At 45.2% G+C, this 72,089-nt stretch overlaps 2 protein-coding genes across 7 annotated transcripts; one reads left to right on the top strand and one right to left on the bottom strand.

The window, feature by feature from the left end:
- Nucleotides 1–14,943: 14,943 nt before the first annotated feature.
- LOC109768957 (uncharacterized) lies at nucleotides 14,944–17,863 on the top strand. 6 transcript variants are annotated; one of them, XM_073505208.1, is made up of 7 exons: nucleotides 14,944–15,704; nucleotides 16,339–16,432; nucleotides 16,627–16,733; nucleotides 16,813–16,917; nucleotides 17,123–17,199; nucleotides 17,285–17,429; nucleotides 17,570–17,863. In XM_073505208.1, the coding sequence occupies exons 2-5, from the start codon at nucleotides 16,420–16,422 to the stop codon at nucleotides 17,141–17,143; spliced, it is 246 nt and encodes an 81-aa protein (XP_073361309.1). In that variant the 5' UTR covers nucleotides 14,944–15,704; nucleotides 16,339–16,419; the 3' UTR covers nucleotides 17,144–17,199; nucleotides 17,285–17,429; nucleotides 17,570–17,863. The 6 variants fall into 6 exon arrangements, 1 of the variants encoding a protein (XP_073361309.1); XR_012189707.1 differs by lacking the exon at nucleotides 16,627–16,733 and having other exon boundaries at nucleotides 14,983–15,704; XR_006666406.2 differs by lacking the exon at nucleotides 16,627–16,733 and having other exon boundaries at nucleotides 14,983–15,704; nucleotides 16,777–16,917.
- A 17,874-nt stretch (nucleotides 17,864–35,737) lies between these two features.
- On the bottom strand, nucleotides 35,738–36,276 carry LOC109768959 (monothiol glutaredoxin-S9-like). The gene has a single exon (XM_020327696.3). It carries the CDS (start codon nucleotides 36,274–36,276, stop codon nucleotides 35,941–35,943), a length of 336 nt encoding a protein of 111 aa, XP_020183285.1. The 3' UTR covers nucleotides 35,738–35,940.
- Nucleotides 36,277–72,089: the final 35,813 nt, after the last annotated feature.

Raw genomic sequence — 72,089 nt, 5'->3', positions numbered from 1 at the left:
CGCCCGCGCCCGTCGTCGCGCCGCCCCTTCCCCAGAGCACGCCGTCGCCACGCCTGCCCCTGGCCCGCGCCCGAGCCCCATCGCCGTCGCAGTCGCCGTCGCCGCCGCCGTCGCCAGCCGCCCTCGCTGTGAGCCGTCGCGCCGCCCCGGCTCTGTTTTTTTATTTTTTTATTAGATTAATTTTTTGTTAGATTAATGTATATATATATATGTATGTATGTATAGAGCATGTTTTTGTTAGATTAATTTTTTAGATTTATATGTACGTGGCTATATATGCATGATGAGGGGGTGGGGGTCGATATACCCCCCCCCCCCCCCGATAACTTCGACATGAGGAGTTGATACGTCTCCAACGTATCTATAATTTTTATTGTTCCATGCTATTATAATATCTGTTTTGGATGTTTATGGGCTTTATTAAACACTTTTATATTATTTTTGGGACTAACCTATTAATCGGAGGCCCAGCCCAAATTGTTGTTTCCTTGCCTATTTCATTGTTTCGAAGAAAAGGAATATCAAACGGAGTCCAAACGGAATGAAACCTTTGGGAGAGTTATTTTTGGAACGGAAGCAATCCAGGAGACTTGGAGTGTACGTCAGGGAAGCAACAAGGTGGCCACGAGGCAGGGAGGCGCGCATGCCCCCCTGGGCGCGCCCCCCACCCTCGTGGGCCCCTCGTGGCTCCCCTGACCGACTTCTTTCGCCTATATATATCCGTATACCCTAAAAACATCGGGGAACAAAATAGATCGGGAGTTCCGCCGCCGCAAGCCTCTGTAGCCAGCAAAAACCAATCGGGACCCTGTTCCGGCACCCTGCTGGAGGGGGGATCCATCACCGGTGGCCATCTTCATCATCCCGGCGCTCTCCATGACGAGGAGGGAGTAGTTCACCCTCAAGGCTGAGGGTATGTACCAGTAGCTATGTGTTTGATCTCTCTCTCTCTCTCTCTCTCTCTCGTGTTCTTGAGGTGATACGATCCTGATGTATCGCGAGCTTTGCTATTATAGTTGGATCTTATGATGTTTCTCCCCCTCTACTCTCTTGTAATGGATTGATTTTTCCCTTTGAAGTTATCTTATCGGATTGAGTCTTTAAGGATTTGAGAACACTTGATGTATGTCTTGCATGTGCGTATCTGTGGTGCTAATGGGATATCATGTGATTCACTTGATGTATGTTTTGGTGATCAACTTGCGGGTTCCGTGACCTCGTGAACTTATACATAGGGGTTGGCACACGTTTTCGTCTTGACTCTCCGGTAGAAACTTTGGGGCACTCTTTGAAGTACTTTGTGTTGGTTTGAATAGATGAATCTGAGATTGTGTGATGCATATGATATAATCATACCCGCGGATACTTGAGGTGACATTGGAGTATCTAGGTGACATTAGGGTTTTGGTTGATTTGTGTCTTAAGGTGTTATTCTAGTATGAACTCTATGATAGATCGAACGGAAAGAATAGCTTCGTGTTATTTTACTACGGACTCTTGAATAGATCGATCAGAAAGGATAACTTTGAGGTGGTTTCGTACCCTACTATAATCTCTTCGTTTGTTCTCCGCTATTAGTGACTTGGGAGTGACTCTTTGTTGCATGTTGAGGGATAGTTATATGATCCAATTATGTTATTATTGTTGAGAAGACTTGCACTAGTGAAAGTATGAACCCTAGGCCTTGTTCCCTAGCATTGCAATACCGTTTACGCTCACTTTTATCATCAGTTACCTTGCTGTTTTTATATTTTCAGATTACAAATACCCATATCTACCATCCATATTGCACTTGTATCACCATCTCTTCGCCGAACTAGTGCACCTATACAATTTACCATTGTATTGGGTGTGTTGGGGACACAAGAGACTGTTTGTTATTTGGTTGCAGGGTTGCTTGAGAGAGACCATCTTCATCCTACGCCTCCCACGGATTGATAAACCTTAGGTCATCCACTTGAGGGAAATTTGCTACTGTCCTACAAACCTCTGCACTTGGAGGCCCAACAACGTCTACAAGAAGAAGGTTGTGTAGTAGACATCAAGCTCTTTTCTGGCGCCGTTGCCGGGGAGGTGAGTGCTGGAAGGTATATCTTTTAGATCTTGCAATCGAGTCTTTTAGTTTCTTGTTTTATCACTAATTTAGTTTATAAAAGAAAACTACAAAAAAATGGAATTGAGTTTGCCTCATACGCTTCATATTTTTAATATCTTCCGTGAGTATGATGGAAAGGAAAATTGTGCCAGAGTGTTAGAAGAAGAATGCATTAAAATGTTTGGCACTAAAACTTTGAATGATGAGCATGATTGCAATGTTGTTAGTATGAACTCTTTGAATATCCATAGTACTAATGATGATTGCACTAGTCATGATGAAACTATCTCTTATAAGAATGTCAATTTCTGTGGAGTGCATAGAGCTTGCAAGTACACACCAATTAGGGAAAATAGATTTTGCAAGAGGCATAAGTATTTGGAAACTAAATGGTTGCAAGAAAGGCTAGATGTTTGTGCTGAAAATTTAAACATTCTTAGCCCTACTTGTGAACTTTGCAATGAAAGTGATCATTTCAATAACCAATGCAAATTGTTTCATGATCGTATCGTGTCCAAAAATTGTGATGACTTGATTTCCCTTGCACATCATAATGAACTTAGTTTGCTTTTGGGTTATGAAGAAATGAAACGTATAACTAAGGATCTTCCAGAAATTGTCCTTAATAAAGTTCTTGATTTTGATCTAGAAGAAATTTATATGTATTGTGCGGTGAATTGCATTGAAAATCCTTATATTGCTAATTACATAAAGAAAAGAAAACAAATAGAGGATGAAGAGAATACTAATGAAAGGGAAGAGGCTTCCCAATATCCTCCTATTATTTCTTATGATGAATCAGGTAACGTGGAGGAGCCTTCTATCCAACCAATCTCATCAATAAGGAGCTCAAAAAAGAGGGTTAAACCCACAAATGACATGAAGAAGAAAAATAAAAGACGGAGAAACAAAGGTAAAAAGGTATCCCTCCCAAATGATGTTGCTCCTATTACTCATTGTTATGATGATAATTGCTATACTATTGGTGCTATCCATACTATTAATGATGAGAGTGATTATGCTTATGATATGAAAAGGCCCAAGCTTGGGGATGCTATGTTTCAAGAAGATGATGTTTTTGAGAATATATTTGCTGAAATTAATGTTTGTCCCAAGCTTGGGGATGCTATGTTTAATGAAGATGATATTTTTAGCCTCCCAAGTTTTGATATGCAAATCTATAATGATGATAGCATGCCTCCTACTTATGATGATTATATTGATGAAAATTGGATTTGGAAGAGTGTCAACTTTAGGAAGTAATGATCCCACTATTTTGGAGGATGTTGAATCTTATTATGATAATTATGAAAGTGGATTTGGAGAGGTCATGACTTTATTTAGTAATGATTCCACTATCTTGGAAGAGGTTTCAATTGATTATGATGAGAACAAAGTTGCCACTTATGATGATTATTGTGATGAAACTTATGCTATAAAAAGTAGTGATGATTATATTTACAAAACTTTTCATGATTATGAGTACCCTTTTTCTGAATATTACTCTTTTAATGTGGAAACACTTTATAGTATTCGAGTCTCTTATGATACTCCCACTATTCTGAAAGAGAAGAATTTTGCTTATGCGGAGAGTACTAAAATTTCTATGCAAGTAGATCATGAAAAGAATGCTTTAGGTGCTGGTTATATTGTTGAATTCATTCATGATGCTACTGAAAACTATTATGAGGGAGGAATATATGCTTGTAGGAATTGCAATAATATCAAGTTTCCTCTCTATGTGCTTAAGTTTTGAAGTTATGCTTGTTTTGCCTTCCTATGCTAGTTGATTATTGTTCCCATAAGTTGTTTGCTCACAAAGTTCCTATGCACAGGAAGTGGGTTAGACTTAAATGTGCTAGTCATATTCTTCATTATGCTCTCTTTATCTTTCAATTCTTATGTTTTATGTGAGCATCATTGAAATCATCATGCCTAACTAGGGGCGTTAAACGATAACGCTTGTTGGGAGGAAAGCCAATTTTATTTTAGTTCTTTGCCTTTTGATCCTGCTTAGTAATAAATAAATCATCTAGCCTCTTGTTAGATGTGGTTTTATGTTTTAATTAGTGTTTGTGCCAAGTTAAACCTATAGGATCTTCTTGGATGATAGTTATTTGATCTTGCTGATAATTCAGAAACTTTCTGTTCACGAAAGCAATTGTTAACAATTACCAGAACGTGATATGATACTGATTCCAACTGCAGCAGATCAATAAACAAATTATTTAGGTCTTCCTATTGTGGCAGAATTTTTATAGTTCCAGAAGTTTGCGTTAGTTACAGATTACTACAGACTGTTCTGTTTTTGACAGATTCTGTTTTTAGTGTGTTGTTTGCTTATTTTGATGAGTCTATGGCTAGTAAAAGAGTTTATAAACCATAGAGAAGTTGGAATACAGTAAGTTTAACACCAATATAAATAAAGAATGAGTTCAATACAGTACCTTGAAGTGGTGTTTTGTTTTCTTTCGCTAACGGAGCTTACGAGTTTTTTGTTAAGTTTTGTGTTGTGAAGTTTTCAAGTTTTGGGTAAAGATTCGATGGACTATGGAATAAGGAGTGGCAAGAGCCTAATATTGGGGATGCCCAAGTCACCCCAAGGTAATATTCAAGGATAACCAAGCGTCTAAGCTTGGGGATGCCCCGGAAGGCATCCCCTCTTTCGTCTTCGTTCATCGGTAACTTTACTTGGAGCTATATTTTTATTCACCACATGATATGTGTTTTGCTTGGAGCGTCATTTTATTTTCTTTTGTTTTGCTTGCTGTTTGAATAAAATACCAAGATCTGAAATTCTTAAATGTTAGAGAGTCTTCACATAGCTACATAATTATTTAACTACTCATTAATCTTCACTTATATATTTTTGAAGTAGTTTGTCATTTGCTCTAGTGCTGCAGAGCACGGTGGTGGTTGTATTTTATAGAAATTATTGATCTCTCATGCTTCACTTATATTATTTTGAGAGTCTTAAACAGCATGGTAATTTGCTTTATTTGTGAAATTAATCTTCCATATTAGGTTCATTGAATATCATGAGAAGTTAGATACTTGATAAGTGTTTTGAGATATAAAGGTGGTAATATTAGAGTGTGCTAGTTGAGTAATTGTGAAATTGAGAAATACTTGTGTTAAAGTTGGCAAGTCCCGTAGCATGCACGTATGGTAAAAGTTGTGTAACAATTTTGACACATAGGTGTTCTTTTATTGCTTTCCTTATGAGTGGCAGTCGGGGACGAGCGATGGTCTTTTCCTACCAATCTATCCCTCTAGGGGCATGCGTAGTAGTACTTTGCTTCGAGGGCTAATAAACTTTTGCAATAAGTATATGAGTTCTTTATGACTAATGTGAGTCCATGGATTATACGCACTCTCAAACTTCCACAATTTTCTAGCCTCTACGGTACCGTGCATTACCCTTTCTTACCTTGAGAGTTGGTGCAAATTTCGCTGGTGCATCCAAACCCCGTGATATGATACGCTCTATCACATATAAGCCTCCTTATATCTTCCTCAAAGCAGCCGCCATACCTACCTATCATGTCATTTTCATAGCCATTCCGAGATATATTGCCATGCAACTTTCCACCGTTACGTTTATTATGACACGCTTCATCATTGTCATATTGCTTTGCATGATCATGTAGTTGACATCGTATTTGTGGCAAAGCCACCATTAATAATTTTTCATACATGTCACTCTTGATTCATCGCATATCCCGGTACACCGCCGGAGGCATTCACATGGAGTCATATTTTGTTCTAAGCATTGAGTTGTAATTGTTGAGTTGTAAGTAATAAAAGTGTGATGATCATCATTATTAGAGCATTGTCCCATGTGAGGAAAGGATGATGGAGATTATGATTCCCCCACAAGTCGGGATGAGACTCCGGACGAAAAAATAAATAAAAGAGGCCAAAGAAGCCCAAATAAAAAAAAGAGAAAAAAAAGGAGGCCATAAAAAAAGAGAAAGGCCCAAAAAATGAGAGAAAAAGAGAGAAGGGACAATGTTACTATCCTTTTACCACACTTGTGCTTTAAAAGTAGCTCCATGATCTTCATGATAGAGAGTCTCCTATGTTGTCATTTTCATATACTAGTGGGAATTTTACATTATAGAACTTGGCTTGTATATTCCAATGATGGGCTTCCTCAAAATGCCCTAGGTCTTCGTGAGCAAGCAAGTTGGATGCACACCCACTTAGTTTCCTTCGTTGAGCTTTCATACATTTATAGCTCTAGTGCATCCGTTGCATGGCAATCCCTAATCCTCTCATTGACATCAATTGATGGGCACCTCCATAACCTATTGATTAGCCGCGTCAATGTGAGACTTTCTACCTTTTTGTCTTCTCTCATAACCCCCATCATTATACTTTACTCCACCCATAGTGCTATATCCATGGCTTGCGCTCATGTATTGCATAAGAGTTGAAAAGGCTGAAGCGCGTTAAAAGTATGAACCAATTGCTCGGCTTGTCATCGGGGTTATGCAAGATGAGAACGTTTGTGTGACAATATTGAAACATGGCCTAACTATATGATTTTGTAGGGATAAGCTTTCTTTGGCTATGTTATTTTGATAAGACATAATTGCTTGGTTAGCATGTTTGAAGTATTATTGTTTTTATGTCAACATTAAACTTTTATCTTGAATCTTTCGGATCTAAATATTCATGCCACAATAAAAATATTTACATTGAGAACTATGCTAAGAAGCATTCCACATCAAAAATTCTGTTTTTATCATTCACCTACTCGAGGACGAGCAGGAATTAAGCTTGGGATGCTGATACGTCTCCAACGTATCTATAATTTTTTATTGTTCCATGCTATTATATTATCTGTTTTGGATGTTTCTGGATTTTATTAAACACTTTTATATTATTTTTGGGACTAACCTATTAACCGGAGGCCCAGCCCAAATTGTTGTTTTCTTGCCTATTTCAGTGTTTCGAAGAAAAGGAATATCAAACGGAGTCCAAACAGAATGAAACCTTCGGGAGAGTTATTTTTGGAACGGAAGCAATCCAGGAGACTTGGAGTGTACACCAGGGAAGCAACAAGGTGGCCACGAGGCAGGGAGGCACGCCTGCCCCCCTGGGCGCGCTCCCCACCCTCGTGGGCCCCTCGTGGCTCCCCAGGCCGACTTCTTTCGCCTATATATATCCATATACCCTAAAAACATCGGGGAACAAAATAGATCGGGAGTTCCGCCGCCGCAAGCCTCTGTAGCCACCAAAAACCAATCGGGACCCTGTTCCGGCACCCTGCCGGAGGGGGGATCCATCTGAAGGAAATATGCCCTAGAGGCAATAATAAAGTTATTATTTATTTCCTTATATCATGATAAATGTTTATTATTCATGCTAGAATTGTATTAACCGAAAACATAATACATGTGTGAATACATAGACAAACAGAGTGTCACTAGTATGCCTCTACTTGACTAGCTCGTTAATCAAAGATGGTTATGTTTCCTAGCCATAGACATGAGTTGTCATTTGATTAACGGGATCACCTCATTAGGAGAATGACGTGATTGACTTGACCCATTCCGTTAGCTTAGCACCCGATCGTTTAGTATGTTGCTATTGCTTTCTTCATGACTTATACATGTTCCTATGACTATGAGATTATGCAAGTCCCGTTTACCGGAGGAACACTTTGTGTGCTACCAAACGTCACAACGTAAATGGGTGATTATAAAGGTGCTCTACAGGTGTCTCCAAAGGTACTTGTTGGGTTGGCGTATTTCGAGATTAGGATTTGTCACTCCGATTGTCGGAGAGGTATCTCTGGGCCCACTCGGTAATGCACATCACTATAAGCCTTGCAAGCATTGTGACTAATGAGTTAGTTGCGGGATGATGTATTACGGAACGAGTAAAGAGACTTGCCAACTAATGAGTTAGTTGCGGGAATTCGTATTGGGCCTTAATGGGCCATATGGGAAAGGAGAGAAAGGCCTCAAAAGGTGGCCGCACCCCTCCCCATGGTCTGGTCCGAATTGGACTAGGGAAGGGGGGCGCACCCTTCCTTCTTTCTCCTTCCCCCTTCCCTTCTCCTACTCCCACAAGGAAAGGAGGAGTCCTACTCCCGGTGGGAGTAGGACTCCCCCCTATGGCGCGCCTCACCCCTTGGCCGGCTGCCTCCCCCTTGATCCTTTATATACGGGGGCAAGGGGGCACCCCATAGACACAACAATTGATCCTTGAGATCTCTTAGCCGTGTGCGGTGCCCCCCTCCACCATATTACACCTCTATAATACCGTTGCGGAGCTTAGGCGAAGCCCTGCGTCGGTGGAACATCATCATCGTCACCATGCCGTCGTGCTGACGAAACTCTCCCTCAACACTCGGCTGGATCGGAGTTCGAGGGACGTCATCGAGCTGAACGTGTGTAGAACTCGGAGGTGCCGTGCGTTCGGTACTTGATCGGTCGGATCGTGAAGACGTACGACTACATCAACCGCGTTGTGATAACGCTTCCGCTGTCGGTCTACGAGGGTACGTGGACAACACTCTCCCCTCTCGTTGCTATGCATCACCATGATCTTGCGTGTGCGTAGGAATTTTTTTGAAATTACTACATTCCCCAACACCATCACCGGTGGCCATCTTCATCATCCCGGCGCTCTCCATGACGAGGAGGGAGTAGTTCACCCTCAGGGCTGAGGGTATGTACCAGTAGCTATGTGTTTGATCTGTCTCTCGTGTTCTTGAGGTGATACGATCCTGATGTATCGCGAGCTTTGCTATTATAGTTGGATCTTATGATGTTTCTCTCTCTCTACTCTCTTGTAATGGATTGAGTTTTCCCTTTGAAGTTATCTTATCAGATTGAGTCTTTAAGGATTTGAGAACACTTGATGTATGTCCTGCATGTGCGTATCTGTGGTGACAATGGGATATCACGTGATTCACTTGATGTATATTTTGGTGATCAACTTGCGGGTTCCGTGACCTCGTGAACTTATGCATAGGGGTTGGCACACGTTTTCGTCTTGACTCTCCGGTAGAAACTTTGGGGCACTCTTTGAAGTACTTTGTGTTTGTTTGAATAAATGAATCTGAGATTGTGTGATGCATATCGTATAATCATACCCGCGGATACTTGAGGTGACATTGGATTATCTAGGTGACATTAGGGTTTTGGTTGATTTGTGTCTTAAAGTGTTATTCTAGTACGAACTCTATGATAGATCGAACGGAAAGAATAGCTTCATGTTATTTTACTACGTACTCTTGAATAGATCGATCAGAAAGGATAACTTTGAGGTGGTTTCGTACCCTACCATAATCTCTTCGTTTGTTCTCCGCTATTAGTGACTTTGGAGTGACTCTTTGTTGCATGTTGAGGGATAGTTATATGATCCAATTATGTTATTATTGTTGAGAGAACTTGCACTAGTGAAAGTATGAACCCTAGGCCTTGTTTCCTAGCATTGCAATACCGTTTACGCTCACTTTTATCATCAGTTACCTTGCTGTTTTTATATTTTCAGATTACAAATACCCATATCTACCATCCATATTGCACTTGTATCACCATCTCTTCGCCGAACTAGTGCACCTATACAATTTACCATTGTATTGGGTGTGTTGGGGACACAAGAGACTGTTTGTTATTTGGTTGCAGGGTTGCTTGAGAGAGACCATCTTCATCCTACGCCTCCCACGGATTGATAAACCTTAGGTCATCCACTTGAGGTAAATTTGCTACTGTCCTACAAACCTCTGCACTTGGAGGCCCAAGAAGGTTGTGTTGTAGACATCGGGGGCGAGGAGGGGGGGGAGTCGATATACCCCCTCCCCGATAACTTCAACATGAGGGTGGGGGGTCGATATACCCCCTCCCCGATAACTTCAACATGAGGGGGGGTCGATATAACCCCTCCCCGATAACTCTACGTGAGCGGCAAAAGTTACATTTTTAGAAAAGTTTTATCTAGGAAAAAGGAAGAAAAAGAAGGAGAGTAAAAAGGGGAGAAAAAAGAGAAGAAGAGGAGAAAAAATAAGAAGAGAAAGAAGAAGAAAAAAAAGAGGAGAAAAAGAAGGAAAAGAGGAGAAGAAGAAGAAATAGATTTTTTCTTCTTCTCCTCTATTCCTTCTTATTCTCCTTTTTTTTCTTCTTCTCTTTTTTTTTCTCCTTCCTCTTCTTAATTATTATCGGGAAGGAGGGTGTCGAGGATCGCCGAGGGGTCGAGGGTCGAGAACTAGGGTAGAGGGTCGAGGGTCACCGAGGGGTCGAGGGTTCAAGGGTCGAGGTTGTCAAGGGGTTGAGGGTCGAGGAATGCCGAGGCGTCAAGAGGTTGCCTTGTGTCAAACTATTGAAGAAATCCATGGCTTCATCATTAGCCGGAAGTAACCGGTGCATGATGGTACGAATTCCTCCAAAGTTATTCTGGAACGGAGTCCCGGATAGGATAATCTGCCTTTTGGTATGAATTTCAGCAAAGGCCTTCCAAATAGCGATATTCGGAAGGCTCTCGCTGAACCTTGTACCAAAAAGCGAATTATCCTATCTGTGACTCCGTTCCAAAATAAATTTGGAGAGCTTCGTACCATCATGCGCCTGTTACTTTCGCCTAATGATGAAGACATGGTTTTGTTGAATCCTTTGACACTAGACAAACGTGACATGAGGGGGTCGAGGGTCGGGAACTAGGGTAGAGGGTCGTGGATCACCGAGCGGTTGAGGGTCGTGAACTAGGGTAGAGGGTCGAGGGTCGCCGAGGGGTCGATGGTCAAGGGTCGTCGAGGGGTCGAGGGTCGTCCAGGGGTCGAGGGTCCAGATTTATCAAGAATGCCCCCATTATGGATGTGCATAATTAAGTTGATCCATATTTTTCCTGATCTCATCTACCATTATATATGTGCATGTTCTCTTGTGTCAAAGTATTGAAGAAATCCATGGTTTCATAATTCGCCGGAAGTAACAGGCGCATGATGGTATGAAGCTCTCCAAAATTGTTTTGGAACGGAGTCCTGATAGGATAATTCGCCTTTTGGTACGAACTTCAGCAAAGTCCATCCAAATAGCGATATTCGAAAGGCTCTTGCTGAACTTCGTATCAAAAAGCGAATTATCCTCTCAAGACTCCGTTCCAAAATAATTTCGGAGAGCTTCATACCATCATGCGCCTGTTACTTCCGGCTAATGATGAAAACATGGTTTTCTTGAATCCTTTGACACTAGACAACGTGACATATAGAAGGGTAGATGAGATCAGGAAAAATAGGGACCATTTTCTGCACATCCAGAATGGCGTCCTTTTGTTAAATCCTTGTCGGTCCGGACGTCGGACATTCATGAGAGAGGCGGTCCGACCCAAACCCTAGAAGCGTTGTCGAGGCCACTAATATGATTCCTTGTTGTGATTAGCTAGCTAGGTCTATGTTTGCCACTAATATATCCATCTGTCATGTTTGTATATTAATTGCCATGTTGTAATATTTGCAGAAACTATGGAGCACCGAGACTTGGAAGCAGAACAGGTGTTGGGGGACATAATCCTCGGCGGAGGTGATGTCATGTCGTATCCCAACGACACTGATGGTCTGGAAGGAGAGGGTGAAGCAGGCTACGGTCATCGAACAATGGAGGTGGAAGGACATGATTATGATGGCTCCGGTGACCGAATGCCGGTGGAAGAAGGACACCGTGATGACGGCTCCGGTGACCGAACGGAGTCCGGCCAGATATATATATTAATTAAGCCTGTGCTGACTAGCTAATTGATGGCCAACCGATTGAACCCATCCGGACCAAGGAAGCATTATCTGCTCAGTGCGGGGTTCTTGTTAGGGACATGATCCCGATCAGCATCCACCAATGGTATAAGCCTAAGTAAGAAGACCCTCAGGTGTCTTATGTCAACGATAGGCAGAAAGGTGATCTTTGGACCAAGATGAAGGCAAATTTCACCCTACCGCCAGAGGAGGATCCGGAGAAGCCAGTTATGGAGCCTTTGGTCAAGGCTCATGCTCTTAAGAAGATGGCAGATCTATTCAGGAGGTGGAAGAATGAGTTGAAAACAATGTTTGTCGACAAAGAGAAGACTCTAGAATTCACCGGCCGATTTGAGAAGATAAGAGATCACTGGGACGCATTTGTGGCCCACAAGACATCGAAGAAGAGTAAGAAGATGTCAGTGGCAAGCAAGAAAAATGCTGCAAAGAAGGAGCTTCACCATCGCATGGGTTCAGGTGGCTACCTCAAAGCCCGACCGTTGTGGGACAAGGCTGAGAATGACCTGCTTGATAAAGGGGTCGAACCAGAGACATTGCACTGGCCAGACCGTTTTAAGGACTTGGTTCTTCGGGGTTGGGGGAACCTAGGACCCTGAAACAGGGAAGTGCGTTTGGACGAACGACCAACTTGACATACCCGTCAAGAAGCTTCAGCAGTATATCGACGCAGCGCAGCAAGGGAAGTTCATTCCCGACAGAGAGAACGACGAGCTCACACAGGCCCTCGGCAATCCTGAGCACCCAGGAAGAACACGAGGCACGGCAGGCTCCGTTGCGTGGAAGGTTGGGTTTCCCAGCGCAGATGGTTACAAAACCCGGGAGAGGAAGAGGAAAGTGGAGCTGACCGAACTACAAAACCCGAATGCAAGGGTACGGGCGCTAGAGGAACAACAAGCAGTAGTTCAGAGCCAGCGACCTGCCGGAGCTATCCCAGAAGCTACCCTGCCATCTCAGTGGAGAAGCGGCGTGGCTTCCACCGAGCTCCTTCAGCAGCCTGACTTCACAGCTCCCAGCTACCCCGTGGATGCTATCACGGAGGCTCAAGATTGCCACCTTATGGCGCAATGGGGGCACCTCAAAGTCAAGGCGGCTGTCGGCTCTGTTGCACCTCCTCAACCCGGCGCAACTTTTCACTGCCTTCCGATTCCACAAGGCTATATGTTGTTGTGATGGTCGATGAAATAACAGAGGGATTTGAGGAGCTCGAGCTTGACCACCCTACCGGTGAAGGGGAGACTCAGCTGGGTCTTGCTCTGAAGACTCCATGTCTATGGCGGAAGGAGCTCATCAAGCTTCCGAACTGGATGCCTCCGCCTCCTTGTCCTCCTCCTCTAGCGAGTCAGGGCACTCCACCTCCTCCTCCGGCGAGTGATCAGGGCACTCCGCCTCCTTCTCCGGCTGCTCAGGCACGTGGCGGCACTCCGCCTCCTTCTCCGCCTGCGCCGGCGCGTCCGAGCAGGCCACCTCCTCCTCCGCCTCGTCAACAAGGGCGGAAGAGAGCCGCCACCGCTTTGGCTGCTCCGGCGTGTCGTAGCACTCCGCCTCCTTCTTCTCCGCCTCGTAAGCAATGAAAGAAGACAGTCGCAGCTGCTCCGGCATCTAGCAGTACAGCCAGAGGCAGGAGGCAATACAGATTCGGTCCATCTCTCAAGCCTCTAGAGAAGTTACCATACGAGATGACCGAACAGGAAAATGCGGAGATCTGTCAAGCCGAAGTGAAGGATTTTTTGCAAAGAAACCTCCACCTCCGGAGGAGAAGATAGATAAGGTGAAAGTTCAGCGCACTTTGGATGCCCTGAAGCGACCACCACCGCCTCCGCCGATGACAACCATGTCCGCGCTCTTAAAAAGGTAGTGCAAGAAGCGCGCCGGTTGAGAACTACTTCAAGTGAAAAAAGGTTACAAGAACGAAGAAGTGGGAAAAAATTCCCCAGCTCGGCGAACGGGCGAACCAATCGTGCCCCCCGCTAAAGGTGTCTAGCGATATTGTCGTAAATCTGCCGGGGATGCTGCCCGGTACCAATCTTGGTGATTACCTGCCCGACGATGCACATTTTGAAACAATGGAGGTGGATGAACACAAATACCGGTACGGGAAGCCTCTCGTCAAACCTGGTTATCCTCCTCTAACAACCATGATGCGAAGATTCCATAAGTCGTACATGGACACCTGCAAATCTGGGAAGGATATTTTGACGCTGAGAGTTAAAGAGGAGCATGACCTCGTTGCAATTGATCTGTAGTCGGTTCCATTTGAGGAGTTCTTCCAGTTTTTCAATCAAAAGGCCCTCGATAAAATAATCGTCACTTGCTACTGTCTGTAAGTACTACTTATGTAATTAAGTCTCTATATATAGCTCAGCTTTTTCATTGCATGTATATATAATTATCCTCACTATATTATGCATATTGAAGATCGTCGAATGCAGTAAAGCACAAATCTTGGACATTGGGTTCATTAACACAAATCTCATAGATGAATGGACGGTTAAATTTGATGCCAAAGAAGCCGAGGGCAACTTGCCAAAATCGTTGCTTCAAAATCAAAACAAAGATAAAATACTCTTTCCTTAAAACTTCGAGCGAGTGTTACTCTCTTGTGCATACTCTCTTGTTACTCTCTTGTGATGAAGCTGCTAGAATTGCTAGACCCGATACTAAAAATAAACATAGACCTGTTGTTGGCATGCATATTGTTTCTGTTAAAATAGAAGATCACTGTTATCATGGTTTATGTAATATGGGTGCTAGTGTCAATGCAATAACTTATACTTTATATAAAGAAATTATGCATGATATTGCACCTGCTGAGATAGAAGATCACTACACCACGACAAAACTTTAAGGGCAATCAATTGCCGGGAAAGATTGAGAATCCAGGGCACATAACTGCCGGGCAAAATTTTATAGGGCATGCTATTTACAGGGAATGTTAAGCCAAGAAGGGCACTTCATCTGCCGGAAATTTTAGGGTCACCACGTCTGCCCTGAAAAGTAAACAAGGGCGTATTCACCGCCGGTAAGCACGTTGGCAGGGATGTAAAATTTCGAGCCTAAAATTAAAGCACGCGAGGCAGGCAGGGGAAGTGAAACACGATAGAAGTCTCTAGAAGCGGTTCCGTTCCATGTGGCCTAATTATTTTTCCCGTTCACTGCATCCAGTCCCCGCAGCTTCTTCCTTCCCTGAGCCGCCGCACTCACCATCGATCCCCATCGCCACACACCAACTCCGCCCAGTGCCGGCTCCATGGACCCCCACCCACACCGCACCTAGTGCTGCCGCCCCCTCCCCATCATCCAGTACTGCCTCGCCAAGCATCCGCCCCCCCTCTCTTGTCGCTCCTCCTCTCCCCCGATCTGGATCTGGAGGGAGAGAGCCTCGTCGCCGCCCCGCCTTCCCTCTCCTCTACCCGCCGCTCGCCACCTCTCCTCCCTTCCAGCTGTGTGGTTGTGCCTGCCTCTTTGAGCTTCGGCCTCTCCCCAGCTGGCGATGAGCACTCATCTCCGATGAGCCGCCGTGGCGTGCCATCCTCCCCCTGCTTGAGTCAGATCCGGCCACCCCATCCTCGGATCCGGCCACCCCGGCCTCGCATCCGGCCACCACCACCCACCTGGATCCCTCCTCGTCATAGGACACCATCAGCAGGTGGTGGTCGAAAACATGCCGAGACCGCCGTCTCTGCATCCACGTGTGGAGGTCGCCGTCGCTAGGACACCACCAACCCGAGGAGGAAGAGGTGCAGCACCCAAGCTCCGACCAGTGCTTCGTCCTCTGTCTCGTGGCTTCGACGAGTTGCCTCCCCCAGTGATTTGCCTGCTCTGCATGCGACTTGCCTCTTCTCCGATCCGGTGAGGCTGTGCTGCTCCCCATCCCCTGTTTCCATCTCTCCCTTCCTCACTTGTGTATGTAGTGGTGGCCATTGTGTTAAATAAATTGTAGCAGGGGTAGTCTAGTAGAAATTTTGATCAAATTGGAACTTTCATATTCTTATAGAACTTTCCTATGAACATTCAAATGGATTTCTAGCACTTAATGTGAGAAAGAGCACTTTCCTGAATGGTGGGAATTTTGGCACCTTGTTAGCTAATACTAGCAGTTAGTCGTCTGGCACTTTCATGTATGATCTGGAGCTTTGTTAGTTGTTAATGAAACTTGCACTTTTACTCGATATTAGCTGAACCCCCTAACCATCTCCTGTCTCTCCTTGTGCCTTCTGATCTGGTGAAGGATACACCATCGCCAGCCATGTAACTGTCATAGTTAGATGGTTAGTGCCCATGCTCTGCCCGCATATAGCCTCAATAAATTGATGTGTATTACAGTATTGCCGTTAATGGGTTGCTGATGTGTTTGGTTTGTTGGGGATCCTGTCTATGTTAGCTTGGTGCGGAATTAAATGCTTCACATATAAAGATTCTGGATATATCTTCATTTATGTTCTTTGCCGTTTTACTGAAATATTTGCCGATATGGAAATTGCAGGAACCTTGTGCAACTAATATACTTGCCCGCCATGAAAAATCCTTCTCTCGGTTCGTGCAGTGTCAACTATGTAGAACATATATGGATGTTGCAGGTAAGAACCTTGATGTAAATAATCATCAATGCTAATTTATTCTTCAAGTTTTATGATGAGCAAACATGTATTTGTTAATCACCGACAAACATTTGTTCTCATATAGAATAGCCTTTTTTGTAACATGTACTTGTTTGATTTGCAATTTGTAGTGTCTGCTAGGTGATATATTAAAATGACCTTTTTTATTGTAGTTTCATGCGAGCTTTGTAAAGTTCACTGCATATACGGATTTACAGCTCCTGAATCCAAGGGATCCACTCTAGTGTATAAAGCATCAGATACTGAATTGATATGTCAAGTAACTTCCACACGGTTTAATTCCTTCCGTATCATTTGTACAGCTGAGTAAACATCATTGCATCTACGGATTTTTACAGTTATCCAAGTGCTGGATCTTTCTTGAGAGATATCACTATAAAAACCAACTACTCATTGATTATTTTGGATCTCTTTCTGCCTTTTCAAGGCATAAAAAAGAAAAGGTAATGGTCATGCAACTGTGGTGGTATGGACAATATTTAATTTATATACGTGGGAAAAACATTATGTGAACCTCTTTTTTTCTAGACCAGATTTATTTTCCTACAGTTTTCAGTCAACTTTGGGACTTATCTCAACCCTAGTAATCTGAAGATATGTATATGTCTTTTCACTGATATCTTTTTCCTCATCGTAATTGATCAACAGGTAGATGCCCATGTCTGGTAACAACTTCTGAGAAGGGGACTATGATTAGAGTATATACCGTGGCACAAGCAACTAAGGTGAACATTATTGATCTTTGTTCTACAACCATGATAACTACTTTGCCATTTTGACTAATCTCGTTTTACATTGTTACATCAACAGTTACATAGGTTTCAGTGGGAGCATATCCATCAACAATTTACTCGCTCGCATTTCGGCCGTGCATCGCCCAGCCTGATGTTTTTGCTGCCAGAAGTTCATCAGGCTCTTTGCACATGTTTTTCCTTGACACAACCAGAAACGGAGGGTTGCATTTCCTTCACAGTTGTTCTAATTCGTGAACCACTTATGTGGACATATTTTTTATGTGCTTCACTTTTCAGAAGCCAAACGAATAAATTACTCGGTTCAGTAATGTACATGCCAATTGACTTAATTTTTTTTCAGGTTGGCAACGCGTGCTTCAAGGCTAGTGATCTACTCACCTTGTGCAACCATTTTCTTCACTCGGCTTGAAGACCATATAAGTTCAGTTTTGAAATTATATTGTATTGACCTAGAAAGGCTACAAAGTAAAGATGCTAACTTAGAATGATCTTTTCATGTGTACCCAGTGTGTTGCACATATCTGATTTGTGGAAATGATCTGTTATTAGGTTTGTAATATACAAATGTGAAGCATATATGTTGGATGTTTTATTGTTGGGCATGAATGGATTTCAATGCTAAGTTGAGATATCAGCTCATGTTTGTTGTAATGTAAAAGAAATAAATAGTATCCCACTGTACTTTTTTTTGGAATACGTACATTTATGGGCAGATGGGCTGCGAGGAGCTCTAAGAATCACTGACAAAATAACTGCGAGGAATACTCAAATCTGCCGGGAAAGATAGCCTGCTGGAGAAGCAACATCTGCCGGGAAAAGAACTATATGCCGGGAATAAAACGTAGATAGAGGGCACATTAACTGCTGGAAATTCAAGTATCTGCCGAGAAAGACATTTCCCGACAGGACTTTTCAGGGCGGTTTGCATCTGCCGGGGAAAGTCTTTCATGGCAAATCACATGCCGCATAAAGCGACTTTTACCGGCAGTTTTTCTGCCCTTAACTAAGATGTCATGGTGTAGTCGATATTGATGTTACTATTAAGCTTGCCAATAGAGATACTATTTCACCAGTTGGGATTGTTAGAGACGTTGAAGTCTTGTGTGGGAAAATTAAATATCCTACTGATTTTCTTATTCTTGCTTCCCCACAAGATGACTTTCGTCTCATTATATTTGGTAGACCCTTCTTGAATACTGTTAATGCTAAGATAGACTGCGAAAAGGATATTGTTACTGTTGGTCTAGGGGATATGTCTCATGATTTTAATTTTGCTAAATTTCGTAGACAACCCCATGATAAAGAATTGCCTAGTAAAGATGAAATTATTGGTCTTGCTTCTATTGTCGTGCCTCCTAATGATCCTTTAGAACAATATTTGCTATACCATGAAAATGATATGTTTATGAATGAAAGAAGGGAAATAGATGATGTATTCTTTAAAAAGGGACCTATTTTGAAACACAACTTGCCTGCTGCAATTCTAGGGGATCCTCATCCACCCAAGGGTGATCCCGTGTTTGAGCTTAAACCATTACTTGATACTCTTAAATATGCTTATCTTGATGAAAAGAAGATATATCCTGTTATTATTAGTGCTAACCTTTCAGAGCAGGAAGAAGAAAAATTATTGAAAACTCTGAAGAAGCACCGTGCTGCTATTGGATATACTCTTGATGATCTTAAGGGCATTAGTCCCACTCTATGCCAACACAAAATAAGATTGGAGAAAGACGCTAAACCGGTTGTTGATCACCAACGACGGTTAAATCCTAAGATGAAAGAAGTGGTAAGAAATGAAATACTAAAGCTTCTGGAGGCAGGTATAATTTATCATGTTGCTGATAGTCAGTGGGTAAGTCCTGTCCATTATGTCCCTAAGAAGGGAGGTATTACTATTGTTCCTAATGATAAAGACGAATTGACCCCACAAAGAATTGTTACATGTTATAGAATGGTAATTGATTTCCGCAAATTAAATAAAGCTACTAGAAAGGATCATTACCTTTACCTTTTATTGATCAAATGCTAAAAAGATTATCCAAACATACACATTTTTGTTTTCTAGACGGTTATTCTGGTTTCTGTCAAATACCTGTGTCAAAAGAGGATCAGGAAAAGACCACTTTTACTTGCCCTTTTGGTACCTTTGCTTATAGAAGTATGCCTTTTGGTTTATGTAATGCACCTGCTACGTTTCAAAGATGTATGACTGCTATATTCTCTGACTTTTGTGAAAAGATTGTTGAGGTTTTCATGGATGATTTCTCCGTGTATGGAACTTCTTTTGATGATTGCTTAAGCAACCTTGATCGAGTTTTGCAGAGATGTGAAGAAACTAATCTTGTCTTGAATTGGGAGAAGTGCCATTTTATGGTTAATGAAGGTATTGTCTTGGGCATAAAATTTCTGAAAGAGGTATTGAAGTTGATAAAGCTAAAGCTGATGGTATTGAAAAGATGTTGTGTCCTAAGGACATTAAAGGTATAGGAAGTTTTCTTGGTCATGCCGGTTTTTATAGGAGGTTCATTAAAGACTTCTCAAAAATTTCTAGGCCTCTGACTAATCTCTTACAAAAAGATGTTCCTTTTGTCTTTGATGATGATTGTGTAGAAGCATTTGAATACTTAAGAAAGCCTTGATTTCTGCACCTATTGTTCAGTCACCTGATTGGAATTTACCCTTTGAAATTATGTGTGATGCTAGTGATTATGCTGTAGGTGCTGTTCTAGGACAAAGAGTTGATAAGAAATTAAATGTTATCCAATATGCTAGTAAAACTCTAGACAGTGCCAAGAGAAATTATGCTACTACTGAAAAAGAATTTTTAGCAGTTGTATTTGCTTGTGATAAGTTCAGACCTTATTGTTGATTCTAAAGTAACTGTTCACACTGATCATGCTGCTATTAAATACCTTATGGAAAAGAAAGATGCTAAACCTACACTTATTAGATGGGTTCTCTTGCTACAAGAATTTGATTTGCATATTATTGATAGGAAGAGAGCTGAGAACCCCGTTGCAGACAACTTGTCTAGGTTAGGAAATGTTCTTGATGACCCACTCGCTATTGATGATAGTTTTCCTGATGAACAATTAGCTGTCATAAATGCTTCTCGTACTACTCCATGGTATGCTGATTATGCTAATTACATTGTTGCTAAATTTATACCACCTAGTTTCACATACCAGCAAAAGAAAAAGTTTTTCTGTGATTTAAGACATTACTTCTGGGATGACCCACACCTTTATAAAGAAGGAGTAGATGGTGTTATTAGACGTTGTGTACCTGAGCAAGAACAAGAGCAAATCCTACGTAAGTGTCACTCCGAGGCTTATGGAGGACAACACGCTGGAGATAGAACTGCACATAAGGTATTGCAATCCGGTTTTTATTGGCCTACTCTTTTCAAAGATGCCCGTAAGTTTGTCTTGTATTGTGATGAATGTCAAAGAATTGGTAATATTAGTAGACGTCAAGAAATGCCTATGAACTATTCACTTGTTATTGAACCATTTGATGTTTGGGGCTTTGATTATATGGGACCGTTTCCTTCCTCTAATGGGTATACACATAGTTTAGTTGTTGTTGATTACGTTACTAAGTGGGTAGAAGCTATTCCAACTAGTAGTGCTGATCATAACACCTTTATTAAGATGCTTAAAGAAGTTATTTTTCCAAGGTTTGGAGTCCCTAGATACTTAATGACTGGTGGTGGTTCACATTTTATTCATGATGCTTTTCGTAAAATGCTTGCTAAGTATGATGTTAATCATAGAATTGCATCTCCATACCACCCACAGTCTAGTAGTCAAGTAGAACTGAGTAATAGAGAGATTAAATTAATTTTGCAGAAGACTGTTAATAGATCTAGAAAGAATTGGTCCAAGAAACTTGATGATGCATTATGATCCTAGAGAACTGCATATAAAAATCCTATGGGTATGTCTCCATATAAAATGGTTTATGGAAAAGCATGTCACTTACCTCTCGAACTAGAACATAAGGCATATTGGGCCATTAAAGAGCTCAATTATGATTTCAAGCTTGCCAGTGAGAAGAGACTATTTGACATTAGCTAACTTGATGAGTGGAGAAACCAGGCCTATGAGAATGCCAAACTGTTTAGAAAAAGTTAAAACATGGCATGACAAAAGGATACAAAAGCGTGAGTTTAATGTAGGATATTATGTTTTGTTATACAACTCTCGTTTCAGATTTTTTGCAGGAAAACTCCTCTCTAAATGGGAAGGTCCTTACGTTATCGAGGAGGTCTATCGTTCCGGTGCCATAAAAATCAACAACTTCGAAGGCACAAATCCGAAGGTGGTGAACGGTCAAAGAATCAAACATTATATCTCAGGTAATCCCATAAATGTTGAAACCATTGTTATTGACACCGTAACCCCGGAGGAGTACATAAGGGACACTTTCCAGAACGTTTTAGACTCTGAAAAGGAATAGGTATGTGGTACGGTGAGTAAACTGACTCCAAAACAGTTCTAATAGCAATTTTTCTCCGTTTTGGAATATTTAAAAAAAATAGGAAAAAAAGAAGTAGTCCGAAAGGGACACGAGGCATCCACGAGGGTGGAGGGCGCGCCCCCCTGCCTCGTGGGCACCTCGTGTTCCCTCCAGACTCCGTTTTCTTGCACGATACTTCTTTTGGTCGGTAAAAATTCATTATAATCTCCCGAAGGTTTTGACCACGGTACCACGACAAAATCCTCTGCTTTTGTTTCGAGCTGTTTTTCTGACAGATCTAGATCACCATGACGTCTTCAAGCGCCCCCAAGGACAAGTTTTTCGAGAAGGTCATAAACCCCTACCTCGCGGAGGTGTTGCAACACCCTCAAACCATTGAGATGCGTGAGGGGTGCTGCACATCCGCGATGTTGAGGGACCAAGGAGGACCGGAAGCGTGGAGACAAGAATCGAAGTAATGGAGCAACAAGTTTTCAAGTGCCAGGGGATGGTGGAACGCGGACTCAACGCCAAACACATGATGATCGCGGAGTTCACCAACAACCACAAGATGGATGCCAAGAACATTGGGTAGACCATCTTCTAGCTTCACGAGAAAATCGAGCACCTCCAAGTCCAGATCTATGACCTGCAAAACCAAAACTGTGAGTATGAATATAGATTCAAGAGGATGAGTTTGGCTGCAGATTTGAGGATCCCGGAGACTCGATCACCCTTTTATGATGGTGAGCCTATGCCTTGGAAGATGGACGACAAGCCTACATCATCAACAACTCCATCATCACCACCTCCGAAGAAAGAGACATAAATACATGGGTATGGGCACTCCCCTTGGCAACTGCCAAGCTTGGGGGAGGTACCCCGGTATCGTATCACCATCACACTTCTATCTTCACCGTTTTTCTTAGTTCGATCCTTTTGGTTATATATTGATCTAGTAGAATAAAGTTTAGTATGATCTAGCTTTGAGTTTTTGTGTTGATCCTTATCTATGTAATCGAGTCCGTGAGCTATATATAATAAAGATTAGTCTTGAGTCGAGGGCTTGGTTATCTTGCTATGATCTTGAGGGAATAAAAGAATAAAAAAGAATAAAAAGAAATAAAGAGATCATATTGATCTTATGGAGAGTAATGACTTCACATATAGAGTAAGATGAATAAAAGTTGTTGAGAGTTGACAAACATAGTTTTGGTCATCGTTGCAATTAATAGGAAGTAGTAAAGAAAGAGAGTTTTTCACATATAAAAATACTATCTTGGACTTCTTTTATGATTGTGAGCACTCATTAAAATATGACATGCTAAAAAGTTGATGTTGGACAAGGAAGACAACATAATGGGTCCGAAATAAATTATATTGTCATGGATCATCCAACATGTTGAGCTTGCCTTTCCCCCTCATGCTAGCCAAATTCTTTGCACCAAGTAGAGATACTACTTGTGCTTCCAAATATCCTTAAACCCAGTTTTACCATGAGAGTCCACCATATCTACCTATGGATTGAGTAGGATCCTTCAAGTAAGTTGTCATTGCTGCAAGCAATAAAAATTGCTCTCTAAATATGTATGATCTATTAGTGTGGAGAAAATAAGCTTTATACGAGCTTGTAATATGGAAGAAATAAAAGCGACGGACTGCATAATAAAGGTCCCTATCACAAGTGGCAATATGAAGTGACGTTCTTTTGCATTAAGATTTTGTACATCCAACCATAAAAGCACATGACAACCTCTGCTTCCCTCTGCGAAGGGCCTATCTTTTAATTTTGTCTTATACCTTATACAAGAGTCATGGTGATCTTCACCTTTCCTTTTTTCACTTTATGCTTTGGCAAGCACTATGTGTTGGAAAGATCCTGATATATATATATATATATATATATATATATATATATATATATATCCAATTGGATGTGGGTTTTTAGAAAGCATTATTGTTGATGTTACCCTTGAGGTAAAAGGTTGGGAGGCAAAACTATAAGCCCCTATCTTTCTCCGTGTCCGATTAAAACTTCATACCCATAAGTATTGCGTGAGTGTTAGCAATTGTGAAAGACTAAATGATAGTTGAGTATGTGGACTTGCCGAAAAGCTCTTATATTGACTCTTTCCGATGTTATGATAAATTGCAATTGCTTCAATGACTGAGATTATAGTTTGCTAGTTTTTCAATGAAGTTTCTGATTCATACTTTACATTGTGAATAGATTGTTACTTCAGCATAAGAAATCATATGACAATATATATATGTTGCTATTCTAAGAATGATCATGATGCCCTCATGTCCGTATATTATTTTATCGACATCTCTATCTGTAAACATGTGGACATATTTTTCAATATCGGCTTCCGTTTGAGGACAAGCGAGGTCTAAGCTTGGGGGAGTTGATACGTCCATTTTGCATCATGCTTTTATATCGATATTTATTGCATTATGGGCTGTTATTACACATTATGTCACAATACTTATGCCTTTCTCTCTTATTTTACAAGGTTTACATGAAGAGGGAGAATGCCGGCGGCTGGAATTCTGGGCTGGAAAAGGAGCAAATATTAGAGACCTATTCTGCACAACTCCAAAATTCCTGAAACTCCACGAAAGTCAGTTTTGGAATATATTAAAAATGTTGGGCGAAGAAAGCACCAGAGGGGGGCCACCCACTGTCCACGAGGGTGGAGGGCGCGCCCCTGCCTCATGGGCCACCTGGAACTTCCCCGATGCCCATCTTCTGGTATAAGGTGTCTTTTGCCCTGGAAAAAATCATAAGGAAGCTTTCGGGACGAAGCGCTGCCATCTCGAGGCAGAACCTTGGCGGAACTAATCTAGGGCTCCGGCGGAGCTTTTCTGCCGGGGAAACATCCCTCAGGGAGGGGGAAATCGTCACCATCATCATCACCATCGATCCTCTCATCGGTAGGGGGTCAATCTCCAACAACATCTTCACCATCATCATCTCCCCTCAAACCCTAGTTCATCTCTTGTATCCGATCTTTGTCTCAAAACCTCAGATTGGTACCTGTGGGTTGCTAGTAGTGTTGATTACTCCTTGTAGTTGATGCTAGTTGGTTTACTCGGTGGAAGATTATATGTTCAGATCCTTTATGCACATTAATACCCCTCTGATTATGAACATGAATATGATTTGTGAGTAGTTACGTTTGTTCCTGAGGACATGGGAAAAGTCTTGTTATGAGTAGTCATGTGAATTTGGTATTCGTTCGATATTTTGATAAGATGTATGTTGTCTTTCCTCTAGTGGTGTTATGTGAACGTCGACTACATGACACTTCATCATTGTTTGGGCCTAGGGGAAGGCATTGGGAATTAATAAGTAGATGATGGGTTGCTAGAGTGACAGAAGCTTAAACCCTAGTTTATGCGTTGCTTCGTAAGGGGCTGATTTGGATCCATATGTTTCAGGCTATGGTTAGGTTTACCTTAATTCTTTTTCATAGTTGCAGATGCTTGCGAGGGGGGTTAATCATAAGTGGGATGCTTGTCCAAGGAAGGGCGGTACCCAAGCACCGGTCCACCCACATATGAAATTATCAAAGTAACGAACGCGAATCATATGAGCATGATGAAAACTAGCTTGACGATAATTCCCATGTGTCCTCGGGAGCGCTTTCCTTTATATAAGAATTTGTCCAGGCTTGTCCTTTTCTACAAAAAGGATTGGGCCACCTTGCTGCACCTTGTTTACTTTTGTTACTTGTTACGCGTTACGAATTACCTTATCAAACTACTATCTATTACCGATAATTTCAGTGCTTGCAGAGAATACCTTACTGAAAACTGCTTGTCATTTCCTTCTGCTCCTCGTTGGGTTCGACACTCTTACTTATCGAAAGGACTACGATAGATCCCCTATACTTGTGGGTCATCAGCCAACCATGCGTGGCCGGAGGTTGAGGACGACGCTCAACTACCCAGAGATGGAGACCCGGGCGCATGTGGAGTTCCTCGTGCCGGAGAGTATTCGGATGGAGGAGATGACGAAGAAGACGCGAAGAAGAGGTTGGCCATTGTTGTTTTGTCCCGGTGATAGCGACGAGGCGGCGATGGCGAGGTTCGCACGGGAGCATCCAGAGTATGTTTAGGCCGAGTGTGATTACTTATGGAAGCGCAAGGACGAGGAGAAGAAGAAGAAGGCGGTGAAGAAGGAGGAAATGGCCAGCCCCTCGACGGTGATCCCCATCGAGTCCTCGGAGGACGACGACGAGGAGTTCTGGGGGCCCTCGGATGAGGACGACAAGGAGTACTGGATGCCCTCAGAGGAGGACGACTAGTTTGATGGATTTAGTAGTTTGAATTAGTTGTAGTAGTCATTTGATTTATGTTTTTAATTAGAACTATGTTTGAATTATGTTCCAAATGAAGTTGTAGTTGAAGTTCCTAGTTTTTACATCTTCACATTTGCACCATCTATTGGAGTTGGAGTTCTACATCACAAATATACATCATCTGTTGGAGTTGGCTCTTTTTTGGAGATGTAAAAACATTTTTTGGTGATGTAAATTGTACAACACATACTTTTACATCTCCAAATTTGCATCATCTATTGAAGATGCTCTAATTTGTCTTATATCCAACCAAAAATAAAAAGATAACGATGCAGATAATCTTTTGATTAATTGCAAGTGTTAAACACTAGACAATCCTTGCATCACTACTGGAATTAGCTTATTTGCCGTCTGCCAGTTCTTTGCCGTCTGCTGGCTGACGGCAAAGAAGGTCTTCGCCATCCGCTTCAGGAAAATGGACGGCAAAGAACTGGCTGATGGCAAAGAAGGTCTTTGCCATCAGCCTGTTCTTTGCCGTCCGCTGGCTGACATCAAAAAGAGAGAGCTAGCCCCACTAAACGAGCTAATTGGAAAAAACTTAACGGCCCCCTCTTTGCCGTCTGCTAGCAGACGGCAAAGAGGAAACAAAGCGGACGGCAAAGGGTGGGCGGACGGCAAAGATGTGACCTAACTAACGGCCGAGCCCCACCCCGTCGTTGCCCCACCTCCTCTATCCCTATCCCCTCTCTCTCCGCCCCACCCCTCTCTCTCCCGCTCGTCTCTCCCTCTCCCTCCCGCGAGAAGCTACGCCGGCCGATTCCGGCGAGCTCCGGCGGGATTCGACGACGCCCGCCCCACAGCCGAGAGCCTCCCGACCCCGCGCCGCTGCGCCACCTCGCCTCCGCCCGCCGGTGCGCGCTGCCACCTCACCATTTCCCCTCACCCTTGTCTCCCTCGCTCAGATCCGCCGCCGCCGCCTCCTCCGCCAAGCCCGCCGCCTCCTTCGCCAAGCCCGCCGCCCCCAAGGTCCGATCTTCCGCGTCCCTTCCCCTTCCTTCCGCGGCCCCGATCCTCTGTTTCTTTTGTTTTCTTGTCTGATCTCCTTTTTTATGTTGGATTTGGAAGCGCAGGCAAGGTCCATGGACGACATCGACGATGATGATGATGAGGACGAGGAGGAGGGGGAGGACGACCAGGACATGCGCGACCCCACCCCCGAGCCCGACGAGCTCGACGAGGACATCGTCGAGTCCGACCTCGAGCTCGACCACGACGGCGTCGTCCACCCCGACCACGACGACACGCCACAGAAGGTCCCCTGCTCTGTTCACCCCCCATCTCTGTTTCCTTGTTTCCATCGCCGTTCTGCTCTGCTCTGCTAGTGTAGATTCGCGGTCAACTCGCATCACAGCAAGCACTAGTTATCGCTCCTGTTCTTGGCCCCTTCGGGGGTTCACAGTGGACTGATCGGATGCAGGAAATGTGCCAACTTCCTCTGGCGAAACCCTGCTGCCTTGCCCTAGATGTCTAAATTGTTGCCTTTTAGCCCAAGATTATGTTGTTTTCTTCTCTAACTTGTCACACACCACTGTCCTGCTCCAGTCTAGCTCTTTTATTACCACCTGCAACCAAGGATGTTCTTTTTTCTTCTTTTATTTAATGATGATGATTCGTCAATCCTCACTGCCCTCTTACTGTTCTAGTCTAGTTGTTCATAACCATGTCAGCCTAGCTGTTTATGACCATGATACCTTGCTCCACATTGTTGTTACCTGACACAGCCTAGGATTATACTGTTTTCTTGTCCACAAGTCCAATATCTTGCGCAAGCAGACCGCTCTCAAGGTAGGTTCTTCATAATAACTTGTCTATCAACGTGCTTCTTCTGCTTCTAGAGGTTAATTAATTGTTCTACCAAGCAGACTGCTATCAAGGGCTTGTGCTTATCTTGTGTATCAACGTTCTTGTTCTGCTTCTAGCACTGGGTCTGTCCCTTCTATTGAGGAAGCCGGCTGGCAGACTGCTGCCGTCACTAAATCCCTAACGCTGGGGCCGTGTTAACTCCATTTGATTGTCAAATTGCTTAGATAACTCAATTTGATTGTGCTCATAGTGATTCTGGCATGCTATATTTTTTCATAACTCTTAAACTAGCACCATTTCTATTTGTTCATAACTCTTAAACTAGCACTGCTCTCCTTAAAATTTCTAATCAGGCTGACTGCTGTTTTGTGCTCCACAGATACAACGGTCCAGCAAGCTGCTATGGTGGTCAAGTGTGTGCTGCCTAGGAAAATAGATATTTAGTTTTAGGTCATTTCTTGTAATTTCAGATATGGAGTGCTTGCCTTTAGTTTTTGTTTTTACTTTGTGAAACTTGCTACCTATGGATGAAACTGTGTAATATTGATGAAACTATGTATATGTATGGATGAAACTTGCTACTATTGGTAACATGTGTTGGATGTCCTATATTGGTCATATATATATATATATATGTGTGTGTGTGTGTGTGTGTGTGTGTGTGTGATTTTCTATGAAAATAAATGGATATAAGAAGAAACAGAATTAATGCCTATTTGGTCTCTTTGTCATCTGCCAGCAGATGGCAAAGAGCCTGCAGTCTTTGCCGTCAGCGGCGGACGGCAAAGGCTGCCGTTAGACGCCTAACGGACTAACAGCGAATTTATTGCCGTCGGCTTTCTTTGCCGTCCGCCGCTGATGGCAAAGGCCCCTTTGCCGTTCGCTTCAGAAAGCAGACGACAAAGAAGCTCTTTACCGTAGCCTACTTTGCTGGAGCCTTTTGCCGTCCGCGGCAGACGGCAAAGGCCTTTGCCGTCCGCCGTGGCAGACGGCAAAGTAGCTGATTCCTGTAGTGCATGATTAACCGGTTACATCTGGTGGAAGCATCTTTGCCTAGCATATTTCTTATTCTGGAGCTTGTATTAGTACCATCTATCACACATACCATTATTAGGTGTGTTAATACATGAAAGTGAGAGGTGTAATTGACAATCTACCTCGGACAACGATTTGCCCCCAAAATGGGCATATTGTTTTCAGTACTACGGAGATACGTTGGTAACTCTCAAGTTGTGACTATCACTGCGTCATATTAGCCCGAATCGGGATGCTTTGGCAATTTGCAAGTGAATACCTACACACATCATATTGTGTGTAATCCACGGGAATTTCACACTGTCATATCTAACTATCATCACAAGTTATTTCAGAATCTCACATCACATCTTGACAAAAGGCTAAGTGTCGCACCATCTTGCATCCTGATACCTCTCGTGCATAGGTATTGAACTAAGAAGAGATCAAATAGGGAAATTTTCTCGATGTGTTTGAGAAAAAGAGGAACCACCAACCCTTGAACCTCAATTGACTCATTGTTTCTATTATGATGTGAAGTGAGGCATATATAGGATGATCTCGATAGAGAGATCGGGGTAGGGTGCCTTAGGTAGTTATGCCTCGTTTGTTTTTAAAAGGGCAAAAAAATGATGGGCTATGATAGAAGGACATGTCTACGCCAATGAAAGTAAATAGAAAGCGTTAACACTCCATAAATACCGATCTCTTATCATTTTTCTCTTGAACGAAACCTTTGGGTGCTTCTCAATTTGATACTGTATCAGCTTAAAGACATTAACACAAAACTAATCACCATGTCCTCTTGCACCATTAAGGTAATAGATTTTTTCTTAAATGATGATACACATTTTCAATATGGCAATTTTATTGATGCACTAAGTGGAGACTAAATAAGTAAACTCAGCCTCTACAACAACATGATAACAAACCATCAGAATGCACATAGTGCACATACCAACCAATGCAAACGCTAAAAAGGAAACAAATTCCGAAAAGTGCAATGCCCACCTAGCCCATGGGGGAGCTTCTCTCGAGCCAACGCGCATCCCCCTTCCCAACCCATGAACAAATCTATCACACCTAGTAATTGTGCCATAAATCCAGCAAAAATCACCTTGAAGCTCATAATTTTGCCACACTTAACCCATTGCCCCACCGACGATTTGTCTCAAGCTCCGCCACACTACTACTAGCACATGGGGACACTACAAATTTCATAACCAGGGAAAGAGCATCGACCGAGACCATCCTGCAAAGCAATCCACTAAATGTTGATGACCTAGAAGTCCCTGATAAAGTCTCTCCACTGAAAGAAAACACCGAGCACGATACAGATGTCCCCCAGTCATCCCAAACAAATTGCCATCAAGAAAGACAAAGCACTGCAGGTCTGCTCTTGCAACCATCTAAATGTGGTCCATCACATCACCCGCACGTTGGTAGCGATGGCCGCCGAACCAAACCACACTCTTTTTGCGCCAGGTGCTAGGGCATTGCAGATGGTCTCTTCTAGAATGATTTTTTACATGGATGTTTTGCATCAAAATAAAATAAATGCACAGAGAAAACTAATAAAGGAAATAAAATAAACAAAAAGAAGAAAAAATAATATCTATAAATAAGAATGTAACATAAAAGTAACAAAATAATACCTATAAAGAAGAATGTAACATAAAAGACAACCCATCCCAAATTAGGCCATGCCAAAAGTAACAAAATTGTAAGTAGTACGTTTATTATTCCCTATGGTGAACCGGGAAGACAAAAAACATCTTATTCATCGCTTATGTTGGCTAATAGTCGCTATGAGGCTCGCTCCAAGACATGGGTCGACTAATTTCAAGAACTTCCGCACTAAGCGGCAAGAGGTTCGCACCGATATTCATTTTGCAAGTTTTCCTATCATGTTTCTTCTCACCAATTTTTGATGGTTTATTTTGGTTTTCCCTTTTTGTTTTTATATATTTCATATTTTTGGTTTTACTATTTATATTTTAAAATTCTTGAATATTTTTAAGAGAATCCATGAATATTTTCATACATCCATGAAGTTATAAAAAAATTCCTTATCACTTTTTAATTCATGAATAATTTTTAAATACATAATTATTTAATTAAGATTTCTTAACATTTTATTTTCAGTATTAAACGGTTTTCTCTTTCGGAGTGGCAATTTATTTTTGAGTGATGAGTGATGCTTGTGCATTCTGGACGGCCTATGGTAGCGATCAAATGATAGGTGCATGTTTTAGCAACAATAGATCACACAGAGCGTAGAATAGGACCTGCCAACACTAATATGTATTGAACTGTACACAACGGCACAATGCTCTCCTGAGTAGAATGTTTACAGTGTGATGCTACATATTTCCAATACGGCACTTGTATTAATGCGTTAAGCTGGGCTAAAAAAAAGTAAACTCAGCCTCTACAATAGCATGATGAGGATCCATCAAAAGCTAGAATGTAAAATGAATTCCACACCTTCCTCTCGCTCCTCGAGATCATGAAGCGATTTTGAGTATCCCTCAATAATTAGGCCATAAATCCAGTAAAAACCAACCTAAAGCTCGCAATTCGCCCCTTAGCCCATTGCCCAACCAATGATTTGGTCAGCTCTACCACAAGAGCTAGTACCTCTTTTCTCCATGACGTCACTACAAATTCCATGGGAAATAAGGAGTGTATAAAGACCATCTTACGAAGAAATTTACTAAATCTTGATGACCCATAAGTCATGCAATCTCTTGACCCAAAAAAGTTGGAGGATGACACAAATGGCCTCCTCCTCATTTCCTGCTTCCTTTGATCTTTTTCGAAATTGTTGGACCCTGAAAAAGCAAGTGTTTGTAGCACGAAGCAAGTATTTTTTTAGTTGTGAATCGATGTATTACTCTGAGGAGTGCTTGCAACGAGTCAATGATCAATACATACACGGAATTAAGAAATTTTCCTTGGTTCCCAACTTAGACTAGTGAGGTTGCCAACCCCACTAGCTTTGCAAGTTACAAGAATTATTGTATTGGGTGTTTGGAATTGGATTGCATAGAAACAGGTAAAAACGTTTAGACTATAAAGAACATAAAATAAAGTGATCAAGATTGTAATTATGACGAATAAATCTCCATCATCAATAACTTCGCTAGTGGCATCTCTCCAAATAAAAAGCAATATGTGTGCTCAACGAGTTACAATTGTGTATGAATAAATTTTGGTATTTATAATTGATCGTACATATCATATTGCATATAGGCACTACATCATTGTATCTATAGACCATTACCAACAACATCTATATGTAATACTCCACCCGAGATCACTATCCATCATGCATCTCTATGTATTACGTAAAACTAGAGCATTGCTTTAAGCAATGTGACATAATGTAGATAATATATTCTCTTTACCTCTGTTTCATCACCGAGGAAACTAGCAAACAATCCTTGTATAGTCAGTAGCAATAATACAATATAAGCTTATTTCCCTTTCTGTCACCTAGATTGATTACTTTCAAGGTTAAACCCAACTAACATGCACAACTACCTCTTAGAGATCATATATACCTATAAATCATACAACCAAATTTTCAAAAAAAAATCCAAAAGAAATCCATATATAGATCTGATCGCAAAGGGACAACTCGTCACACTACAACAAAGGCACCGAGAAATTACATCAGATTGATAAAAATCATGTGGGGTAGCTCATTTGATCTTTGTATTGAGAAGCAAGAGAGAGAGGTTGCCTTCTAACTACTGTTTTGGACCCATAGTCCAAGGACTACTACTTACAAATGGACATTGTGGTAGCGAGGCTGATGAACATAACTCTGATGATGATTTCCCCCTCCGACAAAAGTACCAAGAAAGTTCTCCAGATTTGATTGCCTCGGAGCGCATGGTGGTCGTGGCAGGAAAATTCCTTGATAAATGGTTATGCGGTTTTCAGGAGGATATAAAGGCAGGGGCGTCGAGAGGTGCCCTAGGGCCTCCACGTGGCCCCACCTCACGCCTTGGGCACGGACCGCTAGCTCCTATCATGTGGGGCTCATAGGGGTGCCCTCTAGTGGCCTTTGGCCCGTCTTGGATCCATCTTGATGTGAAACTTTGTCCTGTATTTTATTTCAGTTTTTAGTCCATGAAATGGTATTTTTCTACCAAATCCAAAAACAACAACTAAAATTGGGCACTAGATTAATAGTTTAGTCTAAGAAGTCAATATAATCATGCCAAATCGATGCAATAATGGCATAAAGTAGCATGAACATATACAAAATTATATATACGTTTGAGACGTCTCACTCCCCCAAACAAATTGTCATGTACAAAGATGGAGCACTCTAGATTAAATCTTGGAACCATCAAATTGGGCCACGGCATCACCCATTAGACATAGGTAGCTAGGGTCACCGAACAGATTAGGCTGATCATGAAGAGATGCTGGGGTGCTGCAGACATTTTTTTTAAGAATGATTTGTACAAGAATTGTTTTCAACTAAAATGCAAACAAAATATAAAATGGGAATACAACTTTTACAAAAAGACAATAAAAATGAAAAGAAATTACTAAATATAAGTAAAACATGAAGCATAAAATAAAAGGCAATCCACCCCAAAATGGGTGACTTTGAAAATAACAAACTTGAAGTGAAGTTCATTATTACCCACAATGACGGGGGAACACATACACAATTTTCCTGATTTGTTGCTCATTGGGATGCTTTATCGAGGAATCTCAGGGATGTCACCCAACCCCCAGCTATTAAAGTTTTATGGTTTGGATTACTGCTAAAATAGGATTTGTTTCTCATATAATATTTTTTGCGACAAAGGGTGAATTTATTGGCTCAAAATGAAGTATCAAGAGAATACAAACACAATGACCACACCCGGCATCTGCATAGTTAGGATGCACACAGCCAACACGAACACACACACAAGAACATGCCAGCAAATAGCAAGGTCGTATAAGACCAAAGCTATGCGTAGGCAAGGAAAAAAACTAAAGCGATCAAATCCATAATCGGCAAACTACATCAATAACCATATCCGCACCAACCATTTTCTTACACCAAATGAACGACGCGATTTTTCAATAGCAACGCCTTCAGAAAGGGAGCGACGCTCAATAGCCGCCGTCACCGGATCCAACCACTCAAGGTCAGAATCTAGGTTTTCACCCTGAAGAAGCAGTCCGAGCATATCTGAGCGATGCCTTCAACAAGGTAATAACTAGTGGCGGAGCTTCAAGGGGCCAACCTGGGCGTTGGCTCCCCCAGCCCAAGAAAAAATCACCTACTACTTGTTAGTTTTTGTGTTGTATGTTCAGTAAAAACGGGCTAAATCTCATAGTTTTGCCCCTCCTTAGCCCATTGCCCCACCAAAGATTTGGCCCAAGCTCCGCCACTGATAACAACGTAAAAACGTCGCCATTGTCAGGCATAACCAACTCGGGTCACCTAGGTTTCACCCCGGAGCTCGAGACCGGGTGTCGAGTAGCGCCCCCATCAAGTCACTCAAGTGATGTCGCCACCACTTTTCCACAAGCTCAGCAGCTACATGTGATGTGTGACCGCCGTCGCTGCACCACCATCCCTCTGCGTCAAGCCGTTGTCCATGGTTTGCTTCTCACCGTGATGTCAACCACCGGATTTAGAGGGGGAAACCCTCATGAAGACCTTTCGGTGGCGACCATGATCCACATCAAGGCCGACGCCAGGCGAGATGGCCCAACCGTGAGAGGAGCCCAACCGGCAGCGGCACATCAGATCTAGGCATAGCAGGCACACCAGCGACGGCCGCCGCATCAAGCGCGGAGTCGTACGAGCTGCAAGGATGAAGGCCACGGACAGCTATCACAAGATCCAGCCGGGACGACCCCATAGCGGGCCTGGCAGCAATAGCCAGGGAAGCACCGCTGAAAGCCGTCACTGTCGCCGTCGATGAGAACTCAAGCGCGTACGTGCTAGGCTCAACCAAGCACATAGGCACCTTGATTGATTTCATAATGAGAAAAATTCACTACAGGTCCATTTACTTGCGCTGGTGTTAGCTTTAGTCCCTGTGGTTACAAATACCAGCAATAGTCACCAAACTTGCTCTAGGGGTCATCTACGGTTCATTATACGGTTTGGTCTACGTACATGCTGATCTGGCCCGAGTCAACCGCAGCCAAGGGTGCTTTGACTGCCACATCGTCTCAGCCGCTCGAATCAGCAGGGAACCAGGGGGTCTTTTACAAAAATGACGCAATCCCCTCGTTCCCTCCTCCCCTCGTTCCCTCCGCTTGGTCAACAGACCACCTCTTCCTCTGCTCTACCTCCCGTCCAGACATGACCCTGCTCCGCCGAACCAGTGGCCGCGCCATCGTCGTTGGGGGTCTTTTGCAAAGCACGGGAACGGCAGCGACGACGCGCCATGCGCCTTGTGCAGGTCGAGGCCGACGGAGTGGGGCTGCGCTGGCTCCTGGAGGTCGGTGTACCTCAGGCTGCTGCTGGTTGCGGAGCTAGATCACCGGCACGATGAAGCTGGTCGTGGAAGTCGCGGACGCGGCGGAGCTATCCGCCAAGGATGGGGCGGCGTCCTGCAACGCGTTTGTGGAGGTGGAGTTCGACGGGAAGCACGAGCGCGAGCGCACCGCCACCCTCCCCCAACCTAGAGAGCAACAGGTTCACGTCTCCGGCGACTCCGTCGCACGCTCCCCCGATGAAGCCGTTGTGGTACGCTTCCCGCTAGATAAAAGAGGGTTGTCCTCGCGCGTGTCCGGGGACATCGAGTTGGGACTGTACCTCATCGCTGAGGAGCGGGACGGTGATCGCGTCGCGCAGGACCATGCGCAAGTAATAGTTCCTAATTTTTTCCTCCCCTAATCAAAAGAATTTAAGCCTAACTATAGCTAGCTAGTAGTAGTGCTCCATTATTGATCCCAATCAAGAGAGACTGGAGATCGAGCAGCAGTAACTCACATGATCTCAAGAGTCAAAAGGAGAAATCAAAAGAAGGAGAAAAGATTAACTCCTGATCAAACGTATGCATCTTTGATTTTGCTCAGAGTCAGAGACTCAGAGCCAGAGCGCGCCGGCGTCCTTGAGTATGGGCACCAGCTCGCCGGAGATGTGCACGGCCATGAGACGGTCGAGCCCGCCGAGGAGCCGCCCACCCACAAACACGGCCGGCAGCGCGACGACGGCCTCGCCGCCGGCGTCCCCGGTCACCGCCGCGGCGAGCTCGGCCTCGTCGGCGACCTCGTGCACGGCGGGGTTCACCCCGAGCCCCTGCAGCAGCCGCTTCACCACGTGGCTGAGGCAGCACCCGCGCCTCCCCACCACCAGCACGGGGCTCTCCGCGACCGCCCGCCTCACCGCCTCCCCGCCGTCGCCCCTCGCCGCCGCGTCCATCGCCTCGGCGGCAACGCCGGGGTCGATGATGGCTATAACCTCGTGGTCGGCACGGCGCCACCCAGCTCTTCCAGGCGGCCATGTACTCCCTACCTCCCGCCGGTGCCAAACAACCCGTCGGCGTCATCTCGTCGGCGCCCTACTACTCGGTAATTAAGATCAAACGACAGAACAAATCCAACTAGAATTTTCAATCACATTCACGGTCGTGAGTGACCACCGCCGTAGACAGTGCCGTCTCGCCGGACCCCTACTACTCAGTGAGCTAATCTACGGCGGTGGCGTGCTAGTCGTATCCGCCGCAGACAGACCTGCTCCTCTCCGGGTTCTACTGGTGGTCCGGCGACACCAATGCCTTCGACGTTCGGAATGGACGGAGCGGTTCCCCGGCGGCGGCGGCGCCGAACGGTGCCACCATGACGGAGCGGCTCGATCCCTTCTTCATTGAGCTCTTCCTCTCCGTGTATACGACGCTCGCCGGCTACCGCACATACTTCCTGGAGCTGGGCGTCCACGAGGAGAAATGGCGCGCGCTGGAGCTGTTCGTGGCCCGATGCGTCGCCGGCAAGATGGTGGGCTGCAGCCCACAGTCACGGGGGAAGGCCATCTCCGGGAGGAGATCACCGGCCATGGTGCGGTTGTACGCGATGTAGCGTCCGGCAGGGCGTGCCATGAAGGCGATGAAGGAGGCGAGGATCTTGGACGTGAATGCCGGCGACTTGGCCTCCGTGATGAGGAACGCCGCGGCAAAGCAGGCTCGGAGGAACCAGGAGGTGACAACGGTGATGAGGGATGTGGTGAGTGCGATGCGACAGAGCTCAGCGTTGAGGAGGTTGAGCTCGGGGAGCGCGTTGGCGATGACAAGAAAGGAGGAGACCGAGAGGTGGACGGCGAGCTCGGTGATGAGCGACGAGACGCGAAGGTCGGCGGGAGGGTGGAACACCACCAGCGTGATGGCGAGCAGGGCGACGAAGCAAGTGAGGCCAATGGCGACGGCGCGGCCACTGGTTCGACAGATCTTTTAATAACTGGCAACTTTGCAAAAGACCCCCTGGTTCCCTCCATATTCGAGCGGCTGAGACGATGTGGCAGTCAAAGCAAACTTGGCAGCGGTTGACTCGGGCCAGGTCAGCATGTACGTAGACCAAACCGTATAATGGACCGTAGATGACCCCTAGAGCAAGTTTGGTGACTGTATTGCGGGTATTTGTAACTACAGGGACTAAAGCTAACGCCAGTGCAAGTAAATGAACCTGTAGTGAATTTTTCTCTTTCATAATATATGGTATATGAAAAAGGACAAAGCTAACGCCCACACGTGTGGTGGGAGCCAAACCCGCCCACACGCCCTATAGCACACAGACTACGCCATGTCACCGCATGCATTCATGTGGAAATCTTTTTGGATTTTCTGTTTTTAAAATGTTTTATCTCTTAAATGAAAAATCCGATTGAAGATCCGTTTTCACCATTAAATCTCTGGCGACGAGATCTTCGAAACTAGATCTCATATCAATATATTTCAATGAAATTTTTTTGGTTAAAAGTTGCCGTGTCTGTTGCACATGAATTACCATGATGTCTATACTGAAGTTGTCATGATATGTTTCAGCTATTTTCTTGTACATTTAAAAGTAAATTTTGACATATTATAAAATGGGGAATTAAGAAACTAGACTTGCCATGCACCATAAATTAAAATTGCCATGATACATGCACTTAAAATTGTCATGGTTCATACAAAAAAATATTTTCATGATCAAAGTACTGGAATTGCCATCATCGAAAAACTAAAATTGCTACGATCTACAAACTAAAATTGCCACATGGCAACTTTAGTTTAAGCACTATGGCAACTACAGTGTAAACATCATGGCAACTTTTGGGCAAAAGAAATTCCATCGAAACATATCAACATGGGGTCTAGTTTTGAAGATCTCGTCGAGACGGATTTAATGGTGAAAACGGATTTTTAATTCACTTTTTAATTAGGAGATAAAACATTTTTAAGACGAAAACCAAAAAGATTTCTGCTGATGTCATCTGTTCATACGTGGCAAAATGAGTGGTGATGGAGGCGTGTGGGCGATGTGCAAACGCCCACACGTGTGGGCGTTAGTTTTTCCGTATGAAAAAAGTCGTCATATGTATCCCTCTTGTCATTTGCTGCTGCTCACGTACTCTTTATTATTATTTTTACTACGAGGTGCAAATTCTTACAAAAAATAACACCCAAAGGGAGTGTTTGTGTGTGTAGAGAAAGAGACAGAGAGAGAGAGAGAGAGTAAAATGACACACTCGTAGAACGATTTCCCTGTTAGATCATCTGCATTCACCCAAATTCAGGCATCACTCATAGTGTTGTTCATAAAGGACGGTACTGTTGGGGATATAACTACTAGCGTAACCCGTCCAGGAGGGGCCGGGTTACGTTATGGCAATTCATCATATGAAGCCCAATATCAAGCTTGAAGATGGCGGTTCAATAAAGGGACTAAAGCCCGTAGGTGACTTAAGGCCCGTAGTGATAAACCGCCATAATGGCGTGACTTGTGTTGTAAGGCAAGATTAACTAGTTACCGAGCCGGATACTGTTTATAAGCCGGCCGGGACTCTGTAGGCCGCGGGGCGTCAACCCGTGTATATAAGGGGATGACCTGCCGGCGGCTTAAGAGAGATAACATCAAATCGGTAGCCAGGCATAGCGGATTCGCTCCCTGGTCATCGAAACCCTAGTAATTCCACCTCAACTGGAGTAGGCTTTTACCTTCACCGTAAGGGGCCGAACCAGTATAACCCTCGTGTCCTTTGTCCCGCTTTAACCCCTTTAAGCTTCCTAGTTGCGTTGGCTCCACGACTAAGTCCTTTCACAAGGGCAACTGCCGTGACTATTCCACGACAGTTGGCGCCCACCGTGGGGCCAGCACACGGTGGATTTGTGTTCTTGAAGGGCAGCTTCGAAGGGCTCAAGGGATACGCTGTGGGCCGGATGACCAAGAGTCGTCGCGGCAAGTTCTACATCAACGACGCAGGCTGGGGCCCCGACGCCGGCTCAATCGAGTATGGGTACCGGGTCCCCTTCGGCGGAATCCACGTTTTCATTGGCAAGATCGGCGAGCCGGGCCCTGAGCCGGACATCTGCACCGACCTCATCGAGACGGCTCAGCGTGCGAGACCTGCCCGGACTCTGCCCGCCTTGAAGCGTGCTTTCGTGGGATGCATCCACGGAGGACTCTCTGAAGGGTCTAGATCTAGCGATGAGACGACCATCTTCTCTGATGATGAATCATCCACAGGTGAGACGGACTCGTTGTATCAACTTCAAGACGGCAGGCTCGGGGGTTGTTCCGATGGCAACAATATTCCGGACCCTTTTGAGCCGCCAAGCCGGGTTGGAATCTTCATGGCCGGCACGCAACCTGTTCAAAACTCCGCCGCTGGGGCAGGAGGCCCTGTGCACTCGCCGGCTCAGGTGCTGATGGATCTCACGGATAAGATGACTGCCTTGCTAACCGCCATGGTTGTCCCAGCGGATCAAGATCAACATGATGCGGAGGTGGCACAGTTAAAGCTGGATATAGCACGAGCCAAGGAAGATCTGGCAGCGGAAGGAATCAGGATGGCTGCAGAATGGGCGGCTCTGGACGCCCAGACTCAACTGATGCAGGCGCAGTCTTTCCGGCTCACGACGGATCAGAACGCATCCAATGAGGTCATGAGAAGGAGGCATCAGAAGGCTCAATCTCGGCTCCCTCCGGTTTATGATCCTCGAAACCACTTCAACACGCCCGGTGCAGGGCCCAGTAACCCGCCAGAAATCACGGCACCCAGGGCTGGAACGCCGGTTCAGCCGCAAGTGATGGGGCCTCCCCGTGTGAATACTGCCCCACCTCAATACGTGCCAATACCACCGGGTCATTATTCTAATCCGTTGGAAAACATGATCGCTGCAGCGGCGCGATTGGCGACTCTCCCAGTCGAGGGTGACTCTCCAACGGCGGTCGAAACCCGCAGGGTCAGAGAACTTCTTCAGACGGCTTTGGCACAACAGGAGGCATATTCATATAGCCGGGACAGGATTCATTCAACCCCTCGTCCAAGCCGGAGCCCAAGTTATAGCAGACACATGGTTTCAGCGGCCGGCTCAAGCAACGTCCGGCGCCGTGACTTGCCAGCTGGCCATGGCCCGGCGCATAATGGAGCCTTTAACGCGGTAGACCAAGACAGAGCACGTAAGGAGGCGGAGCAGGCGGCTCAGCTGACAGCTTACCAACCCTTCCCGGTTTATCCGACGGCCTCTATCGAGGCAGGCATAGCTACGAGGACCGGAGGTGTCCCTTGTCTGGTACCGGCTCTCCATAACGAACGTCTGCCCAAGGATTTCAAAGGACCTAGGAAGGTACCTAATTACACGGCTGATTTACAGCCCGGAGCATAGATTGAAAGCTACGAGATGGCTATGGAGTTGCTGGAGGTCAGCGCAGCGGCAATGGCCAAATACTTCACCATGATGTTGGATGGGACTGCCCGCACTTGGTTGAAGGGACTGCCACCTAATTCCATCGGGTCATGGGCAGAGCTGAAGGCCCGGTTCATCCAAAACTTCAAAGATACATGTAGGCAATCTATGTCAATTGTGGATTTGACTAACTGCAAGCAGCAAGAAGGCGAGTCTACAACCCATTGGGTACGCCGGGTCAAGGAAATAATACATTCGTCTGATAAGATGGATGCCGGCTCTGCGGTCTTAATGTTGGAGCAAAATTGTCGTTTTGCGCCCCTGAAAATGAAGCTTGGGCGGCTCAAGCGCGATTGCAACGATATGGGTACGCTGATGGCGGCTCTGGTCAAGTACGCCGACTCTAATAGTACCAAGGATCCCGCGTCTGATGAGGAAAAGACAGGGAAGGAAAAGAAGAATGGCAACGACAAGGGCCCTCAGCATAACCCGGTGAGTCAGGGAGGTAATAAGCATAAGGATGATGATGGTATGGAGTTTGTGGCCAACACCAACATGCAGGGTAACAATCACCGACGTAAGGGGAGACAGCCTCCCCGGTCTGGCGGGTCAGGCCCGACGCTTGAGCAGTTGTTAAATGAGCCCTGCCCAAGGCATGGCTCTAGGGAGAAGCCAGCCACTCATCTATGGAAAGACTGCGCGATCATGAAAGCTTTCAAGAATTCCAACATGTTCAACGGTAACAATGGGCAGGGCGGCGGCTCAGGTGGCGTCGGCTTTCATGGCCCGGGCGGCGGTTCAAATTCCAATTTTCAGAATTCTCAAGGTAATCGCGGTGGTTTTAACCAGCAATCTGGCCAGGGTAATCAGCAGCAGCAGCAGGGGGGTTACCGGACCCATCCAAAGCAGCTCAACAGTGGACAGTATCATGTGTTTACTACTAGTTTGTGCAAGCGAGACCAGAAGCTTCATAAGAGGGCTGCGAACGCTGTTGAGCCGGCAGTTCCACGTTACTTACGATGGTCTGAGCAGCCGATTGTATGGAGTAGGGAAGATCACCCTCCCCGGGTTGATAATCCAGGTCACTGTTGGGAATCGTAGCATAATTTTAAAATTTTCCTACGTTCACCAAGATGCATCTATGGAGTATACTAGCAACGAGGGGAAGGGAGTGCATCTACATACCCTTGTCGATCGCGAGCGGAAGCGTTCCAATGAACGTGGATGACGGAGTCGTACTCGCCGTGATCCAAATCACCGATGACCGAGTGCCGAACGGACGGCACCTCCGCGTTCAACACACGTACGGTGCAGCGACGTCTCCTCCTTCTTGATCCAGCAAGGGGAAAGGAGAGGTTGATGGAGATCCAGCAGCACGACCACGTGGTGGTGGATGTAGCGGGTCTCCTGCAGGGCTTCGCCGAGCTTCTGCGAGAGAGAGAGAGAGGTGTTGCAGGGGAGGAGGGAGGCGCCCAAGGCTGTAGGTTGCTGCCCTCCCTCCCCCCCTTTATATAGGCCCCCTGCGGGGGGGCGCCGGCCCCAAGAGATGGGATCTCAAGGGGGGCGGCGGCCACAAGGGGGGGGAAGGGGTTGCCTTGCCCCCCAAGGCAAGGGGGAACTCCCCCCTAGGGTTCCCAACCCTAGGCGCAAGGGGGAGGCCCAAGGGGGGTGCCCTAGCCCACTAAGGGCTGGTTCCCTTCCACCCTCAGCCCACGGGGCCCTCCGGGATAGGTGGCCCCACCCGGTGGACCCCCGGGACCCTTCCGGTGGTCCCGGTACAATGCCGGTAACCCCCGAAACTTTCCCGGTGGCCGAAACTGGACTTCCTATATATAATTCTTCACCTCTGGACCATTCCGGAACCTCTCATGACGTCCGGGATCTCATCCGGGACTCCGAACAATTTCAGGTTTCCGCATACATATATCTCTACAACCCTAGCGTCACCGGACCTTAAGTGTGTAGACCCTACGGGTTCGGGAGACATGCAGACATGACCGAGACGCCTCTCCGGTCAATAACCAACAGCGGGATCTGGATACCCATGTTGGTGTAGGAGATATGCCCTAGAGGCAATAATAAATGATATTATTTATCTCCGTGTTCATAATTATGTTTATGTTCCATGCTATAACTGCAATGATTCTCGAGTCTGCAATATCCACGAGGCTCGGAGGAAGACTCATATGCACGTGTGGAATAATAAACGGTAAGAAGTATTCCTAGTCTGGCCTCTAAGACTAGCTCAAGTGTTGCATGATGATTCTGTTTTCCTGGTCATGGGCATGTCTATGCCAGCAACTTTGAGGGCACAATGTTAAGAGAACATTTGTGTTGAATCGACCCGGATTGATGTTATGCTATGAGATTCATTCGTCACAAGTTTATTGGTACATAACACAGAGATGGTTAACGTTTGCATGATTCCTTAGACCATGAGAGTATCGAGTTTCTTCATGCTTGCTTCATGAACTTTGGGGTTTGTTAAACGTCATCCATAAATGGGTGGCTATTACGACGGCTTACGGGTTCATGGAAAAGTGTGTCAAGTAACTTGATAGCACAAGATTGGGATTTGCTCCTCCGACGATGGAGAGATATCTCTGGGCCCTCTCGGTGTTACGGTATCCATCATCGTTTGGCCAGACACTTTGTGATTTGATCACGGGGATGCCGGAACACGATAACGAGAAAAGAGAACAATACCGGTAACGAGGTAACTAGCATAGTGGACAAGTTGTTGATCCACGGGAATGCCAACATGTCTCACCTCGGGTAATTGTAACATATCGCGAAGCAACAGGAATAGCACACGGCAACTGGAGGTTCACTCGAATATTTATTCGTGTGGGTATAGGGGTCAATATGGGTGTCCACGGCTCCGATGTTGATCATTGATCGGAAGGGGTTCCGGGTCATGTCTATACTTCACCGAACCTATAGGGTCACACGCTTAAGGGTCATCTATCTGCTGAATACTAGACAGGGAGTCTGAGAGAAAATCACCGGAAAAGTTTCGGACACCGAAAAGTTTCGGACAGCGGAATCGTACCGCAGAGAGAGGTCATCGGATAAGTTTCGATGATACCGAAAAGTTGTTTCGGGATACACCATTAAGTCAAATTGGTTTCGGCACATGCCTGATAATTCTTGAAGGATGCCAGAATCATTCTGGAAGCTTTTTGGAATTTTCTGAGATAAAAACCGGAAATGTTCTGGAGCTGCCGGAGCCACTTCAGATGCGTTTCGCAGATGAAAATCACTAAAACCGGAATTGTTTCGGAACGCATTGAAAATCATTTTAGTGGGTACTGGAAATGTTCTTAGCCCACATAAATATTTTCAGTTCGATCAGACGCTGAAAAATGTCGTCGTGAATAGTGAAAATCAGCTTTATGGTTACTTTATGGAAAGCCACCTTTTGGGGGTTTGCTCCAAAAGATCTTGGGGATGACATGGATGGATAGTAGCCATTTTTTGGGCCCCTCATGGGGGTGTGGCCGGCCACATGGGGTATCCCCCCTTGGGGACCCTCTTGTTCCTTGGTTTCACTCCTAGGTCCTTGTGGAAGGACTTCATTCATGTGCATTTTGGGTTTTTTGTGAAACTACCCTACCCCCTTGGGATTTCCTATAAATAGAGGTGGAGGGGCAGCCCTCCACACTCATCCCTTGCTCTCATACACATGCCATGCATTATCTGGCTTCTTCTCTCCCTCCCACGAAAAGAGTTTCGTAGAGCCGTAAGGCTGTCTGGGTTCCGACAGGAACTAGTTCTGGACGGCGAAGCCCTGCCGGATAGATGACACCGTATGTGTGCAACTCTGTAGAGAGATCGTAGTTTCGGTCTTAGTTCTTGAGTGCCTCCCGAAGGGCTGTCCGTGTGACCGTCCGAGTTTCGAAGGTCCTCCCGAAGGGCTGTCCGAGTGACCGTTCGAGTTTCGAAGGTCCTCCCGAAGGGCTGTCCGCGACACCGTCCGGGGGGCTGTTCGACCGCCTCCCGGAGGGCTGTCTGAGGAGCAGATGAGGGTATACATCCTCGCGGTTGGGAGGTTGTAAATCCTAGCTGCGGGGATCTGCACCGCCGATCGTCATCGACTCTACTTCCCGCTGCGCTACGAGTCGGTAACGAAAAAGATCAAACCATGTATGCAGTATCCATAGTGGTCCTGGGCTGGTGCGTAGGTCGGAAAATTTTTGTTTTCTGCTGCGTTCCCCTACAGTGGCATCAAGAGCCGTGCTATGCGTAGATGCAGGTTTCGATCTAGAATACATGGAGATGTATGGGTATTGCATAATATAATTAGGTAGTAGATGAGATCTATTGCTGAAAATTATTTATGCGGGTGACAGATGAAATCTGTTACCCGACGTTCTTGTTGCTTCCCTAGAATTTGCGTTTGCTCAATCTCGAGACAACATGGTGGAATTTGACAAAGTTCTGGCAATCCGTGATCCTGATTGATCATGGAAGTGCTATCAGTTCTTTGGGTTCTCCCGTAGTCAAAAGAAAGATGAAATTCACAGATGAAAGGGCATTGCAGATATGATCTGCACGGGGGTCATGCGTATGACGAAGTTTAGTATGGGGCTCGGGATTTAATTATCCCGTGTTTCATACACCCCGAGATGTTAATCTAGCAACCTGAATAATCATACTTGATGATAAAACGTTGGTCGCTGCGGTTTAAGTCAAAACCTTAGAAGCCACGTAAAATAAATTTTGCATAAACCGATTAGAGGCGTCTAACTTGGTTTTGCAGGATGTGCATATGATGTGGTATAGCAGTGCTCATGCTAATTCGATTATGTATGAGATGACTATATGATGTAATTTGATTAACATGACCTGCGTGTCATGATTCGGCATGATGGTTGGAGCCATATGATTGCACTTTAATGACCTGCGTGTCAACCTTGTTGTAATGCATTATTTTGTTAGCTATAGAGATAGCAATATTATCTGGTGCATCGACAAGGTGGTGGCAATCTTCGCGAAGGTGAACACCGATGCGAATGCCGAAGACGAAGAAATGAAATACTTCTCCGTCAAAAAGGGCTATACCATATCATGCTATTATGAATTGCCTGAGATGTTTATCCCTTATGATGCACCCTTCTTGATTGCGCGGTAGTCGCTTTTATTAGGGTGATCTCTCACTTAAAATATCAAGTAGTTAGTGTTCTCCCAAGTGTAGCACCGTCACGGCACCTATCTTTTCGGGGTGCGCCATGGATGCATGGGTACGAACGATTAGAGAAGTGTGAGGCGGGTGAGGTCAGACCTCGCAGCAAGATCACTTGGTTGTCTTGACGTTCATGGCAGGATCGTCCTGAGCTCAGAACACACGCATCGAAAAATGAGCAAGAGTCACATAGAGATGTGATCGGCAAGTTGGCCTACCGATTAAAATTCCCGTTATGAGATGATGATTCTATGGCGATGAATTGAAGTCTGGATCTTGTATCACTCAAAATTAATTGTGAGAGATATTGATTTGAGTGGGAGTGCACTGTTGAATTAACATGTTTAATTCTCAGTGCAATTAATTATCAACACTGTCTAAGTGTTTCTTGCATAATAGTTGTAGAATAATGGCTCGCATTTCCACCTTCCCTATTAAAATTGAATAGCTGTTAAATATCTGGTTAAAATTTTACGATTGGTAACGTAATATGAGGATTGTCCTCAAAAGTGCCGAGAAGGACTTTGTCCTATCGCATGCTTTCCGTATCCACCCGCTAATGCTATGGATCATGTGACTCTCGTCCTTCGATCCAAAAGCTAGAATTCTGTTACGGTCAAGTGGAATATGTTTGCTTCCATGAAACCCAAACTTCGAAAGTTGGGATAGTTATATGATATTCATGGAACTGGAAATTATTTTCAGATACAAACAAAGCAATGTTTGTTTGCAAGTATTAGTAAAAGTGTTTACTATGCATTTGACTGTTGGGAAAGGGATCCAGAAGAACGCCTGTCATATAATGAAAGGTGAATAAAACAACAACTTAAAGAGAAAGGAAGTGTCCAAAGGGTGTTAGTATGACTTACACGCCTAGGAAGTCCGCGGCTAATGCCACTCTTAAGTTGGGTCCTTCTTCTGAGAGTAGGAGAAATACTAAAAGTTAAACTGTTAGAAGTATAAAGGCAAAAGGAAAGAAGACTGGAATATCCAGCTCATGTATGAATGTCATACAAGTTTTTGATGTATAGAAGGCTGGTCAAAGATATAGTTCTTGCGAATTATGGTTAAACATGTTAATCACTAATTCGTGGGTATTGTGAGTTCATCACAAAAATGCCCGCTCGATTGCATTCTGTTGCAACTCGATGTAAGAACTACTATGGCCTAAAAGACTAGCTAGAAATGAGGTTAAGGTATACACAGGGAACATAGTAAATGTTACTGTACCTTCCATCGGTGTATTGCCGTCTGTATTTATTTTCATAATTCATTTAGAGTTTTACAAACTCTATCCCATTGCATAAGGTATCTTGCAAGAAGGTTGTTCATAAGAGAACTTTTTATGTTCGATGTTATGAATAACACAAGGGCCATACTTTCATTATGAATGAGATGTATGTTATGAATATTGATAATAATACAATACCTCTGGGTTTACTTTCATAATTCATTTTAGAGTTTCATACACTCTAGCCCATTGCCCAATGTTTGTTGCAAAAGAGTTGTTCATAAAAACAACAATTGTTGTTAAGTATTATGAATAACATAAGGGCCATACTTCCATCATCGATGGGACGTATGTTATGAATATTGAGGGTAATATGACATCCATAACACTGACGCTAAATGTCGCAAGACTAAAAGAATACCACACAAGTGTGGCACTACATTTGGTCACATTGGAGAAACCCGCATGGAAAATTCCATTATGATGGATTTTGAAGTCTTTTTGATTTTGAATCATCTGACACTTGCAACTTTCCTCCGAAAAGTGAAGTGACTAAAATACCGTTCATAGGCCATAAGGAACGAACAACAAACTTATTAGTGATCATACATTTGATGTGTGTAGTCCGATAAGTGTTGTTAGTGGTGGATTTATTTATCTTCAGAAATGACTCAAGTAGATATATGGATATTTACTTGATGAGACGTAAGTCTGGATCTTTTGAAATCATTCGAAAGGTTCTCAAAAATGAAGTAGAAGTTATTGTAACAAGAAAATTATGTTTCTGCAATTTGATTGCACAAAGGAATATTTGAGTTACATGTTTAGCGAATGTCTGATGAGTTGTGAAAGGGGTTTCATAACTTGCACCTCCCGGAACACCACTGCAAGTGGAAAGTCCGTGGAGATGTAATCAAACCATTTATGACATGGTAAGGTCAAAGATGACATAAATAAATTTGCCATTATCCCTTTTAAATTGATGCTTTAGAGACTGCGGCTTTTACACTGAAAAGAGCTACATCGGGTCTGTTGAAATGAAGCCATGGTATGGTACGCCCAACCATCTTATATCTTTTCTTAACATTTGGAATATGGGGCTTGTGTAAAAGGTTACAAACCTATTCCAAATCAGACAAGTGCTACTTTGTAGGTTATACCAAAATGTTGGGTATTCCTCCCTCACTATACCGAGGCAAATAGTTTTGCCGCGAAATGGTGTGCTTTTAAAGAGAATTGTTCTTTCTAAAAGGTGAGTGGGAGAATAGTGCAACTCGACGAGATAAACAGTATCTTCATCAGATCAAAGGAAAGAGACCTTGGAAGAAATTCCAGAGTTTCCTACTGTGACTGATACAGAAGTCTCTACAATAAAATGTATGAACTTCGGTCGAACTTGCAGCTGAACCACGTAGGCAAGGCTCGTGCAAACCTCTCAGGTGCGCAAACGAGATATTGTTGTTAGACAACATTATACCTACGATACACAAGGAAGCGTTGATGGGCCCTGACTCCGGAATTGGCTAAATGCCAATACAACCCGAGTTAGTTTCCATATAAGTGATTCAAGATTAAAACCTTGATACACCTTTCGGAAGACTTAAAACTGATACGGATAAAATGTTTTATCCATAAAGCTCGACTTGTTGAAATAATACGATGAGGTTGTTTTCATCGTAGCGATGCTTAAAGTCGGTTCGGGTTGAACTAGCAATTAATACATATTTCAATCATGAGATATGAAACATGGATGATAAAAGGATTTCCATCTGATGGAAATGAAAGCTAGGACTTGTATATGATACAGTCCAAAGTAATTTGTCGATCCAGAGGATGCTAGTAGGTATGCAGACTTCAGAGTTCCAGCAATGGACACAAGAGAGCAAAATGGAGTTGGAATCTTCGTGTTTTGATGAAATGGTCAAAGGGGTTTTGACTTCATCAATGGGTAACGAAGATGCTTATAATTCAAGAAAGTAAGTGGGAGCGTAATAATATTTCTAAAAACCTTATGTGCTTGGCACATTGGTAATTGGAAATAAATTTTCTTGACACAAATTAGGACTTCATTTGAAAATAGTTTTTCGATGAAGTGCTTAGGCTAAATAGCCTCAATATTAGGCATGATGATCTATGGAGATAGATTTACCTAATGGGGCTAAGCAATGAATACATATTGACAAGATGCTAAAACCTTTTAGCATTTAAAACGCCAAGGAGTGATTCTTGCCAAAGTCACATGGAAAGAGTTTTTGCAAGACTCGGTGTCCCAAAACACTGATGAGTAAAATACATGATATAGATTCCACACACTTTTGTGTTTGGATTAATCATGTATTCCATGGTATGTAAAACAACCAGATATGTCCGATACTCCCAAGGTGTTGCGAGTATGGATACCAAAGTGATCAAATTACTGATCATGGGACAACAGTGAAAGATGTCACAGAGTACTAGAGTAAGTACTGATGACATGGTTTTCTCGCAAGCAGAGATCATGAAGAGTTCGTTGTAAAATGTTACATCGATAGAGTCTTCATCTTTTCTCCATGCGATTTTTGATTTAAATTAAGGGTTTTGTGTAACACACAATGTGGTTGCACAGTTAGTTGGAATTTGTTCAAACTAGTTACTGTGGCGAATTCTATAACAAGGGCTAAGTATGTTGACGCTTTAGAAGCGACAAAGAAGATGTTGAATCATATAGTTCATTCATGAACTTAGTATAGTTCCAACATGGCTTTTGACAATGCGACACTACTGCAGGTAGTTGCTCCATAACTCAGTCTGAGGAATCCAGGTTCGACCTGTGATTCACATACATACAAAGCCAAGTCCACACAAAATATGAATTTTGTGAAAACGTGAAAACGTGAGGACATGCAAAGATACACACGGAACTGAAGTCGTCAGATCCATTGGACATCAGGCTATACCACAAGCGAAGCATATTTACACCGGTGTGCCACAGGTGTGAAGTGCATTAGCATAAGCTAGATTATTGACTCTAGTGCAAGTGGGAGTCTGTAGGAGATATGCCCTAGAGGCAATAATAAATGATATTATTTATCTCCGAGTTCATAATTATGTTTATGTTCCATGCTATAACTGCAATGATTCTCGAGTCTGCAATATCCACGAGGCTCGGAGGAAGACTCATATGCACGTGTGGAATAATAAACGGTAAGAAGTATTCCTAGTCTGGCCTCTAAGACTAGCTCAAGTGTTGCATGATGATTCTGTTTTCCTGGTCATGGGCATGTCTATGCCAGCAACTTTGAGGGCACAATGTTAAGAGAACATTTGTGTTGAATCGACCCGGATTGATGTTATGCTATGAGATTCATTCGTCACAAGTTTATTGGTACATAACACAGAGATGGTTAACGTTTGCTTGATTCCTTAGACCATGAGAGTATCGAGTTTCTTCATGCTTGCTTCATGAACTTTGGGGTTTGTTAAACGTCATCCGTAAATGGGTGGCTATTACGGCGGCTTACGGGTTCATGGAAAAGTGTGTCAAGTAACTTGATAGCACAAGATTGGGATTTGCTCCTCCGACGATGGAGAGATATCTCTGGGCCCTCTCGGTGTTACGGTATCCATCATCGTTTGGCCAGACACTTTGTGATTTGATCACGGGGATGCCGGAACACGATAACGAGAAAAGAGAACAATACCGGTAACGAGGTAACTAGCATAGTGGACAAGTTGTTGATCCACGGGAATGCCAACATGTCTCACCACGGGTAATTGTAACATATCGCGAAGCAACAGGAATAGCACACGGCAACTGGAGGTTCACTCGAATATTTATTCGTGTGGGTATAGGGGTCAATATGGGTGTCCACGGCTCCGATGTTGATCATTGATCGGAAGGGGTTCCGGGTCATGTCTATACTTCACCGAACCTATAGGGTCACACGCTTAAGGGTCATCTATCTGCTGAATACTAGACAGGGAGTCTGAGAGAAAATCACCGGAAAAGTTTCGGACACCGAAAAGTTTCGGACAGCGGAATCGTACCGCAGAGAGAGGTCATCGGATAAGTTTCGATGATACCGAAAAGTTGTTTCGGGATACACCATTAAGTCAAATTGGTTTCGGCACATGCCTGATAATTCTTGAAGGATGCCAGAATCATTCTGGAAGCTTTTTGGAATTTTCTGAGATAAAAACCGGAAATGTTCTGGAGCTGCCGGAGCCACTTCAGATGCGTTTCGCAGATGAAAATCACTAAAACCGGAATTGTTTCGGAACGCATTGAAAATCATTTTAGTGGGTACTGGAAATGTTCTTAGCCCACATAAATATTTTCAGTTTGATCAGACGCTGAAAAATGTCGTCGTGAATAGTGAAAATCAGCTTTATGGTTACTTTGTGGAAAGCCACCTTTTGGGGGTTTGCTCCAAAAGATCTTGGGGATGACATGGATGGATAGTAGCCATTTTTTGGGCCCCTCATGGGGGTGTGGCCGGCCACATGGGGTATCCCCCCTTGGGGACCCTCTTGTTCCTTGGTTTCACTCCTAGGTCCTTGTGGAAGGACTTCATTCATGTGCATTTTGGGTTTTTTGTGAAACTACCCTACCCCCTTGGGATTTCCTATAAATAGAGGTGGAGGGGCAGCCCTCCACACTCATCCCTTGCTCTCATACACATGCCATGCATTATCTGGCTTCTTCTCTCCCTCCCACGAAAAGAGTTTCGTAGAGCTGTAAGGCTGTCTGGGTTCCGACAGGAACTAGTTCTGGACGGCGAAGCCCTGCCGGATAGATGACACCGTATGTGTGCAACTCTGTAGAGAGATCGTAGTTTCGGTCTTAGTTCTTGAGTGCCTCCCGAAGGGCTGTCCGTGTGACCGTCCGAGTTTCGAAGGTCCTCCCGAAGGGCTGTCCGAGTGACCGTTCGAGTTTCGAAGGTCCTCCCGAAGGGCTGTCCGCGACACCGTCCGGGGGGCTGTTCGACCGCCTCCCGGAGGGCTGTCTGAGGAGCAGATGAGGGTATACATCCTCGCGGTTGGGAGGTTGTAAATCCTAGCTGCGGGGATCTGCACCGCCGATCGTCATCGACTCTACTTCCCGCTGCGCTACGAGTCGGTAACGAAAAAGATCAAACCATGTATGCAGTATCCATAGTGGTCCTGGGCTGGTGCGTAGGTCGGAAAATTTTTGTTTTCTGCTGCGTTCCCCTACAGTTGGCTCCCACATGTTCCACGATGATCTCATCGGATGAACCACGGTGTCGAGGATTCAATCAATCCGTATGCAATTCCCTTTGTCAATCGGTGCCGCCATGTACTCCGCTTCACATGTAGATCCCGCCACGACGCTTTGCTTGCAACTGCACCAGCTTACTGCCCCTCCATTCAAAATATACACGTATCCGGTTTGTGACTTCGAGTCATCCAGATCTGTGTCGAAGCTAGCATCGACGTAACCCTTTACGACGAGCTCTTCGTCACCTCCATAAACGAGAAACATATCCTTAGTCCTCTTCAGGTACTTCAGGATATTCTTGACCGCTGTCCAGTGTTCCATGCCGGGATTACTTTGGTACCTTCCTACCAAACTTACGGCAAGGTTTACATCAGGTCTGGTACACAGCATGGCATACATAATAGACCCTATGGCCGAGGCATAGGGGATGACACTCGTCTTTTCTCTATCTTCTGCCGTGGTCGGGCATTGAGCCGTGCTCAACTGCACACCTTGCAATACAGGCAAGAACCCCTTCTTGGACTGATCCATATTGAACTTCTTCAATATCTTGTCAAGGTATGTACTCTGTAAAGACCAATGAGGCGTCTTGATCTATCCCTATAGATCTTGATGCCTAATATATAAGCAGCTTCTCCAAGGTCCTTCATTGAAAAACACTTATTCAAATAGGCCTTTATACTTTCCAAGAATTCTATATCATTTCCCATCAATAGTATGTCATCCACATATAATATGAGAAATGCTACAGAGCTCCCACTCACTTTCTTGTAAACATAGGCTTCTCCATAAGTCTGTGTAAACCCAAACGCTTTGATCATCTCATCAAAGCGAATGTTCCAACTCCGAGATGCTTGCACCAGCCCATAGATTGAGCGTTGCAGCTTGCATACTTTGTTAGCATTCTTAGGATCGACAAAACCTTCCGGCTGCATCATATACAACTCTTCCTTAAGGAAGCCGTTAAGGAATGCCTTTTTGACGTCCATCTGCCATATCTCATAATCATAGTATGCGGCAATTGCTAACAAGATTCGGACGGACTTCAGCTTCGCTACGGGTGAGAAAGTCTCATCGTAGTCAACCCCTTGAACTTGTCGATAACCCTTAGCGACAAGTCGAGCTTTGTAGATGGTCACATTACCATCCGCGTCCGTCTTCTTCTTAAAGATCCATTTGTTTTCTATGGCTCGCCGATCATCGGGCAAGTCAGTCAAAGTCCATACTTCGTTTTCATACATGGATCCTATCTCGGATTTCATGGCTTCTAGCCATTTGTCGGAATCCGGGCCCGCCATCGCTTCTTCATAGTTCGAAGGTTCACCGTTGTCTAACAACATGATTTCCAGGACAGGGTTGTCGTACCACTCTGGTGCGGAACGTGTCCTTGTGGACCTACGAAGTTCAGTAACTTGATCTGAAGCTTCATGATCATCATCATTAACTTCCCCCCCAGTCGGTGTAGGCACCACAGGAACATTTTCCCGTGCTGCGCTACTTTCCGGTTCGGAAGGGGTGACTATCACCTCATCAAGTTCCACTTTCCTACTACTCAATTCTTTCGAGAGAAACTCCTTCTCCAGAAAGGACCCGTTCTTGGCAACGAAGATCTTGCCCTCGGATCTGAGGTAGAAGGTATACCCAATAGTTTCCTTAGGGTATCCTATGAAGACGCATTTTTCCGACTTGGGTTCAAGCTTTTCAGGTTGAAGTTTCTTGACATAAGCATCGCATCCCCAAACTTTTAGAAATGACAGCTTAGGTTTCTTCCCAAACCATAATTCATACGGTGTCGTCTCAACGGATTTCGACGGAGCCCTATTTAAAGTGAATGCGGCAGTCTCTAAAGCATAACCCCAAAATGAGAGCGGTAAATCGGTAAGAGACATCATAGATCGCACCATATCCAATAGAGTGCGATTACGACGTTCGGACACACCATTTCTCTGAGGTGTTCCAGGCGGCGTGAGTTGTGAAACTATTCCACATTTCCGTAAGTGTGCACCAAACTCGTGACTTAAATATTCTCCACCATGATCTGATCGTAGGAATTTTATTCTCCTGTCACGTTGATTCTCAGCTTCACTCTGAAATTCCTTGAACTTTTCAAAGGTTTCAGACTTGTGTTTCATCAGGTAGACATACCCATATGTACTTAAATCATCAGTGAGAGTGAGAACATAACGATATCCTCCGCGAGCCTCAACACTCATTGGACCACACACATCGGTATGTATGATTTCCAATAAGTTGGTTGCTCGCTCCATTGTTCCGGAGAACGGAGTCTTGGTCATCTTACCCATGAGGCATGGTTCGCACGTGTCAAATGATTTGTAATCAAGAGACTCCAAAAGTCCATCTGCATGGAGCTTCTTCATGCGCTTGACACCAATGTGACCAAGGCGGCAGTGCCACAAGTATGTGGGACTATCGTTATCAACTTTACATCTTTTGGTATTCACACTATGAACATGTGTAACATCACGTTCGAGATTCATCAAAAATAAACCATTGACCAGCGGGGCATGACCATAAAACATATCTCTCAAATAAATAGAACAACCATTATTCTCAGATTTAAATGTGTAGCCATCTCGAATTAAACGAGATCCAGATACAATGTTCATGCTCAAAGCTGGCACTGAATAACAATTATTGAGGTTTAAAACTAATCCCGTGGGTAGATGCAGAGGTAGCGTGCCAACGGCGATCACATCGACCTTGGAACCATTCCCGACGCGCATCGTCACCTCGTCCTTTTCCAGTCTCCGTTTATTCCGTAGTTCCTGCTTTGAGTTACAAATATGAGCAACCGCACCGGTATCAAATACCCAGGAGCTACTACGAGTACTGGTAAGGTACACATCAATTACTTGTATATCACATATACCTTGGGTGTTGCCGGCCTTCTTCTTGTCCGCTAAATATTTGGGGCAGTTCCGCTTCCAGTGACCACTTCCCTTGCAATAAAAGCACTCAGTCTCGGGCTTGGGTCCATTCTTTGACTTCTTCCCGGTAACTGGCTTACCGGGCGCGGCAACTCCCTTGCCGTCCTTCTTGAAGTTCTTCTTACCCTTGCCCTTCTTGAACTTAGTGGTTTTATTCACCATCAACACTTGATGTTCTTTTCTGATCTCTACCTCAGCTGATTTCAGCATTGAATATACCTCGGGAATGGTCTTTTCCATCCCCTGCATATTGTAGTTCATCACAAAGCACTTGTAGCTTGGTGGAAGCGACTGGAGGATTCTGTCAATGACCGCGTCATCCGGGAGATTAACTCCCAGCTGCGACAAGCGGTTGTGCAACCCAGACATTCTGAGTATGTGCTCACTAACAGAACTGTTCTCCTCCATTTTACAGCTGAAGAACTTGTCGGAGACATCATATCTCTCGACCCGGGCATGAGCTTGAAAAACCAGTTTCAGCTCCTCGAACATCTCATATGCTCCATGTTTCTCAAAACGCTTTTGGAGACCCGGTTCTAAGCTGTAAAGCATGCCGCACTGAACGAGGGAGTAATCATCAGCACGCTGCTGCCAAGCGTTCATAATGTCTTGGTTCTCAGGGATTGGTGCTTCACCTAGCGGTGCTTCTAAGACATAATCTTTCTTGGCTGCTATGAGGATGATCCTCAGGTTCCGGACCCAGTCCGTATAGTTGCTGCCATCATCTTTCATCTTGGTTTTCTCTAGGAACGCGTTGAAATTGAGGACAACGTGGGCCATTTGATCTACAATACATAGTGTAAAGATTTTAGACTAAGTTCATGATAATTAAGTTCATATAATCAAATTATTTAATGAACTCCCACTTAGATAGACATCCCTCTAGTCATCTAAGTGAAACATGATCCGAATTCAACTAGGCCGTGTCCGATCATCACGTGAGACGGACTAGTCAAGATCGGTGAACATCTCCATGTTGATCGTATCTTCTATACGACTCATGCTCGACCTTTCGGTCCTCCGTGTTCCGAGGCCATGTCTGTACATGCTAGGCTCGTCAAGTCAACCTAAGTGTATTGCGTGTGTTCCGAGGCCATGTCTGTACATGCTAGGCTCGTCAACACCCGTTGTATTCGAACGTTAGAATCTATCACACCCGATCATCACGTGGTGCTTCGAAACAACGAACCTTCGCAACGGTGCACAGTTAGGGTGAACACTTTCTTGAAATTATTATAAGGGATCATCTTACTTACTACCGTCGTTCTAAGCAAATAAGATGCAAAAACATGATAAACATCACATGCAATCAAATAGTGACATGATATGGCCAATATCATCATGCTCCTTTGATCTCCATCTTCGGGGCACCATGATCATCTTAGTCACCGGCATGACACCATGATCTCCATCATCATGATCTCCATCATTGTGTCTTCATGAAGTCGTCACGCCAACGATTACTTCTACTTCTATGGCTAACGCGTTTAGCAACAAAGTAAAGTAATTTACATGGCGTTATTCAATGACACGCAGGTCATTCAAAATAATAAAGACAACTCCTATGGCTCCTGCCGGTTGTCATACTCATCGACATGCAAGTCGTGATTCCTATTTCAAGAATATGATCAATCTCATACATCACATATATCATTCATCACATCTTCTGGCCATATCACATCACATAGCACTTGCTGCAAAAACAAGTTAGACGTCCTCTAATTGTTGTTGCAAGTTTTTACGTGGTTTGTAGGTTTCTAGCAAGAACGTTTTCTTACCTACGTATGACCACAACGTGATTTGCCAATTTCTATTTACCCTTCATAAGGACCCTTTTCATCGAATCCGTTCCGACTAAAGTAGGAGAGACAGACACCCGCTAGCCACCTTATGCAACTAGTGCATGTCAGTCGGTGGAACCTGTCTCACGTAAGCGTACGTGTAAGGTCGGTCCGGGCCGCTTCATCCTACAATGTCGCCGAAACAAGAAACGACTAGTAGCGGCAAGAAGAATTGGCAAACTCAACGCCCACAACTGCTTTGTGTTCTACTCGTGCATAGTAACTACGCATAGGCCTGGCTCATGATGCCACTGTTGGGAATCGTAGCATAATTTTAAAATTTTCCTACGTTCACCAAGATGCATCTATGGAGTATACTAGCAATGAGGGGAAGGGAGTGCATCTACATACCCTTGTAGATCGCGAGCGGAAGCGTTCCAATGAACGTGGATGACGGAGTCGTACTCGCCGTGATCCAAATCACCGATGACCGAGTGCCGAACGGACGGCACCTCCGCGTTCAACACACGTACGGTGCAGCGACGTCTCCTCCTTGATCCAGCAAGGGGAAAGGAGAGGTTGATGGAGATCCAGCAGCACGACGGCGTGGTGGTGGATGTAGCGGGTCTCCTGCAGGGCTTCGCCGAGCTTCTGCGAGAGAGAGAGAGAGGTGTTGCAGGGGAGGAGGGAGGCGCCCAAGGCTGTAGGTTGCTGCCCTCCCTCCCCCCCTTTATATAGGCCCCCTGGGGGGGCGCCGGCCCCAAGAGATGGGATCTCAAGGGGGGGCGGCGGCCACAAGGGGGGAAGGGGTTGCCTTGCCCCCCAAGGCAAGGGGGAACTCCCCCCTAGGGTTCCCAACCCTAGGCGCATGGGGGGAGGCCCAAGGGGGGCGCCCCAGCCCACTAAGGGCTGGTTCCCTTCCACCTTCAGCCCACGGGGCCCTCCGGGATAGGTGGCCCCACCCGGTGGACCCCCGGGACCCTTCCGGTGGTCCCGGTACAATACCGGTAACCCCCGAAACTTTCCCGGTGGCCGAAACTGGACTTCCTATATATAATTCTTCACCTCCGGACCATTCCGGAACCTCTCGTGACGTCCGGGATCTCATCCGGGACTCCGAACAACTTTCGAGTTTCCGCATACATATATCTCTACAACCCTAGCGTCACCGGACCTTAAGTGTGTAGACCCTACGGGTTCGGGAGACATGCAGACATGACCGAGACGCCTCTCCGGTCAATAACCAACAGCGGGATCTGGATACCCATGTTGGCTCCCACATGTTCCACGATGATCTCATCGGATGAACCACGGTGTCGAGGATTCAATCAATCCGTATGCAATTCCCTTTGTCAATCGGTATGTTACTTGCCCGAGATTCGATCGTCGGTATCCCAATACCTCGTTCAATCTCGTTACCGGCAAGTCTCTTTACTCGTACCGCAATGCATGATCCCGTGACTAATGCCTTAGTCACATTGAGCTCATTATGATGATGCATTACCGAGTGGGCCCAGAGATACCTCTCCGTCACACGGAGTGACAAATCCCAGTCTCGATCCGTGCCAACCCAACAGACACTTTCGGAGATACCCGTAGTGCACCTTTATAGTCACCCAGTTACGTTGTGACATTTGGCACACCCAAAGCACTCCTACGGTATCCGGGAGTTGCACGATCTCATGGTCTAAGGAAAAGATACTTGACATTGGAAAAGCTCTAGCAAACGAAACTACACGATCTTTTATGCTATGCTTAGGATTGGGTCTTGTCCATCACATCATTCTCCTAATGATGTGATCCCGTTATCAATGACATCCAATGTCCATAGTCAGGAAACCATGACTATCTGTTGATCAACGAGCTAGTCAACTAGAGGCTTACTAGGGACACGTTGTGGTCTATGTATTCACACATGTATTACGATTTCCAGACAATACAATTATAGCATGAATAATAGACAATTATCATGAACAAAGAAATATAATAATAACCATTTATTATTGCCTCTAGGGCATATTTCCAACAGTCACCTGGCCTTGGTGGTGGCTCCTCAAGTTGGTGGGTATAAATTCACTAAGGTACTCATGGACGGAGGCAGTAGCATCAACATCCTCTATTATGAGACCTTCCGTCGTATGGGATTAACTGATAAAAACCTCAGCCAGTCCAATACTGTTTTCCATGGTGTGGTGCCCGGTAAGTCGGCGTATCCAGTTGGTAAGATCGAGCTGGAAGTAGCCTTTGGAGATGAGTACAACTACAGGGCGGAAAAACTGACTTTTGAGGTGGTCAAAATAAGAAGCCCGTACCATGCTTTATTTGGGCGGCCGGCTTACGCCAAGTTCATGGCACGGCCGTGTTACGTATATTTGCAGCTCAAGATGCTGGGTCACAATAGGACCATTACGGTTCATGGCAGCCGAAATATAGCCTTGGAGTGCGAGGAAGGTGATGCTGCTTACGCTGAATCTGTTTGTGCGACAGAGGAATTAAAGTTTTAGAAGGATAATGTTGACCCGGCAGATATGACGTCTTTGAAAAAGCCGACCACAGAGCATGAGCTGGTAATGAAATTTAAGTCGGCCGATGAGACTAAGCTTATTGACTTTGTGCCAGGCGACTCATCTAAGTAGTTCAGCATCAGTGCCAATCTGGATCCTAAATAGGAAAGCGCGCTCATCGAGTTCATCCGTGAGAACCGGGACATCTTTGCATGGAAACCTTCCGACATGCCGGGTGTACCGAGAGAACTCGCTGAGCACACTCTTAATATTGATCCAAAATTTAAGCTAATCAAGCAATTTCTCCGGCGGTTTAATGAGGAGAGGCGGAAAGCCATTGGTGAGGAAGTAGCCCGGCTCTTGGCGGCCGGGTTCATCGTTGAAGTCTTTCATCCAGAATGGCTAGCTAACCCGGTGCTCGTGCTCAAGAAGAACGGCACCTGGCGTATGTGTGTGGATTATACGGATTTAAACAAGGCTTGTCCGGCTGATCCTTTTGCTCTCCCCCGTATCGATCAAATTATTGATGCTACGGCGGGTTGTGAGCGTTTAAGTTTTTTGGATGCTTACTCTGGATACCATCAGATCAAAATGGCAGTTAAGGACCAAGAGAAGATGGCGTTCATTACCCCTTTTGGAGCCTTCTGTTATGTGTCTATGCTGTTTGGGCTCAAGAGCGCCCAGGCGACTTACCAGCGGTGCGTACAGAATTGTCTTCATAATCAGATTGGGCGCAACGTTCATGCCTATGTGGATGATATTGTGGTAAAATCCAGAGAGAAGGAGACCCTGATAGACGATCTGAGGGAGACCTTTGGTAATCTCCGGGTCTACAAGATGATGCTTAACCTGGCCAAGTGTGTCTTTGGTGTTCCTGCAGGCAAGCTCTTGGGTTTTCTGGTTTCTCATAGAGGCATTGAAGCTAACCCGGAGAAGATCAAGGCAATCACCTCTCTGGCTAAGCCAGCGTGTATAAATGATGTCCAGCGTCTGGCAGGTCGAATCGCTGCTTTAAGTCGATTTATAAGTCGGTTGGGTGAAAAGGCCATACCGCTGTATCAGATGATGAAGAAAACAGATGACTTTGTCTGGAGTGATGCTGCTGTTGGGGATCGTAGCAGAATTTAAAATTTTCTACGCATCACCAAGATCCATCTATGGAGTATACTAGCAACGAGGGGAAAGGAGTGCATCTACATACCCTTGTAGAGTGCGAGCGGAAGCGTTCCAATGAACGGGGTTGATGGAGTCGTACTCGCCGTGATCCAAATCACCGATGACCGAGTGCCGAATGGACGGCACCTCCGCGTTCAACACACGTACGGAGCAGCGACGTCTCCTCCTTCTTGATCTAGCAAGGGGGAAGGAGAGGTTGATGGAGATCCAGCAGCACGACGGCGTGGTGGTGGAAGTAGCGGGGTCTCGGCAGGGCTTCGCCAAGCTTCTGCGAGAGGGAGAGGTGTTGCAGGGGGAGAGGGAGGCGCCAGGGGCTGTGGTCTTGCTGCCCTCCCTCCCCCCCACTATTTATAGGACCCCTGGGGGGGGCGGCCCTGGGAGATCAGATCTCCAAGGGGGGGCGGCGGCCAAGGGGGAAGGGGGGTGGCTTCCCCCCCCAGCCAAGTGGGGCGCCCCCCACCCCCAGGGTTTCCAACCCTAGGCGCAAGGGGAGGCCCAAGGGGGCCGCCCTAGCCCACTAAGGGCTGGTTCCCTTCCCACTTCAGCCCATGGGGCCCTCCGGGATAGGTGGCCCCACCCGGTGGACCCCCGGGACCCTTCCGGTGGTCCCGGTACAATACCGATAACCCCCGAAACTTTCCCGGTGGCCGAAACTGGACTTCCTATATATAATTCTTCACCTTCGGACCATTCTGGAACTCCTCGTGATGTCCGGGATCTCATCCGGGACTACGAACAACTTTCGGGTTCAGAGATACCTTAGTGGGCCCATTATGATGATGCATTACCGAGTGGGCCCAGAGATACCTCTCCGTCACACGGAGTGACAAATCCCAGTCTCGATCCGTGCCAACCCAACAGACACTTTCGGAGATACCCGTAGTGCACCTTATAGTCACCCAGTTACGTTGTGACGTTTGGCACACCCAAAGCACTCCTACGGTATCCGGGAGTTGCACGATCTCATGGTCTAAGGAAAAGATACTTGACATTGGAAAAGCTCTAGCAAACAAAACTACACGATCTTTTATGCTATGCTTAGGATTGGGTCTTATCCATCACATCATTATCCTAATGATGTGATCCCGTTATCAATGACATCCAATGTCCATAGTCAGGAAACCATGACTATCTGTTGATCAACGAGCTAGTCAACTAGAGGCTTACTAGGGACACGTTGTGGTCTATGTATTCACACATGTATTACGATTTCCGGATAACACAATTATAGCATGAACAATAGACAATTATCATGAACAAGGAAATATAATAATAACCATTTATTATTGCCTCTAGGGCATATTTCCAACAGTCTCCCACTTGCACTAGAGTCAATAATCTAGTTACATTGTGATGAATCAAACGCCCATAGAGTTCTGGTGTTGATCATGTTTTGCTCTAGGGAGAGGTTTAGTCAACAGATCTGCTACATTCAGGTCCGTATGTACTTTACAAATATCTATGGCTCCATTTTGAACACTTTCACGAATGGAGTTGAAGCGACGCTTGATGTGCCTAGTCTTCCTGTGAAACCTGGGCTCCTTGGCAAGAGCAATAGCTCCAGTGTTGTCACAAAAGAGAGTCATCGGGCCCGACGCATTGGGAATCACCCCTAGGTCGGTGATGAACTCCTTTATCCAGACTGCTTCCTGTGCTGCCTCTGAGGCCGCCATGTACTCCGCTTCACATGTAGATCCCGCCACGACGCTTTGCTTGCAACTGCACCAGCTTACTGCCCCTCCATTCAAAATATACACGTATCCGGTTTGTGACTTCAAGTCATCCAGATCTGTGTCGAAGCTAGCATCGACGTAACCCTTTACGACGAGCTCTTCGTCACCTCCATAAACGAGAAACATATCCTTAGTCCTTTTCAGGTACTTCAGGATATTCTTGACCGCTGTCCAGTGTTCCATGCCGGGATTACTTTGGTACCTTCCTACCAAACTTACGACAAGGTTTACATCAGGTCTGGTACACAGCATGGCATACATAATAGACCCTATGGCCGAGGCATAGGGGATGACACTCATCTTTTCTCTATCTTCTGCCGTGGTCGGGCATTGAGCCGTGCTCAATTGCACACCTTGCAATACAGGCAAGAACCCCTTCTTGGACTGATCCATATTGAACTTCTTCAATATCTTGTCAAGGTACGTACTCTGTGTAAGACCAATGAGGCGTCTTTATCTATCTCTATAGATCTTGATGCCTAATATATAAGCAGCTTCTCCAAGGTCCTTCATTGAAAAACACTTATTCAAATAGGCCTTTATACTTTCCAAGAATTCTATATCATTTCCCATCAATAGTATGTCATCCACATATAATATGAGAAATGCTACAGAGCTCCCACTCACTTTCTTGTAAACACAGGCTTCTCCATAAGTCTGTGTAAACCCAAACGCTTTGATCATCTCATCGAATCGAATGTTCCAACTCCGAGATGCTTGCACCAGCGCCCATAGATGGAGCGCTGGAGCTTGCATACCTTGTTAGCATTCTTAGGATCGACAAAACCTTCCGGCTATATCATATACAATTCTTCCTTAAGAAAGCCGTTAAGGAATGCCGTTTTGACGTCCATTTGCCATATCTCATAATCATAGAATGCGGCAATTGCTAACATGATTCGGACGGACTTCAGCTTCGCTACGGGTGAGAAAGTCTCATTGTAGTCAACCCCTTGAACTAGTCGATAACCCTTAGCGACAAGTCGAGCCTTATAGATGGTCACATTACCATCCGCGTCTGTCTTCTTCTTAAAGATCCATTTATTTTCTATGGCTCGCCGATCATCGGGCAAGTCAGTCAAAGTCCATACTTCGTTTTCATACATGGATCCTATCTCGGATTTCATGGCTTCTAGCCATTTGTCGGAATCCGGGCCCGCCATCGCTTCTTCATAGTTCGAAGGTTCACCGTTGTCTAACAACATGATTTCCAGGATAGGGTTGCCGTACCACTCTGGTGCGGAACGTGTCCTTGTGGACCTACGAAGTTCAGCAGTAACTTGATCCGAAGCTTCATGATCATCATCATTAACTTCCTCCCCATTCGGTGTAGGCACCACAGGAACATCTTCCCGTGCTGCGCTACTTTCTGGTTCGGAAGGGGTGACTATCACCTCATCAAGTTCCACTTTCCTCCCACTTAATTCTTTTGAGAGAAACTCTTTCTCCAGAAAGGACCCGTTCTTGGCAACAAAGATCTTGCCTTCGGATCTGAGGTAGAAGGTATACCCAATGGTTTCCTTAGGGTATCCTATGAAGACGCATTTTTTCGACTTGGGTTCAAGCTTTTCAGGTTGAAGTTTCTTGACATAAGCATCGCATCCCCAAACTTTTAGAAACGACAGCTTAGGTTTCTTCCCAAACCATAATTCATACGGTGTCGTCTCAACGGATTTCGACGGAGCCCTATTTAAAGTGAATGCGGTAGTCTCTAAAGCATAGCCCGAAAATGAGAGTGGTAGATCGGTAAGAGACATCATAGATCGCACCATATCCAATAGAGTGCGATTATGACGTTCGGACACACCATTTCGCTGAGGTGTTCCAAGCGGCGTGAGTTGTGAAACGATTCCATATTTCCTTAAGTGCGTACCAAATTCGTGACTTAAATATTCTCCACCACGATCTGATCGTAGGAACTTTATTTTCCTGTCACGTTGATTCTCCACCTCACTCTGAAATTCCTTGAAATTTTCAAAGGTTTCAGACTTGTGTTTCATTAGGTAGACATACCCATATCTACTTAAGTCATCAGTGAGAGTGAGAACATAACGATATCCTCCACGAGCCTCAACACTCATTGGACCGCACACATCGGTATGTATGATTTCCAATAAGTTGGTTGCTCGCTCCATTGTTCCGGAGAACGGAGTTATGGTCATCTTACCCATGAGGCATGGTTCGCACGTGTCAAATGATTCGTAATCAAGAGACTCCAAAAGTCCATCTGCATGGAGCTTCTTCATGCGCTTGACACCAATGTGACCAAGGCGGCAGTGCCACAAGTATGTGGGACTATCGTTATCAACTTTACATCTTTTGGTATTCACACTATGAATATGTGTAACATCACGTTCGAGATTCATCAAGAATAAACCATTGACCAGCGGGGCATGACCATAAAACATATCTCTCATATAAATAGAACAACCATTATTCTCAGATTTAAATGAGTAGCCATCTCGCATTAAACGAGATCCAGATACAATGTTCATGCTCAAAGCTGGCACTAAATAACAATTATTAAGGTTTAAAACTAATCCCGTAGGTAAATGCAGAGGTAGCGTGCCGACGGCGATCACATCGACCTTGGAACCATTCCCGACGCGCATCGTCACCTCGTCCTTTGCCAGTCTCCGATTATTCCGCAGCTCCTGTTTTGAGTTACAAATATGAGCAACCGCACCGGTATCAAATACCTAGGAACTACTACGAGTACTGGTAAGGTACACATCAATTACATGTATATCACATATACCTTTGGTGTTGCCGGCCTTCTTGTCCGCTAAGTATTTGGGGCAGTTCCGCGTCCAGTGACCACTTCCCTTGCAATAAAAGCACTCAGTCTCAGGCTTGGGTCCATTCCATGGCTTCTTCCCGGCAACTGGCTTACCGGGCGCGGCAACTCCCTTGCCGTCTTTCTTGAAGTTCTTCTTACCCTTGCCTTTCTTGAACTTAGTGGTTTTATTCACCACCAACACTTGATGCTCTTTTCTGATCTCCACCTCCACTGATTTCAGCATTGAATATACCTCGGGAATGGTCTTTTCCATCCCCTGCATATTGAAGTTCATCACAAAGCTCTTGTAGCTTGGTGGAAGCGACTGAAGGATTCTGTCAATGACCGCGTCATCCGGGAGATTAACTCCCAGCTGAGACAAGCGGTTGTGTAACCCAGACATTCTGAGTATGTGCTCACTAAAGAACTATTTTCCTCCATTTTACAGCTGAAGAACTTGTCGGAGACTTCATATCTCTCGACCCGGGCATGAGCTTGGAAAACCATTTTCAGCTCTTCGAACATTTCGTATGCTCCATGTTTCTCAAAACGCTTTTAGAGCCCCGGTTCTAAGCTGTAAAGCATGCCGCACTAAACGAGGGAGTAATCATCAGCACGTGATTGCCAAGCGTTCATAACGTCTTGGTTCTCTGGGATGGGTGCATCACCTAGCAGTGCTTCTAGGACATAATCTTTCTTGGCAGCTACGAGGATGATCCTCAGGTTTCGGACCCAGTCCGTATAGTTGCTGCCATCATCTTTCAGCTTAGTTTTCTCTAGGAACGCGTTGAAGTTGAGGGCAACGTGGGCCATTTGATCTACAAGACATATTGTAAAGATTTTAGACTAAGTTCATGATAATTAAGTTCATCTAATCAAATTATTCAATGAACTCCCACTCAGATAGACATCCCTCTAGTCATCTAAGTGAAACATGATCCGAGTTAACTAGGCCGTGTCCGATCATCACGTGAGACGGACTAGTCAAGATCGGTGAACATCTCCATGTTGATCGTATCTTCTATACGACTCATGCTCGACCTTTCGGTCCTCCGTGTTCCGAGGCCATGTCTGTACATGCTAGGCTCGTCAAGTCAACCTAAGTGTATTGCGTGTGTTCCGAGGCCATGTCTGTACATGCTAGGCTCGTCAACACCCGTTGTATGCGAACGTTAGAATCTATCACACCCGATCATCACGTGGTGCTTCGAAACAACGAACCTTCGCAACGGTGCACAGTTAGGGGGAACACTTTCTTGAAATTATTATAAGGGATCATCTTACTTACTACCGTCGTTCTAAGCAAATAAGATGCAAAACATGATAAACATCACATGCAATCAAATAGTGACATGATATGGCCAATATCATTTTGCTCCTTTGATCTCCATCTTCGGGGCGCCATGATCATCTTCGTCACCGGCATGACACCATGATCTCCATCATTGTGTCTTCATGAAGTTGTCACGCCAACGATCACTTCTACTTCTATGGCTAACGCGTTTAGCAATAAAGTAAAGTAATTTACATGGCGTTATTCAATCACACGCAGGTCATACAAAAAATAAAGACAACTCCTATGGCTCCTGCCGGTTGTCATACTCATCGACATGCAAGTCGTGATTCCTATTAAAAGAATATGATCAATCTCATACATCACATATATCATTCATCACATCTTCTGGCCATATCACATCACAAGGCACATGCTGCAAAAACAAGTTAGACGTCCTCTAATTGTTGTTGCAAGTTTTTACGTGGCTTGTATAGGTTTCTAGCAAGAACGTTTCTTACCTACGTAAAACCACAACGTGATATGCCAATTTCTATTTACCCTTCATAAGGACCCTTTTCATCGAATCCGTTCCGACTAAAGTGGGAGAGACAGACACCCGCTAGCCACCTTATGCAACTAGTGCATGTCAGTCGGTGGAACCTGTCTCACGTAAGCGTACGTGTAAGGTCGTCCCGGGCCGCTTCATCCCACAATGCCGCCGAAACAAGATAAGACTAGTAGTGGCAAGAAAAATTGACAACATCTACGCCCACAACTGCTTTGTGTTCTACTCGTGCATAGTAACTACGCATAGGCCTGGCTCATGATGCCACTGTTGGGGATCGTAGCAGAATTTAAAATTTTCTACGCATCACCAAGATCCATCTATGGAGTATACTAGCAACGAGGGGAAAGTAGTGCATCTACATACCCTTGTAGATTGCGAGCGGAAGCGTTCCAATGAACGGGGTTGATGGAGTCGTACTCGCCGTGATCCAAATCACCGATGACCGAGTGCCGAACGGACGGCACCTCCGCGTTCAACACACGTACGGAGCAACGACGTCTCCTACTTCTTGATCCAGAAAGGGGGAAGGAGAGGTTGATGGAGATCCAGTAGCACGACGGCGTGGTGGTGGAAGTAGCGGGGTCTCGGCAGGGCTTCGCCAAGCTTCTGCGAGAGGGAGAGGTGTTGCAGGGGGAGAGGGAGGCGCCAGGGGCTGTGGTCTTTCTGCCCTTCCTCCCCCCACTATTTATAGGACCCCTGGGGGGGCGCCGGCCCTGGGAGATCAGATCTCCAAGGGGGGGCGGCGGCCAAGGGGGAAGGGGGGTGGCTTCCCCCCCAAGCCAAGTGGGGCGCCCCCACCCCTAGGGTTTCCAACCCTAGGCGCAGGGGGAGGCCCAAGGGGGGGGCGCCCCAGCCCACTAAGGGCTGGTTCCCTTCCCACTTCAGCCCATGGGGCCCTCCGGGATAGGTGGCCCCACCCGGTGGACCCCCGGGACCCTTCCGGTGGTCCCGGTACAATACCGATAACCCCCAAAACTTTCCCGGTGGCCGAAACTGGACTTCCTATATATAATTCTTCACCTCCGGACCATTCCGGAACTCCTCGTGACGTCCGGGATCTCATCTGGGACTCCGAACAACTTTCGGGTTTCCGCATACTAATATCTCTACAACCCTAGCGTCACCGAACCTTAAGTGTGTAGACCCTACGGGTTCGGGAGACATGCAGACATGACCGAGACGCCTCTCCGGGCAATAACCAACAGCGGGATCTGGATACCCATGTTGGCTCCCACATGTTCCACAATGATCTCATCGGATGAACCACGATGTCGACGATTCAATCAATCCCGTATACAATTCCCTTTGTCAATCGGTACGTTACGTGCCCGAGATTCGATCGTCGGTATCCCAATACCTTGTTCAATCTCGTTACCGGCAAGTCACTTTACTCGTACCGTAATGCATGATCCCGTGGCTAACTCCTTAGTCACATTGAGCTCATTATGATGATGCATTACCGAGTGGGCCCAGAGATACCTCTCCGTCATACGGAGTGACAAATCCCAGTCTCGATCCGTGCCAACCCAACAGACACTTTCGGAGATACCCGTAGTGCACCTTTATAGTCACCCAGTTACGTTGTGACGTTTGGCACACCCAAAGCACCCCTACGGCATCCGGGAGTTGCACGATCTCATGGTCTAAGGAAATGATACTTGACATGGAAAAGCTCTACAAACGAACTACACGATCTTTAGTGCTATGCTTAGGATTGGGTCTTTTCCATCACATCATTCTCCTAATGATGTGATCCCGTTATCAATGACATCCAATGTCCATAGTCAGGAAACCATGACTATCTGTTGATCAACGAGCTAGTCAACTAGAGGCTTACTAGGGACACGTTGTGGTCTATGTATTCACACATGTATTACGATTTCCGGATAACACAATTATAGCATGAACAATAGACAATTATCATGAATAAGGAAATATAAGAATAACCATTTATTATTGCCTCTAGGGCATATTTCCAACAGCTGCCAACACCGCTTTTGAGGATTTGAAAAGACAGTTAGCTGAACCGCCAGTTCTTGCTGCTCCTGTTGATAAGGAGCCCTTATTATTGTATGTAGCCGCTAACACACGAGCCGTCAGTGTGGCCATCGTGGTGGAGCGCATGGAGGCGGGTAAGGAACATCCGGTTCAGCGGCCGGTTTACTACGTCAGCGAAGTACTTATTGAGTCCAAGCAACGGTATCCACATTGGCAGAAGCTTGTTTATGGGGTATTCATGGCAAGCCGGAAGCTTAAGCATTATTTCCAGGGCCACCCTATCACTGTGGTTAGTTCTACTCCTTTAGGAGATATCATCCAAAACAGAGAAGCCACAGGAAGAGTCGCTAAGTGGGCCATTGAACTTGGGCCTCATGGTCTAAAGTATGTGCCACGCACGGCTATCAAATCATAAGCATTGGTAGATTTCATCAACGATTGGACAGAGCTGCAGATGCCTGAAGAGAAACCGGATAATACATACTGGACTATTCACTTCGACGGGTCCAGGCAATTGGAGGGCTCGGGGGCTGGAGTCGTGTTAGCTTCCCCTCGAGGTGACAAATTTTGTTATGTACTACGGTTGATGTTTCCCTGTACTAACAATGCAGCTGAGTACGAGGTCTTGCTCCATGGTCTTCGGATGGCTAAGGAGATGAGCTTAAGCCGGGAAGGTGCTTTGGCGACTCAGATTTGGTGGCCCAACAAGTATCAGGAAAGTGGGATTCCAAGGACCCCCTCATGGTGGCTTATCGCCGTGAAGTTGATGCCATTGCCGGACATTTTCAGGGTTACCAAGTAGAGCACATTGACCGCAGAAAGAACGAGGCAGCTGATGCCTTAAGCCGGCTGGGCTCTCAGCGAAAGCCGGTGCCGCCTAATACTTTCTTGGATATTCTGCATAACCCTTCTGTCAAGTTACCTACAGAGGAAGACTTGGCTGTTCCAGACCCTGAAGCACAGTTGGTGGCGGCTCTTCATGTTATCCCAGATTGGACAGTGCCATACTTGGCTTACATGACCCGGGGAGAATTGCCTGAGGATGAAATTTTGGCCAGACAAATAACCCGGCGGTCTAAGTCAATGATAATTGCCAATGGCGAGTTGCATCATCGCAGTGTCACTGGGGCTTTTCAGCGTTGTGTTTCCCCTGAGGAAGGGCAAGAAATTTTACGAGAGATTCACGAGGGGGATTGTGGCCATCATGCCGGCTCAAAATCCCTTGTGGCCAAAGCTTTTTGTCATGGTTTTTATTGGCTGACGGCTCATGCTGATGCAGAGGACTTAGTCAGTAAATGTGACGGTATTCAGAAGTTCTCAAGACGTGCTCACGTGCCGGCTCAAGAGTTGAGGATGATTCCAATCACTTGGCCGTTTGCAGTCTGGGGGCTTGATATGGCTGGACCTTTCAAAAGGTCCAAAGATAAGAAGACCCACCTCTTGGTGGCGGTTGACAAGTTCACAAAGTGGGTTGTGGCAGAGCCGGTTAGTAAGTGTGATGCAGCCACGGCGGTTCAGTTCATGAAAAAGGTGATATTTCGCTTTGGTTTTCCACACAGCATTATAACTGACAATGGTACCAATCTGTCTAAAGGCGCAATGGAAGAATTTTGTCAACGAGAGCATATTCGACTTGATGTTTCATCAGTGGCTCCCAATCCAATGGTCAAGCTGAGAGAGCCAATCAGGAAATCTTGAAAGGCATCAAGCCCCGGCTTTTGGTCCCTTTGCAGCGGACGCCGGGTTGTTGGGTGGAGGAGTTACCCTCCGTGATATGGAGCATCAATACTACTCCTAATAGGTCTACGGGTTATACGCCTTTCTTCATGGTTTATGGAGCCGAGGCGGTTCTCCCTAGTGACATCCGTAATGATTCGCCTCGTGTGGCGGCTTATGTTGAGACGGACAATGAACAAGCGCGTCAGGATGCTCTTGACTTGTTGGATGAATAGCGTGATATAGCAGCATCTCGCTCGGCGATTTACCAACAAGACCTGCGGCGCTATCACAGCCGCCGGGTTAAGTCCAGAACCTTTCAGGAAGGTGACTTGGTGCTCCGGCTCATCCAGGATCAAACAGATGCACACAAGTTATCCCCACCTTGGGAAGGGCCCTTTGTGGTCAGCAAGAACTTGCACAACGGGTCATACTACCTCATCGATATTCGAGAGCACAAAGATTCACGTAAGTCGGAGGAGGAGACCCGCCGGCCGTGGAATATAGCTCAGCTTCGGTCTTATTACACTTGAGCCACCGGCTCTCATAATGTACATACTTCCGTGACAATGTATATGTTATGATAAATAATAAAGCAGGACCACTGTCCTTTTTTTCCCTCAAAGGTAAATGTGTCATTGCTATTTCTATTATGATCTCACATGGTCACTTGGGGGCTGATCCGGCTTACGATCGTATTCGAATCTAGCCGCTAAAAATTATTCTCACTAGGGGGCTTCCTGTTCAAACATAGGTCGTATTCGAACCAAAGAGAACATAGCTGTCGATACCCTTTTGATTGGCACACTTCCCAGCTCATTGGGGGGCTTCTTGGTCGTATTCAAATCATAGCTCAACCCCCTTTGGGAACCGACGTGGATCGTATTCGAATCAGCGTCGTTAAACAACTCTCAAGGTCATTTGGGGGCTTCCTGTTCAAACATAGGTCGTATTCGAACCAAAGAGAACATAGCTGTCGGTACCCTCTTGATCGGCAACGCCAAAGCCACTGGGGGCTATATGATCGTATTCGAATCGTAGCTTTACCCCTTTGGGACGGTTTTCTGGTCGTATTCGAACCAGAGGCCTTAAGGTTTTTTGAAGATTCTTCTTGCAAACAATTTTTTGGATTTTACTTGAAGTTCTTTTTGATCATATCTAATGTGTTCAAGGGTGGTTTTTATTCCACCGGCTTAACCTTTATCAATAACGTTGATAGCACATAATAAATATCATATGTG

This window comes from Aegilops tauschii, chromosome 7 (genome assembly GCF_002575655.3).
Source record: "Aegilops tauschii subsp. strangulata cultivar AL8/78 chromosome 7, Aet v6.0, whole genome shotgun sequence".
NCBI classification, from domain to species: domain Eukaryota; kingdom Viridiplantae; phylum Streptophyta; class Magnoliopsida; order Poales; family Poaceae; genus Aegilops; species Aegilops tauschii.
This window is presented reverse-complemented; position numbering and strand designations above follow the sequence as displayed.

Excerpts from the sequence above, each read along its gene's own strand:
- LOC109768957 (XM_073505208.1), top strand. Across the intron at positions 16,734-16,812 it reads ATACTGAATTGATATGTCAA|TTATCCAAGTGCTGGATCTT; the intron begins GTAACTTCCACA and ends GGATTTTTACAG. Across the intron at positions 16,918-17,122 it reads CAAGGCATAAAAAAGAAAAG|GTAGATGCCCATGTCTGGTA; the intron begins GTAATGGTCATG and ends ATTGATCAACAG.
- LOC109768959 (XM_020327696.3), bottom strand. The coding sequence starts at position 36,276 with ATGGACGCGGCGGCGAGGGGCGACGGCGGGGAGGCGGTGAGGCGGGCG.